This window comes from Ambystoma mexicanum, chromosome 4p, assembly GCF_040938575.1.
Source record: "Ambystoma mexicanum isolate Mex_15411 chromosome 4p, UKY_AmexF1_1, whole genome shotgun sequence".
Lineage (NCBI taxonomy): Eukaryota > Metazoa > Chordata > Amphibia > Caudata > Ambystomatidae > Ambystoma > Ambystoma mexicanum.
This window is the reverse complement of record NC_090927.1, coordinates 537,634,613-537,706,701: the sequence shown is the minus strand read 5'-3', so window position 1 is coordinate 537,706,701 and position 72,089 is coordinate 537,634,613.

Below are 72,089 nucleotides of genomic sequence, written 5' to 3'. Positions count from 1 at the left end.
TGGTTGGAGTATTTCTGCTGGACAATTCCACTGCGTCAGTTTCCTCCACAAGTTTGCTCGATTTACTTGATCAAAGGCTTGCGCCAAATCGATAAAAGCCAGGAACACTCTTGGAGCACCTGCTAGCACCTTACTTTTTAGCGCACTGAGAAACATGATATTTGTGGATGTGCCATTTTTCTTGGTAAAACCCGTTTGAAATGGGTCTATGCAATCCGTATCGTCAAACCATCGATGAAAGTGCTGAAGTAGTAAAGAACCAAACACCTTCCCAATCGTATCCAAAAGAGCTATAGGGCGGTAGTTCTTGGGATCGTCTTTTAGCCCCTTTTTGAAAATAGGGACGACTATTGAAGTTGTCCATGAGAGCGGGATTTGTCTGGCCTTTTTACATCGTTTGAAGATGTCACTGATTAATGCAGACCATTCTTTTGGAAATTGTTTTAGGTCCAAGTTTGTAACACCATCCGGACCGGGGGCTCTGGATGGTTTAAGCCTGCGAAGTGTTTTAAAAATTTCTTCTTCGTTGCTCAGATCAACCCACGGTTCCAAGTTTGTATTTTCCAGTGGAGGCCCCAAGTATATGGGAGCCTGAAATAGGTTTGAGTAGAATTTTATCCAGACAGTTTCACCAATTGGGTTTGTTAGTGGTTCGCTAAAAGGCAGGGTCGTAGATCTAATTAGAGCCCAAAATTGTCTTGGATGATGACCACTAACCAATTTTAACATGGCTTCCGCGTCTTTTTGGTAAAGGTTACACCGTTGTTGTTTAATCCACGTTCTATAGGTTTTCTGCACTTGCGTAAAGATTGCCTGGTTTTCTAGCGTAGGGAATGCTTTCAACCTTCTTTTTGCTTGTCTTAATTGACGCCTTTTCAAGACCAGGTCTTTGCTGTACGCATGTGAGATGACTTTGTTTTGTCGTCCCTGACCCTTGAGGTGGGACCTAAACGGTAACAGAAGTGGTTGGTAGTCTGGCAGTCGCGGAAAATCCTGTTCCTTTTGTTCTTTGCCTATGTTCTCATATTGAAGCTTTATTGCAGAAATAGCGGCTGCTGGTAGTTTTAGACGTGTTTGCTGACTGTTCGCCTCAACTGGAGCGGGCATAACCAAACTATGAGTTGGATTTGTCTTCCACTTTAAGACCAACAAATTATGATCACTCTCCTTGGTTTTTAATACTTCGAATGAAGTTGTAAGAGTGGACAGGTGTCTACTAATGAAGATGTGGTCAATGTCCGCGTGCGAATTTCCTCTTTCCCAAGTAAAGGGCCTCCCTTGTCTAGAGAAAAGGTCACCTGCATTCAGCAGGTCACACGCTGACATCAGAGATAACCATTTGTCCCCTCGTTTATTTCTGAGGGATGAAAAGAAAGGGGGATGCTCCACTACTTCAAGCGGCACCCAAGTAGCATTTAAGTCTCCACAGATGATCAACAGTGCTTCCGGATTGTTCACCAGGACTTCATTAATGATCTCTCTGGACAAGGCAATGAAGGAGACGTCGCTCAAGGCTGCGGGATTCCAGTAGATGTTTATGATAATTAGGGGCTGTGGTTTGAAGTTGCCCCCGTCCTTTTTGCTAGTCGTCCAGCTGACTTCTGTGGCCAGCAAGTGAGTGGATGAATGTAAGGTTTTTAAATATTGTAGTCCTGAGCCACACCGGATTGCCGTAACAAGGCCTGAGGAAGGGCGCCCAAGGGGACCTTTGGTTGCTGGCGCATGGGCCAAGTCGAAGCCATCGATTGATGGACGTTCGATCGTCCAAGTCTCTTGTAAGCAGATTATGTCCAAACATCCCAAATCTACGTACCCTTTGTTCGTCAGATGTTGAAAACCGCGCGTGTTCCATGACCCCAGGGAGAGAACTTCTTTGCCCTGTGTCTGTTGTATGGAAAGGGGTATGCAGATATGGCTGGCGGATTGCTATTGAATCTTATGTTGTGTGAGAACCTTGGGTAGCCATGCCCAAGATTGCGTCGGTGGAACTTGTTTTGAAGTGTCCTTCATATCGGAGCCTTCCTTACCCACGGATTGGGTTATTGTCCGTTGAATTGTGGCCATAGGGCCGCGAGGGCGTCTTCCTATTTCCAACGGGTCTTTATAAACCGCTTCCTCTCTTGTAGCTTCTCCCCAGGGTTGCTGGCTTCCAGAATCGTGGCAGTTTGTCTGCTGAGTTTCTGCTGTTTGATCCGCGTAGATTTTTCCAAAAGAGCGAACCTGTCGCTCCGGACCTCTGTCCTCCAGGTCTCTTTTAGAAGACTTTGGTTTAATATTCGCTTTTTCGAGATGTGGAGATGTTTTTGGTTCCGACTGTTCGGATAATTCACGCCACCTAGAAGAAGGCGCACCTTCTTCTAGTTCGAACAAGTCGAATCCCAGCTTTAAGAGATGTTCAGCTGCCTCTGCTAGTCTGATTTTTGCCCAATTTGTGTGGACATGGAGGTAAGCACTCGCTAATTTCCCTTGATGGAATGGTTCCACCCTCGCTAAATCCTTGGTTTCGACTTTCCTGAGGGAAGGAACACATTTAAGAAGTTGCAACAAAAATCCTCTGTTTAATATGATATGTTTGTTGTTATCTGGTAATTGTTCAATAAGGAAATTGCGTTTGGTTCTGAGAGACTGAGCTCCAGACCTTACCGATTTTTCTTTTGGGCTAGGTCTGGAGTTTTGTCGATAGTGCTTGTCTTTTACAAACGCTTCTGCGTATTTTCTTGTTGCTGGGGCGTCTTTGGACCTTGTCGCATGCACCCATCTGGGCCCTCGGGGAGAGCTCCTTCTGGAAACATAGATGTTGTTTTGAGACCCATTTCTCCCACGGATTTCCGACGGATCATCGTCTAGATTTCGTAAGTATTGACTTTTGTTCTGGACCTTTTTTTTGCACTTCGTGGCCCCCGCTAGCTTTATTTTGCAGATTCCTACAACGACTCTCTAAGGTTTGAAAATGAGGATTTTCCTCCATAGTACAATTTGGGTCTCGAGTTTCATCTTGGTCATCAGACAGTGTGTAAACACTGAGGTTTAACAAGTCCACGTCTGTTGCTCGATTTCCCACGTTAGAGGCTATTTGAGTACCGGCTATGACATCGTCTGTGTCCTTCGTTGAGTAGTTCGCTTTGTCACCTTTTCCTTGAACTGTTCTGCCCAATAGTTTGTCGGGCAAGTTAGACATTCCCTTCTCATTTAGAGGCACTTTTTTGCTGCTGTTTGCTTCTGCAACAAGAAGCTTTCTTGTCGTTTGCTTTTGCTTGAGGAGAGGGCCTTTTGATGCTGGTACACTATCAATTTCAGATGAAATCGAGATTTGATCGTTAAGAGTTGATCCATTGGTTTTTGGTGCCGTGCCACCTGCTTTAATTTTTTGACGACCCTTTTCAGGGGACTCCTTGTCTCCCTCCGGGGTAAAACCTTCAAGGTCGGCAATCCGCCCATCTTCAAAGGTCTGGGTACTGGCGTCTGAAGAGAGAGGTCGTGTCTCGAGTGACCTGGCTCTCGTCTTCCCTGGACAATCGTCCATATTGATTTTTCCCATTTTGTTGTTCAAGGCGTTGATATAGCCTTCTAGGAAGATCAGGCGACTGTTCATCATCGCTGTAATGGATGTGTGATCTTTCAAGGAGTCGTTTATTGACTCATATAGTTTACAGAACGGTGCCATCGCCAACGTTACTGTAGACATAATTAATCTTAAGTCAGTCTTCTTGGGCGAGGAATCCTTAGATGGGTTTCCTGTGAGTTCGCTGGAACGCCGGTTTCTCATTGGACTAAGCGCCCTATCGCTGTTGCAGTAGTTTGTCCGCCCTCTTTGGGGTGAGGAAATCCTTGAGGCGTCAAGACTGGGTCTCTTCCCCAAGCTGGTTGTATTTCGATGATTAGAGGGTTGGACTTGGAGAGGAATATTATCAGACTCCAGATTGGGCTGGGTGTCCTCCTGCCCCAGTCCCAAGCCCGCTGTCTTAGTCGCGCTCCCATCGACGTTCGTTTCAGTCAAGCGGGGATTAAATATGAGCAATGATTGATCGGACTGAATCTCTTCTGCGTCACTTTCCACCTCACTACAGATTGTCAGGGGACATTGGGTCTCCTCAGTCTGGAAGGTCCTCTTTAGAGTGGAATGACTTTGTCCTGCAATTTGGGCCGAGATCACTGGATTCCCAGGGTCGAGGTTTTTGGCCAAAAGTGGTCGTGTATTTGACTCAGATGTTTGGCCTGGACCACTTTGCCCTTTCACTGGGATTGTTGGTAAGCTTGAAAGGTGTCTCGGAGATGGAAGGTGCGCAGGGCTTGGAGAACCGAAATGCCACCTAATGTTTGCGTTTGGAACCGTGCTAGAAAAGGAAAAGTTCACCGGTTTTAACGAGAACGCAGCTCGCTCGTCGTTTGGTTTTGCAGGTGCTGTGGCCGGGATTTGGTCCGAGACTGCGCCCAAGATCTCGGCATCCGAGATTTCTTCCGATGTTGAAGGCTTCTTCTTCAAAAATTTAGCAAAAAATCTGTTGGTTATAGGCGAATTAGGTTGGACGTCCTCTGATTGATTTGCAGACTTGTCATTGGCGTTTGTAGATTTTTGACGTTTAGAAGTCAAAACTTTCAACCCCATCTTAGGCTTTTGGTGCGCGCATCGTTTCCTACGCGACGGCCCTCCCTTTTTCCTGTAGTAAACGGTATTTAACGAAACGTGGGAGGGTTTTGTTTGGCTGTCCTTAGGCCTCGTTGCCCTGGGGGTTTTAGATGTTTCAAGGTCCCGGTTCCCCGAGACGGTGGGCTGCTCATTCTCTCCAAGGCCCAACCGTGGCAAGACCTCTGCGGCCAGCACAGGACTAGACTCCGGCGGAGAATGTTGCCAGATCGCGACCTGTATGAGGCCGTTTGAGACTGAACTATCCATTTTCCTTTCAAGGGGATTTTTCTGGGGCTGCCGCCCTGATTGGGCGTTGCACCCCTCCACCACATAGGGGGCCAGGGGGGCTTGGGCCGGCAGAAGGGCTCGCGACTCAAGTCCATATTCCGGGGAAGCGCAAGCGGACAGTCCATCCAACACGTCCACCCCCCCCCCCCACCGCCCACTAATGCCTCCTCACCTGGAGCGAGCGGCGATTCCTCTCCTCCGAGGGGCCGCGCTACGCTCGCATCACTCGGCGGGGGACAGCTGGCGGCAGACAGGGGCTCCATCTCATTTGGACGGTTTCCGGAACCAGGAGAGACAACGGCGTCCATCAAGGGGATTTCAGCGCCCGGCTCGGCTAGCCCGGGTTCTGTATCTGCTGTGTTTGATACAGGCAGCTCCAGCACTTTGTCTAACTGATAACAAAGCGCCGTACTTGATTTTGAGCTGCGTAGACGTGGGCCAAGAGTCTTGTTGTTTTCCACACTGTTTTTCCTACTAGCGGAACGTGCGGCTCTAGCGGCCATAAACTGCGTAGGATTCCACTCCGCAAAGCAGCAAACAGCAAACAGTCCTTGTTTTCTGCTTCTCGCCCTTTACTCACTCGGGCTTCACGCCACAAGGGTGATGCTCTTCCCCTTTTGTAGGTCACTTCCTGTGGGCGGTACGTCTGCAGGCCAGATATTTAAAGGCACACTGCCCCAGCCCTCAACACGCGCCACTCAACACACAGCCTCAGTGTGGGTGCGCAGCTCTTCCAACGGGCTACGGGGCTACGGGGCTGCAAGAGTTCAGCACAACACAGCAGCACAGCAAACAGTCCTTGTTTTCTGCTTCTCGCCCTTTACTCACTCGGGCTTGAGGTAGATATATGGTTGGCGCTTGCCGCTCTATTCTTCTACTAAGCACTGCAAGCCGCATCGTTCTCTTAGCTTCTTGCGTTTCAAGCCTATTTACACGCGTTAAGTGGTAGGTTACTTCCATCTTGTCTCATCGCAACATTTCCTTATGGTTTAACATCGTCTCTTTCTTGTGTCCATTACATCTATTATTCATAGCTGCTCGCACTGGCGTGCTATCCTTGATAACCATTTTCGTTCATCCGCGAGTCTGTCCAGGCCCTTGTGTCATTTCCACTGGCCCTCCATTAAGGCTCTTTGGGTCTCTTTGTGGACTGTCTGTAAGTACTCTTCATTTTGTCTCAGCTGCTGGCATGGTTACCTAAGAGGGTATCGTGCAGCCCATGGCTGTCTGGTTATGGGTGCTTCAACAGGTACGGCTCTTCTGATGTACACTGGGCAGAGTCCCAGCACGGCTCTCTGTTGGTTCATTTGCTCCTCATACGTCACATACCTTGGCGAGTATGCTCCTGGTACCTCGAAATGGGGGGCAAGGGTGCAGGCCATGCCCGGTACCTCCTCTACACTCCCCCATGTGGTCGGTTCATCGACCACTTCTGCTTCTTCTTTTATATTTATTTCCTTAGTTTCTTCAGTGTCCTGTTCATCGTCTTCGGGGTTTGTACATGATGGTGTGAATGTGTGCGTCTTTGGAGTCCATATTTTTATCACACCCTTCAAACTTCCTGTGGTTTTTACATGTTCATCTTTATTCCATGTCATTAGCTGGCATTGTCCATGTGGGCTGCAGTAGATACATTTCTCTTCATACTTTCTTCGTTTCCTGGGATATGTAAACTTTGTTCCTTCCGGCGCAAATTCACTAGCCTTCACAAAGGGCCTCATTACACGTTATGCGGTAAACCATGGTGCTATAAGCACCATGGTTGCCGTCGGTACCATACCGGTACCACCATGGAGAAAAGGGGAATCACCACCCCATTCCATGGTTGGCGGGGCAGTAATTCCCCCTTTCTCCATGGCCCTTCCCCATTCCCATTTTTGCCCCATAGGGCTCAATGGGAATGGGGAAGGAGCTAATTACGGTACCGCAAATTGCGGTACCGTAATTAGCACCAAGGTCCCTTTGCAGGTCCCAACTTTAACGGCTGGTCTATACCAGCCGTTAAGGTCGGGTCCCGCAAAGGGAGTTCGTAGTAAGGCGGTAAGGGTTTACCGGTACCGTGCCCTTACTGGTACCGGTAAACCCTTACCGCCTAACATGTAATGAGGCCCAAAGTCTCTTATTTCTTCATCAGTCAAATCTCTAGGCTTCCATCCTGGTTTGACATCGACCATTATTTTCATCCCAATGGCTTTCTTTGCAGTTTTCTGGCACTGTGTGATGATTATCTTGATAACACAGCATCCTAGCAGTATCATTGCTAGTAAGGCTCCCAGAAACTTGAATATATCCGCCATCCATTGTGGGACCCATGAGAATAGGGCTCCAAACCAGCTGTCGTCGTCCAACTCATCACTTTCATTGATCATCTGGTTCCTTAGGTTTGTCAAAATACCTATGGCTTCTGTTAGGGTTCAATTTTCTTCATCGTGCGATGGCATAAATGTGCAACACGATTCTCCGATTTTTTTCGCAAACACATCCATCCATCGCTGTGATCATGTCTAGTACATATCTGTTCTGGAGGGTCATCAGAGGGTCATCAGTCAGATTGCTCTTAGTTCCTCTTTGATCGCATTAAATCCTTTTATGGTAGAGTTGATGGTCTGCAATAACTCCCATCTGGTTATTTGCAACCATTTAGTATTCACTCCAACTTGGATGTGCGGCAGGAGTAGTGTTGTGAATACTGTTGAGGTGAGGCTGAACAGCCTGTGCTCGTATGGGATTGCATGGAATACCTCTTCTGATTTGGCAGAAAAGTAATTTTCTCTCTTCATTCTGGATATCAGTTCCACAGATCTCCTTTTTCTTAGATGAGCATCTGCCTTCGGGAAACTGTCCAGTTTCAGGTCATTTTTAGGGATCACTAGTGCAGGAACGTGGACGTTCACTAGTGTGCACATGCCCCCCCCAGTTCTTCGGTAGTCTTATATATGCCTTGGATCCGCACGCCCAGTAATGGTCCATAATAACTGCGGTTCCTTGTGTCATTCCTTGGGCCTCATAAATTTGTCCGCAGTTTTGATTCTCCCCCATCTTTCTCGTGCCGTTGCTTCTGAAGCATAGTTTTGGGCTCTCCAGTGGTACTATTTGCAGGGGTCCTCCTCTGTCCTCGACCCATGTCAGCAGCTTTACCAACTTTGGCCATAGAGGTTTGCATAACCTCTGCAAATTCTCTCTTGCTTCTTGGCAAGCTCCAAAGACCATCCAAGCTTGGCAGATTACTACTTCTTCTTCCCAACCTTCTGAGGAAACCACTGTTCCCCAAATCTGCATTTGGCCTCTGTTGTTCCAAATTTGAGCCTCTTCTGCAGTTTTTCCTTGAACGTTCAGTCTCAGGTTTATTCCTGATCCTTTGACACTAGGGTTCTCGTATCTGATCACGTGATTCCTGGTATGCGCCCTGTTTCTTGTTTTAATGTACTGGATGTAGCCATCTTCATCTGGGTAATCCTTTTCGGTGGCCCATATCATTGAGGCGTCTCTTCCCATAAATTGTCCTCTGGTGTTGCACATTGCTATGTGTGACATACAGTGTGCTGTGGGGACATCAATTTCAACAGCTACAAAGATCTTGGATTTTCCCATGCTGTACGGTAGAAGTGCACAGACAAAGCATTCTCCTTCTGATTGCCTTCGTCCTACTTCCTTCATGTGCTGGTACCATATGTTGTTTCCGAGATGGGCTGTGCTGTCCAGGTAATTGTTGAGTTCATTGTTAGCTTCATGCGGGCTTCTCAGCGTTCTTCTGTAGTTTGCTATAACTATGTCCGTGAATGCGTCTGTGCTGCTTTTCCACTCTGGGCGTCTTGGTGGAGCCGGTTGCCTTGGCTGTATCGCTGTGGTAGGAGATGGTTTTGTGTTCCCTTTCCTTCCCTTTTGTAATTTTTTATAGATTTCCTCTAACCACCATTGGCTCATCAACTTCCCAACGCGTGGCTGTGTCGTAGGCCTGGTGCTTGTTCCTTGTGCTGGAGCTGGCGTGCTTGCTGTTACAGTCTCTGTAGTTCTATTTTTCAGCTCCTCGTGCAGTTTCTTTGCTCTAATTATGAACGGGAACAAATGATTTATCAGCAATTGTGTTCTGTCTGTGAGTTCCTTTGTGGTTACTTCTGTTCTTTTGAGGGATTTTGCGATGCCCTCTCTCTTTGGTTTTTCGCTTGGCTCCTCTTGGTTACTTCTCCTATTTTCTGGGGCTGGTCGTTCGGTAGGCAATTTCTCCTTTTCTGTTGTCCTTGTTTGAGGCCCTATAGCCATTGACACTTGCCCTTGTTCGTGTGCATTCAGTGTGTGCGTGCGTGCAGTGGTCAGCGCTACATTTTCACTCACTCCGTGCTGACCCTGTCGCCAGCTTTTCTCTTCATTCATCACCTCGAGTGTGTATGTGCCACTGCTAATTACATTCAATTTTAGTTTGTTAACTTTACCATCAGTTTTCCTTGGAACTGGGATAACTATATAGGGCGTGGGTGCTTTTGTGGGACCCAGGCGTTAATTATCCGGCGGGTGCACTGAAATTGGGACACTTCGTGCACCGATAAAAAATGCAGTTCTGATAGTCAAAGAAAGAAACAAAATGATAATTACTACGCATATACGCATTATAGACTTGTAGGACAGTTGGCAGCATTTCCTTCCAGGGAAGCGGGGATGCCCCTCTGTTGGTGGTAAAACCAAGTTTCTGTTCGGGGCCCCCATCTCGAACATAAGTCTATTTTCAGCGTTTACTTCTTTTATTACTCTGATTTCGTTGCTCAAGAGTTCGTGAATTTCTAAGGTGACGAGTGCTCCTCAAGTGTCCCCCCTCTTGCAAGTAATGACGGTAGTCACTGGATATAGAGTACAGTTCTTTTGCTAGACAATGGAAAAAGGTTAGGCTAGCATCTTTGGCACGTCACATTCATTATGCATATCTACGATAGATAAGATCCCGGTGCAGTCCTCAAATTTGCTTTGGTCCTGAGGACCTTTTGGAACCTGTTCAATGCGAAGGAATGAAAAGATGGAACTGCTAAAAATTAACGCAAAATAAAATGTCGTAAAAATAAAAACAAAAATAAAATAAACATGGAAAAATAAGAATAAAAATAAGAAAAATAGAAGAAAAAAGAAAAGAAAAAAGAAAAATAAGATGGTGAAGTTCTCGTTTCTGCCCTTCTCGATCTGTCGCTCGGCGAAAAGATGATGAACTGTGCCTCTATCTCCTCGATCTGTCCCTCAGCGGAAAGTCGATGAATTGTGTCTCTATCTCCTCGATCTGTCCCTCGGCAGAATGTTTCACTGGAATCTCCTCAGATATTCTCGCTGGAAGTTAGATAGTTCCACCTGGAGCATGATTCCGTGGAGGAGTGTGCCCACACGTGAGATATTGGCTGGGTCCCTGAGGAAGGTGATGACATCAACATCTGCAGGCCTTCCCACCATTTCCGGATAGTCTGTGACTAGTCTGAACAAAACGCTATGTGCCAGCTGGGTGTCCTCGGGTGACAGGGACATGTGTCCTGTTTTGCTGGGTCCTGATAACAAGCTTTTCTTTTGACTCAAAACAGTCTCTGCACTTTCCTGTTGCGTGGATCGCCACTAGATAGTTTAGTTTAGTCCACAGGTGGTTTAATCGTTCGATGTTTCTTGGATCTCTGATGAATGTGCGTGTATCGGTTGTTCTCCCGACGAGTCCCGAGCATTTCTCGATTATTTGAAAGAACAACTTGAAAGTGAGTTCTTCAATGTCTGCCGGTGGTGGAAGCATTTGTGTCCCTTTCACTGTGCTCGGGTAGCTCGGCGAAGGCTTCCGCGATGACAGTCAGCAGTTGGCAGATTACTTTCTTGTTAGCAGGATCTTGAATAAAGTCTATGACACTGGTTTCTCTCCCTACGAGTGACGGATATGATATCACCACCAACTGGAAATATGTGGAGTGCATCCCACTTGAGATTTCTGCTGGGAGATACCATAAGTTCTGTGAACAAAGTCTCGACACTGGTTGCTTCAGGATGCTGTGTTACACTCTCAGCAAATGTCTTATTTGCAATCTATCAGAGTCTTGATTCTTTATAATACTTGAGCGTGACGTGATTTCAAAAGATTGTTTTATCAACGTTGTTGTGGCTTTGTATATGTTGTTCTCTTCTTCACCCTGCAACTGTGGTGCACAGAGTGTCCATATTATTGTTCTTTATCACCTTTCTCTGGTTTGAGGAAATGTCTTGTTTAAAAGCCACAATTTATAAGAGAGTTCTTTTGCCTTTATTTTGCTGCTCATGCGTCCTTCTTCCTCACCATGGATCTTGTCTGCATGTGCTGAGATTCTTCCCCGTTGTCTGTGGTTTCTTCGTTGTTATATGCAGTTTGAGGGCTCTCCCCTATGTATGGTTTAATGTCATTTAGGAAGAGCCATGCCCTCTAGCTCTATCTCGGGGGGTAAGAGGGGTCCTCATCCTTCTGCCTGTCTTGTGCAGCGTGAGATGATGGTCGGAGCCGGGTTGGTTCCGAAGTGCATACAATGCCAGTGGTAGACAGTGCAGCCATCCCTTTCTTAATGTGAGTTTCAGCTTGACTATCCTCTCCTTTAACAAGCCGTTAAGCCTCTAACATATGCCATTCCCCGCCAGATGATACGCTGACGAGAACTTGTGCTTTATAGCAAGCAACAAGCTGATCTGCTCGAATACTGCATTAACAAAATGAGCCCCGTTATCTGACCTCATTACCTCACACACTCCCCATCCAGGGAACACTTCCCTCACCAGAAATATGGCAGCACAGATAGAGTCTGGGTGTGTATAGGGACCTGCTTCTATCAATCTAGAGAATGGACACACCACCACAATTAAATATCTGTACCCATTGCACACTTGAATCATGTCAACATAATTGATATGCAAGTGCTGGAAAGGCCCATTGGGCCAGGGGCTAACTCCTCTCACTACTTTCAATGTGTGCCCAGAGGTGAATTGCTGGCAGATAATGCAGTTCACCATGAAGAATGCAACATGCTCTGCTAAATTCGGTGTAAACCAGTCTTCTGCAAGCGTTGCAGCGAGGTTTTCTTTTGGCATATGTGTCGGGTAGTGTAATTGCTCCAATGCTACCTTTAGTAGGTCAACAGGCATTACTGGTTTACCAGTGCTGTCTTGCCTCCACAATCTATCAGAGGGGCTTAAAGAGCACCCACAACGCTTCCATAAATTCTTCTCCTCCTGAGGTGCCTCCCCTTGGAGCTCCATTAGCTGAGTCTGCCCCATGTTGCTATAGGCCACGGGTGTGGCTCGTGTTACCCTCATCCTTTCATGGGTACGTGCCACCTCCACGTCCATGATTGTTTCACTCTTGGATACCATACGCTTGGCTTCCTTGTCCGCTTCATGATTTCCACGTGACACAAAATCTGCCCCTTTGGTGTGGGCGGCACATTTCACAACCGCTATGCCCACTGGGAGCTGTAGTGCTTTTATCAACCTGTCCAATAAGGCTGCATGTTGCACTGGCGTGCCGTCTGCTCGGAGGTAGCCCCTCCTTTTCCAGCGTGCTAGACATGTTTGTATGGTGGATGTCACATAGGCAGAGTCACTGTACACTGTTACTTCCTGGTCTGCATGATTCTCGATGGCGAGTATCAGTGCCAATAGTTCTGCAGCCTGTGCTGAGTAATGAGATGGTATTCGCGCACTGACGAGTACCTGAAACTCTCCATTCGCTAGGTGTTTTACCACGGCCACGCCTGTATATCTTGGTCCATCCTCTTTGTCGATTCTTGATGAACCATCAATGAACACGATCTCTCCACCCACCAGGGCATTTTCCTTTACCCTGGGATTTCATCATAGAATTCCTCATAATTCGCACAGTCGTGTATAGGTTCTCCCTCTGTGACTAGCTCAGCTATGAATGTAGCTGGATTTACAGTTTTACATCGAACTATTTTGATCAATGGGTTAGAGATAATCAACTCATAGGCGGATGCTCTCTGAGATGTCAGTGTGCCCTTTGGCTTCTCTAGTATGGCGAATAATGAGTGCTGAACGTACAAAGCCATGGAGCACCTCATCACAATGGATGATGCCTTCTCAATGACGAATGCGGCTGCAGCTAAATTTTGTTCGCATGGGAAGTGGCCTCTCATAACCGGGTCCAGACTCCCGCTGTAATACGCTAAGGGCTTATACCCCAGCGAGGTTCGCTGAGTGAGTACCGCCGTCATAAAATTGCCATTGGTGTGTGAAAACAGTTAGACTTCCTCTGCATAATTTGGAATCCCTAGAACTGGGGCCTTACAAATCACCCCCTTGAGTTCTGCAAACCCCTTCTCCATTGCCTTAGTCCATTCAATTTTTTCTTTTGTTGCCTGTGCCTTTTTTAGGGCCTGAAGCAAGGGCTTGGTATAGGAGCTATGATCGAAGACCCATGCTCTGACACAATTGGACAGGACTAAGAAGCTTTGCATTTGTTTTATCGTGAGCGGCTTAGCCGTGTTCATGATAGCTTCAGCCCTTTCTGGGGTTACCTTTTTCCCTTCATGTGATATTAGCTGGCCTATGTACAGCGCCTCTTGTTGACAGTATTGTAACTTTTCCTTATCAATTTTATATCCTTTCTCAGCCAAGATAGTCAGTAGCTGGACAGAGTCGCGCCTGCATTGTTCCTCAGTGACGCTGCAGACCAGAATGTCATCCACATACTGCAAAACAACACTGTCTACCGCAATATAGCTTAGGTCCATTTGCAGGACTCTGTTGAAAATGGACGGAGACTCACAATACCCCTGTGGCAATCTTGTGTTTTTCAGACGCATTTGTCTGAAAGTAAATGTCAGGTCTGCGAATCACGGTGCAACGGGATTGAGAAAAACGCATTTTTTAAGTCAATCACCGTGAAATATTTTGCCTCAGTGGGTCTAGGGGGAACTCGGCTTCAACAATATTGTTTAATGCTCTTAAATCTTGCTTCTCTGGACATGGGATATTGTCGTGCTCTTGGTAAAATTGCTCCTGGTTTCAATTTAATTTTCACTTCACCTGCCTCCTTCAAGAGGCCTACGTCATAGGGCCCTGTAGTCCATTCTGTGACCGGCACTTGGGCCATGTCATCATCAAAGTATTCTGGACGTATCAGTGCCAACATCATTCCTTGTGGCACTTCTCGTTTGATCATTTTGACCGAAAATGTGAGACTCACTTCCAGCCTTGTCTCTTCTAGGTCATGGTGTTCTTCGAACAGATCGTCATCGGTGAAGTCAGTCACTCGATACCCTTCTTTGATGGCGATAATCGCACACCATTGTCATCGTATCCTTCGACCAATACCACTTTCCCTCGCACTGTGGCAGATTGTATCATTAAGGGAAACACTTGTCCCTCTTCTTCATGCATAGGTATTCTTGGTCTAAATAGGAACTCATCAGGGGTTCTCATAGTTTTATCTGCGAGGCCTGGCAATCCCACCATAAGCACACGCACGCCATATGCGAAGACTTCTGGTTCTAAGGGTATAGCTCTCATGGCTATCTGTCCTGAGTATGCTCTAATCATTTTGCATACGTTTGAATTATGCATTCCTGGAGTGGAACACACTATACAATTCTCGGTAAATGAGATTGTCATATTCAACTTTGTCATCAAGTCCTGACACAGGATGTTTACTGGGGTCTGACGTGAATACAATAAGGGTGCATTCATTTCGCACTCTCCTACAGAGACTGGGAGCGCGTCTGTAAAGGGAACTCTACTGTGAGCTCCTGTGAAATTCTGAGTATCTATGGCCTCGCCGGACAAGGAAAACTTGCCTTCTCGTATGCACGAGCGCGTTGCACCCGTGTCAACTAAGAAGGGATATTCTTTGCCCCCTATGACGACATTCACCCTAGGTTCCCTATTAGGGTCTGGTGTCACTGATAGGATAGAGCACATCAGAGTCCCCCGTGAGCTGTCCTATTTCATATATAAGTTCGGCCCACTGTATACTTGCAGATTTCCCCCATTTCCAGGGTTAACTCCCCCTCCAGAGTTAGTGCCTGAGGCATTTGCAGCGGTGCCTGTTGGGATTGTCCCTGTGGCAAGTTCCCCATGTTCAAGGGTTGAACCACTTGCTGTGCACCTTGCTGCAAGCCTGACGCCTGCTGCTGCATGGTGTGATTTTGTGCACCGCCCTGTTGTGGGACGGCAGGCTGATTCACCATGCCTGCCCCAATTCCTTGGCCATTTTGCCACATGCCTTGGCTTCTGCACACGCACGCCACATGTCCTGTCATTCTACACAGCCAACACACTGGCGGTGGTCGGGCCATCTGTCCATCTGGCGTAGCTGGACTGCCCATCTGCACATTTTGAATTCCACCTTGGTTAGTCTGAAAACCTCCCTGGTTACCTCGAAACCCTCCCTGGTTACTCTGCCATCCTCTTACTCCGAAACCCCTAACCCTCGGGTAGAATCCTGCGCTACCCTGGTTATTCTGGGATGGGTTAGCTGTTGATTGTGTGCTTGGTTCAGCTGGGCTTGTCAACATGGCTCCCTCGAGAGCATACATTGAGAGTTTCTTTTGCACCAGCTTCGCCTCCTCACCCTTACGAGTTGCCTCCTTTTTTCGGTTCTTTTCTTGCAACAATCTACAATAGTGCGCAATTGTCAACTGTATTTCGGCCCAGTGTTTAGCTTCTACTCCTACTAATTTCTTGAGCTGTTTTTGCACCAGTTAAAGCAATCCTTGACACAATATGTGGTAGAATACAGGGATAGATTTTGTCCAAGACTCATGCGTTTCGAGCACCCACGGGTCTTGAAAATTCTGGATATAAATCAACAGATCTCTGATTCTTTCATTTTCCGAGTCATTATAGCTCCCATATCGGAAGTGTCTGGGTATAGCTTTCGTAGCGCTTTCCACACTGCGGCTCTACAATTATTAAATGGCGCTCTGTCAAGGGAAGTGTTAATTATGGTTACCCTAGGGTACCCAGCCCATTTCCATACATCATCTGCTCTTTCACCAAGTATGGCGATCAGGAGGCCCTTAATGTCCCCTATAGCTAAGGTGACACCCCCTGTCATTTTCTCCAGCTCATGTATCCACTTCCCAGCTCCCGATGCCAGCATTGGAAGCTTATTTTTTAGGTTCTCTTGATCCATGTGTGGCCATGGAATATATTGTGGTCTTGCTCCCCCCTTTTCTAGCAGTGGGAATTGGAATGCACAGTCTTCCTTCTCTTTCCCCATAGCCCTCCTGTCTACGACTGGGGTAGTATCCCCACATTGCCGTCTACCTGGCAATGCCCTTAATCTGTCTGCATAGGCAGGTGCTGACGCCCCTCTCTGACCGTGGGGAGTTCCTTCATGTCGGCCGGACTGTGAGGCAGACTTCGGTGTCCTAGTTGCGGACTCGCTGGCATCTGACCATCGTACCCCTCGGTCCCTTGGGAGCCGTTTTTCGCACCGTCTCCCTTCTTCGTGTGCTGCATCCTCCGTTTCCCCACCAGAGTCAGATTCTGAATGCTCCCAGTTTACACAACTCCTTACATCTTCTTCGTTCTGCCCAATCTCCAGCCTGTCTAGGGACAGTCCCCTGCTCCCACTACTTCGGGTGACATCCTCAGTGTCATATAGCTGAGTGCTTTCCAAGCGCTCATCATCCCTTTCCCCATGGGAAATTTGTTCCAGCCCCATCTCATCATATATTTTATCGATCGTTTCCCTGATGCTTCTGGTGTCGAAGTCATCCTCAATATTTGTTCCACTTGCACGTGGTACCGAGTCATTTGCAGGAAATAATTCCTCTATGTCTTCCCAGTTTACAACAGGATTGGGTTTTTTAACTTCCCGCTCCAAATGTTCAAGGTCCCGTGCCCTCTGTCTGCTCTTAAGTTCTATTTCTTCATCTATTTCCTTGCGCTTCCTCACTTCTTCTCTAGCTTTATCTACTTCCCTCATCCTTTCGTTTCTATGTTCCTTTGCCCTTCTAATTTCCTCATCTTCTCTTCTCTTCACTCTCTTCTCACATATTCTTTGCTCTTCTTCCAACTTTTGCTTGTTCTGTTTGTACTGGTCATAGGCTGCCTTCTGTTTGCGATCAAGCTGTTTCTCTTGCTCTTTGCGATATAGTTGTTCTCGCCTCAGCCTATCCTTTCGTCCCTTATTTCCATCTCTTTTTCTCTCTCCCTCCTTTGCGTCTCATCAGACCTCTCTCTCGGTCTCACACCATCACTTCCTTTTCCATCAAGTTTCAACAATATCTGTCCTCCCATCCATTCGTCTTTTGCGAATGCTATCTCATCAGTTCTGTCTCAACTTCCTTTCCATTTCTTTCCCTCTCTCTCCTTAATGAGAGGTGCACAACTCTGTGCCTGGTCCTTCCTTTCATCATCACGTCTCTCCTTGTCCCTTGGGACTGCGGAAGAGAGATTGTTTTCCTGTTCCTTTCCTTTATTTTCATCACTACTGTACGTAGGCGACTCAAATGCGGATTGCTATACCCCGTGGCTGCCTTAAATTCTCTTAGCGGGTAGAGTCCCTCTGACTTACTTCCCTCGTTGACTGGCTCAGGCGGGGTTGGTGGCGCGGTAGGCGTCTCACCCCCTTCCGTGCATAAGCTTAATATTCAGTCTGCGGGCGGTTCTTCCTCCTTCGTCTGTTCAGACATTTTCCAAAGTTCTAGAACAGCAAGGCCTTTCTCTAATATTTTGCCCGTTTATGTGGCATGTAGGTAAGTCGTCATATGTTGTAAGACGGCTTTGGATAGGGACCCATTCTGTGGCCAAGGCATAAACATCTTATGGGTGCTACCCTTAACCCACTCTGTGCTGTACTTTTCAAGTTTAGGTCCATGTTTGGGTAACTGCTTACACTGATGCGCAAGTGGGGTAACCTCCTCCATTCTCAATATTGTTACCACCAGTATTTATGCAGCTTTTATCCTACCAATAGTATGAGCGAGCACCAAATACGCAAGCTCCAATCCACTCTTTTTCCGCCAAAATTTATACTATCAATTTACTCAAGACCATCAATTCATTGGCCATTCCCTCTTAGATACGGAATCGTGTAAAACCAAATTTCATTTCAAACAACCAATGATACAGTTCTTTTACATTTGACGTACAACAGAACACATATGACAGACATTTGAGAGACTAGACGGACACCAGCTGGTCATACATATACTTGCCTTCTAATCAATACCCCGTCATGGAGTTTAAACAAACTCCTTTGATGCGTCTTTAAACGTCACTGTAGTCTAATTGTCCCCCATTATGTGGGCTATGAGTTCATGTTTCTTCTGAGCGCTGTATTAAAGCACAGGAACAAGGCAAGTCCTCTTACTTTTTCTCTCGGGTGTCCTCCTGGTAACCTTACGTTTTTCTCTCGGGTTCCCCTCCCGTCCACCCCCCCCCCCCCCCCGCCCCCCCCGGTAACTTTATGTTTTTTCTCTCGGGTGCCCTCCGGTAACGTTACGTTTTTCTCTCGGGTGCCCCCCCGGTAACCACTTTTTATCTCTTATGCTCGAGTCCTTACCCCTTATATATATACAGTCTTCTCTACTTCTGACTATTTTATTTTTTCTCCGCCACCCTCCGTTACCTTTCCCTTACTTGTTCCAATGCCTACAAGAAGTTTGCCAAAGTAAAGAGTTTATTGTTTCACTCACCACTCGCATCTTTTCCTCTCTGGAACCTCGGGATCACCGCAGCTTCCTCTTCAGCTTTTTGCGGTCTTTTCGTCCGATTGGCTGCCCGTAGGAATGAGAAGGGTTATGCTTGGAAAGGCGGGTTCCTTCAGACCCACTGCAGATTTTATGGACTTACACTATCATTGTCCATGGGAAGCTTCTCAGTCTACTCAGCCGTAATGGCGAAAGGACTGGTGATATTGCCGAAGGCCTAGAGTTACTTTGTGCCGTCGGTCTATAGGTGTCTTAGAATTATATAATCAATAATCAATGGCCGAAACCATCCTCACGCTACCAAGTGTACAAGAGGGCGGTGTTTCCACTGACGGGCCCATAGGTCAGTGCTCATCCTCCAGTACATGGCATTGTATCTGCGTGGGCCTACTGAAGCCAGAACTGCCTGATGCTGCACCATGCGCGACCCAGAAGGTGCAAGAAATGCCTTGGCCTGTCCCTAAGCCCTCCCCTCTAAGCCTAACCACCAATAGGGGCCGGAGATAGTGTACAAGAGGGCAGTGTTTCCACTTACGGCCCATAGGTCAGTGCTCACCCTCCAGTACCTGTAAGACAAGATAGCTGCACCATGTGAGGAATGGGGGTGCAGGATTCCCTTACTCCAACACGCCTCAATAACGAGGACTGAGTAGTTTGGCAAAGGGAAGTCTGTTTAATGACAAGTACATCAAACAGGGAAACAATTGGAAATCAGCATCGTGGTGATCGCCTGTCTCACTTCAACTTCCTCGAACTTCAGTTGAAAAGCAACTTTTATACATAAAACTCGTCATCACTGACGTCTAACTCTACAAATTCGTCATGCAATATAATTGGTTAGGAAAGGTAACTTAAGTATAGGTGCTATATCTGTATATGGTAACAGAGCATGCGGATTGGATAACTCTTATCGGGTGGGCGTCTACGCCCAACCCTCTACATCACACGTGACAGACGTCACTACAACTACGACATCCCATTGGTTCTACTATCTATAGGACCCTAGATAACTTGGTCCACTGTGATTGGGCAGGTTACACCCCTAGAAGTAAATCTCCATTTTAATTAGCAGCATGCAGACTGGACACCCTGGTGTCTAGTGTCCCAAGATTCACCCTGCCTCCCTTCCATCAATCAGGGCTTTTGAGCTACGTGTCAATTAGTTGGCTGGGCATGGCCTCGAAGCTGTAGCCTCTTATCTGGAGAAGTTATGACACCCTTGGATCTGGGTGACATCAGACGTTGGTAATTCTTTGCGCCTGACTGGTCACATGTCTGATCACTGTGAATCTGCTTCAGTTTCTAGCTTTTCGTGTAATTGATTCTTCTTTAGCCTCGCCACCTGCCTGGGCCTCCCTTATCTTGACCTTCACGGGGCAGGCCAGTATGCTCTGAAGTTTGGATTCTCCAGCGTTGCCGCTCTCCCCCTTTCCTTGGGTTGACCTTGAATTCCCAGACATGAGCTGCTCTCTGTTGAGTTTTGATTCCGCTCTTCCTTCTGGCTTCCGCTGCAATATGAAACCTGGTCTGGTAGGCCACTGGCCGCCTGAGAATACTTCTGCTTTACAAAATGGAGTCGCACTTGTATAATGTGCCTTATTGAGGTAGATATATGGTTGGCGCTTGCAGCTCTATTCTACTACTAAGCACTGCAAGCCGTATCGTTCTCTTAGCTTCTTGCGTTTCAAGCCTATTTACACGCGTTAACTGGTTGGTTACTTCCATCTTGTCTCATCGCAACGTTTCCTTATGGTTTAACATCGTCTCTTTCCTATGTCCATTACATCTATTTTTCATAGCTGCTCGAACTAGCGTGCTATCCTTGATAGCAATTTTCCTTCATTTGCGAGTCTGTCCAGGCCCTTATGTCATTTCCACTGGCCCTCCATTAAGGCTCTTTGGGTCTCTTCGTGGACTGTATGTAGGTACTCTTCATTTTGTCTCAGCTGTTGGTATGGTTGCCTAGGAGGGTATCGTGCAGCCCATTGCTGTCTGGTTATGGGTGCTTCAACAGGTACGGCTTTTCTAATGTACACTGGGCAGAGTCCCAGCGCGGCTCTCTCTTGGTTCATTTGCTCCTCATACGTCACATACCTTGGCGAGTATGCTCCTGGTACCTCGAAATGGGGGACAGGGGTGCAGGCCATGCCCGGGACCTCCTCTACAATAGAAAGAAAGAGACACAGTATGGAGCCCAACACAAAGGGCCATCCATACAGCATCTTCTCTCTGTGCCGGAGGGGGCTCAGCCCCGAACTCATTCTTACGGTAGGGGATCTGCCCCGCAGCACTGGCGCATTCAGCAGCCCTGATGTGTTGTAGAGAGGTCTTATATAGCGCCCTTCTGCCATTTCTGTTGGCTTCACGGCGAGTGACTCTGTAAGAAAAGTGGGAGGGGCGTTCCTAGGAGGATAGCAGGAGAGCCACTGTCTCCAGAGGATAGCTCAGTGGCAAGGTGCTTGCCTTGGAAGCAAGACGACACCGAGCAACACAGGTTTGATCCCCGGGTCCGCGCTTAGCGCATTATAAATATCATATCATATGATAAACCTTTTCTGTTGACAGGGCAGGTGGGAAATACCCAGGCCCTGAGGGGCAATATTTATTTATTTTTATTTATTGGACATTTGTATTGCAACTATACACAAGTGTTTTCAGGTGTCACAAGACAAGCTTAGGGGAGGAGTGGACATGGGAATCACAAAAGTAGAACAACAAAAATGGGTGGGGGTGGGCAAGTGCTGGGTGGGCCAAGGCAGCAGGTGTCAGGGGAAGACGGGGGGGCAGGATGAGTGAGGTGGAAAGAGAGGACCAAGGCTAGTCCGAACATGCTTCAATGGGTTTGGCAGAGAGACTTGGGGAAATGTTATCTGAAGGGGAGAAACCAAGACCTTTTAGGATGGAGAGCTGTAGGTGTGTTTACCCACTGATAAAGTGGTATGTAATATGATTAAGGAGGAGAGCCTAGTCACAGCTCAATTAATGTTGGTGTGGTGGTGGCCATTGTAAGTGGCTTCAATGTAGCACTCCAACTAAGTCAATGCCTAGTCTGGAATGCCCAATGGAAGCCTGTATTTATATATTTTTATGTCAAAGTTCTTAAATCTGGATGATGAACCCTTATATAACGCCCCTCTCTTTGAATCCCCTTGACCTCACTGAGCCAAGAAGTAGGTTTGTTTTGCAAATTAAAAGGTTTATTTGAATAATTAAACTATATATATATATATATATATATATATATATATATATATATATATATATATCACACTTTTATGAATAAAATAATATTTGAATGGCACACTTATGAATATGGGCGGTAATCAAAAATGGTTAATATTACAAAATTACAATCGCTTTAATCACTTAGGGGTATGGATATGAAGGATAAGATAGCAGAGAATACTTTTATGTGATTCAAGGAAATGCAATAATGGGAAAGAATGCAACGCAGAAATAGACTTGATATGATTTCAACAAAAGATAATATGATCACTTTTTCCCCTGTGGCTACTCACGCCCCTCCTATGGAATATGAAGAGATGGAAATGAGGGCACACAGGTTTCAGGAATACAATCAAGAATGCAGTTCAATTCCATTTTTCCCCAGCAAGCTTAGAGAGACACAGGAATGATTTTAAAATATAGGTCAAAACGCTTCGGAATGTGATTGCAATGGATGGAAACATATGCTAAAATGATTTCAATTCACTAAGGGATATTCAGAATAAGTGAGAGTTACTTTGGATTAGTTCGGTCAACACTAGCAATGATTCATGAGTGATTACCAGGTTTAAAACGAATCTAAGCAGTTGAAAGCAAGAAGCAGCTATGTTAACATGTGGAGCTAAATTGCAATTCGCTGCACTTTTTTCACGTGCGTAAATCGCGATTACGGAAAAACTATAATGAATTGGAATGTCGTTTTGGGTTTGTTGGAAAGCTTAGAATCTTAAATTTAAAAATTTTGCTTCTAGGACGTGCGGTTCAAAAGATATGGACATTTTGTGAAGGTAGATTTTCAGAAATAAAGTCAAGATTTCAGAATGACAGATGGCGCTTTACGGATTTGGAATCAACAGGATGAACACAGGATTCTATAATGCAGTTCTGGATAGGTTGAAATGAATGGAAGAGGATTACTTTAAACTAAGAGATTGGTTCTGTACAGTTCTTGACTAGATACTCACTCCTAGTTTTGGAATGGAATGGAAATGGGCCTCATCACCGATCTGGTCAGGTTTGGACTTCACTTGCCACCGGACGGTCTCAGGCACTGGTTCTGCTCACAGCACGGCCTCTGGTCGGGGTCTGATGGGTTCTGGATACAGTGCTGCTTTCTGGGTCTGGACCTCGGTCCTAGCACAGAGTTCTTGGCTAGAATAGAACAGCTCAGCCTGGCTATTGAATGTGGGAATCAGGTTGCTAAAGTTCTGAGGCCTGCTGAGAAGGATTCAGCTTGTGAATTAGGCCTTTGCTTCAAAGTTCTGGATTCTGGATTCTAGAGCTTGGTTCTAGAGTCTGCTCTCTGGATCTATCTGGAGTCTCTGTCTGGATATTATCTGGATCTGGAGTCTTCCAAAGGGTGCTGCGCCAATAATCGGTTGAAGTGGAAAAGTGAGTGTGTCCTTGCCTGTCCTAAGCAGTCTCTTTTTATGTGTTTTCAAAGTGGGTGGGAAGGCTGATTCTACATGCCCAACCCCCTAATGATTTGATAGGTTAGAGGATTCCCTGTGACCTGACTGGAGAAAGGATTAGCGTGTCAGAATGAGTCAGAGTGGTGCTGTGTTTTACAATCTAGTGAAGAAACTCCCCTTTGCTTTTACTTAGAAAATCAATTTTTCATAAAAAACATATTTCCCAGATACACAAGTTGTTGAGAATACATATACACCTCACAGATGAATTAAGGCAGGTCTCTGTTCAAGACCCATGTTCCTATGAGTTTGGGTTCGGAAATGACGACTTATTTTCATTTTTGGTGAATTTCCCAATATTGGTTCTGCACAAAATTTTACACAGACATACACGCCCTCTCTGAGCATATCACTGTAAGTTTTTATGTTCTAGCACTGTATCTACAATATTAATAAATCCCAGAGTTTGGTCTCAGAACATCACCCGCCGTCCAGCTCAGTCTTGAATTGTGAGTGAATTTTTCATATTAACCGTCTCATAGTTTGACATTTTGATCAGCTTGGTACAATATTTTAGAACCATTTTCCTTAAACATATATTTGGTGCAATGTTAAATCCACCTCCCAGTCTGGCCCGCCCCCCACGAGCTTGGTGAGTCAGATGGTCACATGTCTTGTTTCCTGCCAGGAGTTGTTGACCAGGCACACCCAAATCAGCATATTCTATTCAGCTGAAAGAATCCATTGTCTTGTTTCCAGGCAGCAGAGCATCAGTCCAGGGTGCCACTCCCCAGTTCCTTTTCACACCAACTTGTCAATCTCTTGGCTTGGGGCAGGGGATGTCTCCTTTGTCTAGGGATAAGGTGTGAAGGGTTCCCAGTGTGGGAAACCTCTTAACTCTGGAACCAATGTCTACAATTTGTCTTTTCTTACAATATAACCCACATTTTTAATACATACATTAAACAATTGCTTCCTTCAAGTCATTTCAGAATATAGTTTTAAATTGTCTCTACCCTTAGGCTTCTTATAGCCAGTATTTCTTTGGCATAGTTTGGGGTTCCATGTTTAACTTTCACAAAGAAATGGTTTAAAACGCCGGCTTCTGGTATTGGTGAGTACCGGTATTGCACCCATTTTTGACAGCTGTCTATCTTTAAAAGGGGATTTAGCTTGATAGCATATGATTCTTGCTGACATTGTATTGATGTGGATTCTTGCAGTAGAATAATGTGGAACACCCAACAAGAGGTTGGATCTTTTAGGCGATTTGTGAGCCAGGATTTTAGCAATTTTTGACAATCAAGACAATTCCTTTGCACTGATTTTGCTCTGTGTACAGCCAAAGGATGGGGTTTGGCAATGGTCTCCTATATTAACACTGACAGAGGCAAAAGTAGATGGCAGCCTATTTTCCAGGTTTGTACTGCGCATTTTTGGATGATTTGGAGCGAGCAGCATGGTTTCCAGTGGCCATTCTGATGTTTCTGCTGCCAGCAATGCACAGTACCGTTGCAGGGATTGGACTAGTGGGTTAAGACATCCCACAAGCGCCCCCTCTTGCGATGGCTGTTGATCTTTCATAAATGGAACTTCGCAAGACTGGGATGTCCGCCTCATCTTTCCGGATTCCACACATGGCAAAGTTCAGCATCTTTTCCTCCATCAGGGGTGGATCGATCGGTTCTCCTCATCAGTCCTGATGGGACTATTGAGGGATACCCCGGACCCCTCCGATCTTTTCTCCCAGTCCCCGGGTCGTCCTCCTTGGTCAGTCTCCATGGTTTATCTCCCTCTCTTTCTCACCTAGGATGACAAAGCAAAAGGCAGAAACATATTCGTAGATATTTCCCCACCACTATTAATGTAGTGAGGTGAACATATACATTTTATAAATCAGGAGACATTTGCATTCTTATTATTGTATTTTATAGACTATATGTGGACTATTTTAGGGTTGGAATATTATTGATCTGGAGCAGCCCCCTCTGTGGTTCCAGAGGACTCCTCCAGTTGCTGCAGAGTGGGCCTGGGATGGCAACACTTTAGCTGATTAATATGGACCCACTTATCTTCCCCCTCCGTCAAACTGCCTTTGGGGATGCGAAATCTTGTAGGCGACTGGTGAGATCTTGTCTACAATTTCAAAAGGTCCCTTCCAGGTAGGCAGAAATTTCCGCTGTTTGGCCAGGTTCCTTTTGAAATTGTATAGATAAATCCGGTCTCCTACATTGTATTCTTTCCTAGTAGCCTTCAAGTCATAGTGGATCTTCATGCTATCAGCTGATCTTTCTAGAATTCGCTGAGCATAGGCAAAAGCATATTGAAGGTGTTTTCTTACATTTTCAACATACTCATGAGTTGTGGATGCATTGATCAATGTCTGCTCTTGGGTCCTGTAAAGCAGATGCTGGGGAAGCACCATCCTGCGTCCAGTCATCAGCTCAAATGGTAACATTTTAGTTGCAGATGAAGGGGTAGATCTGATTGCCATTCGGACAAGAGGAAATCGGATTTCCCAACTTGGCCCAGAATCTGCCGCCAACTTTTTTAAGATGCTCACAATGGTTTTGTTGTAACGTTCTACTGCTCCTCTAGAGGCTGGCTGGTAAGCAATATGTAGCTTCCTTTTAACTCCCAGTATCTCCCACATCTTTGTCATTACTTCGCTGGTGAAATGGCTACCTCTGTCTGACTCAATCCTTTGGGGCAGTCCAAAACACGAAAAAATGTGGTTGATCATCAGGGCAGCTGCTGTTTCTGCCTTGCCGTTTGGGGCCGGGAGACATTCCACCCATTTAGTAAATAAGCATGTCACAGTCAACATGTACTTATTCCCCCTAGAGGAGCGAATCACAGGCCCTATGAAGTCAACTTGCAAATCTGACCATGGCAGTCTCATCCCCCTCTTTTGGAGAGACGCACGGTGTGTGAGGGATGTTGGCTGAAATTGAGCACACACAAGACACCCCTTCAAGTATTGGTTGAGGTCCTGCCCCCATGTATGGCCAGTATGCAACATCTCTTAAGATTTCAAGTGTTGTATGAAACCCCCTATGAACAGCTGTAGCCGCATCATGGGCGTGACACAGCATCAGGTTTCGGAATGAGGTAGGAACCACCCATTGATCATGGGCAGCTTGGGATTTCCTTACCAACAAACCGTCTTAGATTCGGAACATTTTTGGACATTTCATCAACACTCTGAGGTCCTCTTTCCCAATGTAATCGGTATCCATCAGGGGAAAGTTCTCAGGGTCCTTAATGTGTTGGTAAAAACAACCAATTATTGGATCCCCTTTCTGAGCCGTAATCAAATCAGCAACTGGGGTCTCCTTACTCCATTGTACAGTTGAAAGATCATTGTGAGCATTTGTCTGGGACCTAGTGATAGCAGTGACATGGATTTCCCCCAACAGGGACTCGATCTCTATTAGATCCCCTTGGATGGCCCCAGTTTTGGCTAGCTGATCAGCTAAGTCATTTCCAGTTTTGTCTGGTCCCTCTACTTTGGAATGACCCTTGATCTTTTTCCAATAGATGGTCATCCCATTCGAGGTGACCAGATCATCAATATTTTGAATTAACTTCCCATGTTTCAAGGGTTTGTTGTTAATACATAGCATGCCTTTGGTTTTACAGTTAACCAGGTGCTCCACGAACCCGTTCCGTACATAATCTGAATCTGTGATTATGACCAGTTCGTGGAGTTAATGTTGGACAGCAGTGAGGATGGCTTGATGCACAGCCATCAACTCTGCCACCTGACTACTTCGGGGACCAATCTTGTACCCAGTGGAGGGTTCTGGGGACTCATTCACCCATGCATTCCCTACGCCGGCCACAAGTTCTTTTTCCCCGTTGTTGTCATCATGGTAAGAGCATCCATCCACATAGACAGTGGGCATTCCCTCACACTTGTCTTCTTCAAAGACTTTGTGTGGGGAATTAAGGTATGCCTCCATGTTGTCCTTGATTTTTAGACTTTCGTCCTCGAGACAGTTTTCTCTGGCACAATCATGCAAGTCAGCCAGACCTTGCGCAAGGGGACTCTTCTTGTTTTGGCCATATCTAACCTCCACAGGAAAGCCTTGCATTGACAGAATCCAGGAAGTAATTCGGGAATTACTCACATTTCCGGCCTGGATTCTGTCACTGTGGAGATATTGCAGAGGCTGGTGTGGAGTCTCCACTATGATGTGTTCCCCCTGGATAAACGGGTGGTAATTCTTCAATGCCCACACCGTTGCCAAGAGTGCCTTCTCACAGTCGTTGAATTTTCTCCTCCACAGAGGATAAAGTTTTACTCGCATAGGAGATTACTTTATTGACCTTGTCATGCTTTTGGTATAATACTGCAGTCAAGCATGTATTAGAGAACCCTGTCTCCAGGAAGAACTCCTTGTTTCTGACAGGGTAAGCTAGGCAAGGTGCTTGTGAGAGGCTTCTTTTGATCTGTCTTACTGCCTCGGATTGTTCTGAACTCCATTCCCACTTGATCCCCCCCTTCAAAAGATGAATCAGGTGTCTGGTGATCTCTGCGTAGCCCTCAATGAACTTTCTGCTGTAATTAGTCAGTCCAAGGAGGCTCCTTAGTTCCCGCAGAGTTGTGGGGTCTTTCAGTTTCTGAAGGGCTTCCACTTTCTTTTCCTGGGGACAGAGACCCTGAGGAGTAATCTCATGCCCCAAGAAATTAACACGGGTTCTACACCAATGTGCTTTATGAAAGGAAAGTTTTGCTCCGGCGGCCCTCAACTGGGTCAGAACATAACAGATCTCCGCTATATGTTCCTCCACAGTTGAGCTTTTGATGAGGACGTCATCTACATAAGCCAGGTTACCCCTCTCACCCAGATCGGGCATAGCCTTATGTAGGAAAATGTTGAACTTGTTACCGGAGTTGAGGTATCCGAAGAAAGACTGGGTCCATGTGTACTGCTGTCCCCCAAAGGTAAAAGCCAGCTTGTATTGGTCCTCCCTACTGACAGGCACAGTCCAGTATCCATTGGTCAGGTCTATTGCAGTGAATACCTGCGACCCCTGGATCTGGGCCAGTCCTTGGTCAATGTAGGGAAGAGGCCATCGGGAAGTATAGACACGTTTGTTGAGCTCCCTAAGGTCGGCGCAGAGTCTCCACTGGCCGTTTGGCTTCAATATCCCTAGCACCGGATTATTGAAGGTGCTGTGGACTGGACGGATTATCCCGCGGGACTCAAGGTTCTTAATGATTTCAGTAAGGGACTCCATTGATGCGAGAGGCAAGCGATATTGCTTCACAAACACTGGAGTCATGCCAGGGTCCGTGGGAATTGTTGTTGTGTGGATGTCGGTGCGACCACAGTCATATGAGTCCACCGCAAAGAGATCTTGAAAATCCAAGAAGACTTGTTTCAACTTTTGCTTCTACTCCAGAGTCACACAGGCATCAGCTAGGTTGACTTTCTCTTCAACCATCTGCCTGAAGCCTGGAAAGACTTCTGGTTTCGCTATCTCAGCGGCCTCCTACAGCTGGGTGGAGAAGTCCCTAGTCAGAGTGATGATTTGGACTGGTGGCTTCAGGTGGGAAAGGCAGCCCTCATGGATCTGGAAAATCACCTCATCCCTCCTGAAGTCACAAGTCACATCTTCCTTACCATAAGGGCAGGAAGTGTACACCAGGAAGTTCCCCCCATGCCGGGTAAAGCTCCTGTTTGGCGTTGTGTTGTCATCACCATCACTGTCAAAACAGTCCTTGGGGATTGGTCCTAACAGTTCATTACCTAGATCAATGGAAAAATGTCGGTCATCGACCGCCATTCCAATAATGGTGCCCGCGGCTAGAGTGATACTCTTTAAGTCGCTGTTATCCACCTCTATTGGAATGCCATGTTCTATATTGACTAATGGTGTTGGGTTTACCCCCAACCCTTGCTGTTGGAGAGAAGCATTTAGATGAATATAAGCATCAGGGTTTTTCAATTTCTGTCCTCTTTTAACTTTCAATTCCAGGGAGAATTGTCTGGTCCTTTCTGGGATGGTGACTTCCTCTCCAATCTGAATTTCAACTGCAAAAGGCAGCAGTTGAGCTGACCTAAATGCTTCCTCTTGGTCATCAACGCCCATGGGATTATCCGCTAATCGGGACCAAGCCTTGAAGTTTATTAGGTCCAAACTAATGGCAAAGCGATTGAGAATGTCACTGCCTAAGTAAAAGGCGGCAGTGATGTCTCGCACGACCCAACAATTATGGACTATGCTCTTGTTGCCAATGGAGATTTTAAGCATACACCTCCTTGGCAGGAGATGTTTGGAATTGGGTGCTTCCAAATCCATTTCCCATTTGTCTATCAGTTTGAATGTGGGAATGGCTGGATCTTTTGGGAGTTTGTGGAACAGGGCTTCGCTGATGAAGCTCTTACCGTTGTTCACACACACTCGGGCGAGAACAGAGTCCTTCTCTTCATTTAACTGAACAGGGATGAACAACTGCTCTCCAATTTGCCGAATATCAGCCAGGCTCTGAGCTGATTTCACATCTTTCTGGACTATAGGAGTGGGAATGTCTGATTGTGGATTGGTAAAGAATTTCAGAGTGTTTCCTTCCAGTGTGGAATACCACATTAAACTGGAAGGAAGGTTGATTTTCAGAAATTGAGAGGACCCCCCAGTCTGTTGTCCTACTGCTATTACTGTCACATCTGGAATTTGGTTGTTCTGGAAGTGAAATTTGACTTGCTCAGATTTTTGTTCAACCATGTGGCATGTGCCGTTTAGACTAACATGGTTGACACTCGATTTCAATTTTATTGGTCGGCTAGTCTGAGTCCAGAGGACTTTGTTTACGCAATCTATTAGGGGTGACAACCTTCTCAGGAGGTAATTCCCTAGTAAACAAGGGTTGCCCTCTGGAGTCACTACTATGACCGGGTGTTTCACCTTGTGCCGCCCAATTTTAATGTCCAAATCCGCACTCCCCTCGATGGGAATCTCCTTCCCGTCAAAGTTCTGAAGTTGTCCAGTAAGAGAGGTGAGAGGAATTTGGTATTTCTCCCCCCTTCCTGAATTTAGTTCATCAAAGGCCTTTCTGGACAGAAGGGTAGCTTGGAATCCAGTGTCCACCAGTGCCAAAATTGTCCACCGCCCCTGTACTTGTACTGGGGCATAGTATCTTCCCTCCTTCTCCTCAAGGGTGCACAGATAATGCACATTTTTGGACAATTGGTGGGCTAATTTTCGGGTTTTGGACATGGAGAGAGAAGAGATTTGGGCAGAATTCTGTGGGGAGTCTTGGGAATCTGAAAGAACAAGTTGGCAACTAGAAATAGGAGAAGTTTTGTGTTCCCCTGGTTCTGGTTCTGGGCTGCCCCTTCCTTTTTGGAGGCAGTCACCAGGATGGGTTTGAACCAGGGGATTTTCTTGCTGTTGGTTCTCGGATGGGATGATGGGTGGCGCTAGCTCAGTCCCCACATCTACCCAGTCTGGATGTGAATGCCTTGGGACCCATTTTTCTTTGTGAGGAGTTCCCCCATCTCTGAAGGAGAAGATTCTTTTCCCAGGATCCTCTGAGGATCCCTCTCCTTCAAATTGGAAGATCTGTACCTCCTCCTCAAAGTGGGACTGTTTGGGTCCTTTGTTTCTCCTACCCCCCCTCTGCTCCTTGGGTGGCAGACTTTCAGGGGTAGGAGATTTTGTTTCCGGTTCCTTGGTTTCCAGGGGCTGTTTACAAGTGGGGAAGGAAGCTTCCTCCAAAGCTTTACACCCCCCTTCCCCTGTGCCTCCTCCCTGGGAACCGGTGAGTTGTCGGGGTGCTGCCCCGTCATTGTTCTGGAGCACCAGGTCCAGAGTTTGGGGCATTTGGTGCCGGCATGCCCATCTGAGGGTTCTGCTGAGCCCTCAGCATGCTACCCAGATCCTGTGCCATGTTTTGGACCTGGCACTCGAGCTGTGAAACCCGCTCAGACTGATACGGGGTTCTGTTTTCTCCCCTGGGCTGATCCCGGGAAGGGTAGCTATCCCTTCTCTGGTAGTACCCCGGGTTGGGAAGATTTGGGTACCCTTCCACCCTTGGCCTCCCTTCTCCCGGATTAGGTGAGCTGGGCTCAGGGAAGTGGGGAAAGAAGGATGGATGATTTTGGGGTTGGAAATTTTGTGGATACCTGGGGAAAAAGTTCTGCCCAGGATTTGGTGAATTTCTGCCCTCCTGGGGGAAGTTAGGAGGGAGGTTCCCTGGGTTAGGTGCTTGGTTGGATCCCCCCCTTAGGCTGGAGGAGTCCACACATAACCCAGGATGGGTCGGTTTCCCTTGTAGCGGGGACTTACATAGTCAGGGGAGTGAGGGACCCCATTTGTGGCTCCCTGTCTGTGACTGGCCCGAGGGCCTTCTGGGCTTGGAATTATTTGGTGCAGGCAGGTTTTTAGGCCCCCCATCTCAAAATCTAAAATGGGGGCAACCTTTACCTCTGCCACCTTGGCAGCAGCAGGAGTGCTGGTCGGTTTGGGGTTTTTCTGAGCATTATTTTTATTTTCCATGGGTTTCTGCACCTCATAGATTCGGGTGACCTGTTCAATGACCCAGTCTAGTGACCTTTTCTCATGAAAATCTCTCACTAGCTGGGTCATGATGTATTTGGGTAAGGCATGGAAAAATGTATTTACAAATTCTTTACTGTCCGTGGGCACCCTTTTGGTAGTCTGCGCAAAGGCACGCTCCAACTCCTGCACAAATTCTTGTGGGGCCTGATCCTCCCCACATTGCAAATTGTAGGCTGCCTTGCGAGCCTCTTGGGGATTTCGGTGAACAGAAAAGTGTTTCAAGATGGCTGCCCTATATGTGGACCATCTTGAATGATTTTGGTCCTCCAGCCCGCAAAGAAACTGGAGTATTCTGGGGAGAATGTCCATTTTACATACTGAATGCAGCTACTGCTGTCCTTCAAATGGAAATTCTCCATCATTTGCTCAAAGAGCTCCAAGTGTTCCCAAACAGAATACTTGGAGTTCTTATGGTAAGGAGTGATGACGCTCCTTATTGCTTTGATCTGTTTTAAGGGGTCCATAAGCAAGGTCCTTTGTGCCTTATTGGCCTTCTTGGTTCTGGTAACCCTGGTCCATTCATCCTCTGACTCAGAAGCACTGCTCCCAGAGGTGCCCGTCTGATCTTCCAGGTTTTCCCGGATTCTGCGAGCCTGGGAATGGCTGGCAGAATGTGGGGACCTAGTCTCTTGTGTCCTGGGACGCTCAGAGGAGTCTTCAGATTCCTCCTTTCTGGACGGATTTGATGGGTTCCCCCCCACTGACCTAACAGGGCAGATGTTTTGAGGATGCCCTTAGTGGGCCTACTCTCCCGGTTTCCCCACTAAACTTCACTGTACTTGGGTGCCCATGCCCGGATGCCCACCAATCCATTCCTGGGAGGTACTGGCCTATGAGCCCCATACTTCTAGCTGGATAGTAATCTCCCATCCCCGTGGCCCTGGGCTCATGTGTGCCAGGGGACATGGGGGTGGCAGAGTCCAGGGACTGGGAGAGATGGAGGTCTCTGGTACTAGGGCTCCTGAGGTTATGCTCAGGTGTTTCCCTTTCCCAGCGAACCTCATCTCTATCAACCCCTGCTCCCTGTTGCCCTGCCAGAGCCTGTGCTTTCAGTTCCTCAAGCAAGGCCTTACTAGACTCTATCAGTTCTCCTGCATGGCTACCTGTTGCTGGAGCCTATCATTGTGCTGACAGAGAGCCTCATTTTCCCTCTGTGCTTCCTGGTTGGTCCTGGAGTGCTGGGCCAATCTTTGCTGCAGGAGGGTTACCTCCTGAGTCCCATCCATACTGGCCTGCTCCATTCTTGCCAGAGCATCTTCCACCCTCCTGGTGCGCTCCAACAAGTTTTGATGCTCTTTTTGGAGATCACCCAGTCCCTGGAGGGCCAGGTGATTTTCTTCCAGCTTCCCTTTTAAGTGGCAGACTTCCTGGCCTAATGTGTCCCTTTCCTGAGCAAGAGCCTGCCTCTGTGCCACCAGGTCCTCCCTCTGCCTTTGAAGGGCACCAGCTTTCTGTCGCTCTTCATCAAACTCTGCCTGGTATCCAAATCTTTCAAAATCAATTTATTGCTCTCCTCTTTTTCTTTATCCAATTGGCTTTGCAGGGTGGCTACCTGCTTTGTGCATGCCCTGTTGAAATCTATCTGTTGCTCCAGCTTTTTCTGGCTCTGCCGTAGGGAGTCCAAACCTTCTTGATACTCCTTCTGCAAGGCCAGAATGATTCTGGTATCCTGGTCTGCCCTTTCCTGTTGCAGAATACCCATATCCTCTTTTATTTTAATTATATACTGCCTACTATTATTTTCTGACTCCTGGCTCCTCTGCAGCCTCTGCTCAGAAGAGTCCAGATCAGATTGTGCCTTCTAATGCCAACAGTTGCCTACTTGCCAGATCTTGGCCTTCAGCACATTTGTCCTGTATGGCTTCCATATAAATATAAATATGCTGCTATCCTGACAATCTTGCTGTGTTCATCTTTGGCCTTAGGGGCCATATATAGTTCACTCAGGGCCACATGTAAGGGACCCTGATCTCTCCAGATATCTAACCCAGTTGCAGTGACCTGTTGTGTGATTGCCTGCAACCACACATTCTGGTCCTGCTCAGTCCACTCACCTCTCACAAATAGCTTATGTAAGAGGTGTTCTCTAGCTATCTTGATATCTACCAATGTCGCCATTCTGGAAATTGATTTCCTTCCTGACTTACAGAAGTGTATTATTTTATTTTGCAAAACAGACCGTTTCCTGAGAGCGTTCCTTTTTGAGGGGTGCTTTTACAGTGTGACACAGCGTGGTAGCCCAACAGGATTTATGTATCCTATTAGTTAGCACACTGTATTAAGCTGCACAAGTGGTAGATCTAATCCAGAGGTCCTACAACGAGCCCCCAATCTGTAAGTGACTTCAATGCAGCACTCCAACTAAGTCAATGCCTAGTCTGGGATGCCCAATGGAAGCCCTTATTTATATATTTTTATGTCAAAGTTCTTAAATCTGGATGATGAACCCTTATATAACACCCCTCTCTTTGAATCCCCCTGACCTCACTGAGCCAAGAAGTAGGTTTGTTTTGCAAATTAAAAGGTTTATTTGAATAATTAAACAATATATATATCACACTTTTATGAATAAAATAATATTTGAATGGCAAACTTATGAATATGGGCGGTAATCAACAATGGGTAATATTACAAAATTACAATATCTTTAATGACTTATGAGTATGGATATGAAGGATAAGGTAGCAGAGAATACTTTTATGTGATTCAAGGAAATGCAATAATGGGAAAGAATGCAACGCAGAAATAGACTTGATATGATTTCAACAAAAGATAATATGATCACTTTTTCCCCTGTGACTACTCACTCCCCCCCTATGCAATATGAAGAGATGGAAATGAGGGCACACAGGTTTCAGGAATACAATCAAGAATGCAGTTCAATTCCAGTTTCCTCAGCAAGTTTAGAGAGACACAGGAATGATTTTAAAACATAGGTCAAAACGCTTCGGAATGTGATTGCAATGGATGGAAACATATGCTAAAATGATTTTAATTCACTAAGGGATATTCAGAATAAGTGAGAGTTACTTTGGATTAGTTAAGGTCAACACTAGCAATGATTCATGAGTGATTACCAGGTTGAAAACGAATCTAAGCAGTTGAAATCAAGAAGCAGCTATTTTAACATGTGGTGAAATTGAGCTAAATTCCAATTCGCTGAACTTTTTCCATGTGCGTAAATTGCGATTACGAAAAAACTATAATGAATTGGAATGGGGTTGTTGGACATCCTAGGATTTTAGCTTTAAAATGACAGTTACATTTCGCTTCTAGGACGTGCGGTTCAAAAGATACAGACATTTTTGTGAAGGTAGATTTTCAGAAATAAAGTCAAGATTTCAGAATGACAGATGACGCTTTACGGATTTGGAATCAACAGGATGAACACAGGATTCTATAATGCGGTTCTGGATAGGTTGAAATGAATGGAAGTGGATTAGTTTAAACTAAGAGATTGGTTCTGTACAGTTCTAGACTAGATACTCACTCCTAGTTTTGGAATGGAATGGAAATGGGCCTCATCACCGATCTGGTCAGGTCTGGACTTCACTCGCCACCGGACGGTCTCAGGCACTGGTTCTGATCACAGCACAGCCTCTGGTCGGGGTCTGACGGGTTCTGGATACAGCGCTGCTTTCTGGGTCTGGACCTCGGTCCTAGCACAGCGTTCTTGGCTAGAATAGAACAGCTCAGCCTGGCTGTTGAATGTGGGAATCAGGTTGCTAAAGTTCTGAGGCCTGCTGAGAAGGATTCAGCTTGTGAATTAGGCCTTTGCTTCAAAGTTCTGGATTCTGGATTCTGGAGCTTGGTTCTAGAGTCTGGTCTCTGGATCTATCTGGAGTCTCTGTCTGGATATTATCTGGATCTGGAGTCTTCCGCAGGGTGCTGCGCCAAGAATTGGTTGAAGTGGAAAAGTGAGTGTGTCCTTGCCTGTCCTAAGCAGTCTCTTTTTATGTGTTTTCAAAGTGGGTGGGAAGGCTGATTCTACATGCCGAACCCCCTAAGGATTTGATAGGTTAGAGGATTCCCTGTGACCTGACTGGAGAAAGGATTAGCGTGTCAGAATGAGTCAGAGTGATGCTGTGTTTTACAATCTAGTGAAGAAACTCCCCTTTGATTTTACTTAGAATATCATTTTTTCATAAAAAAAAACATATTTCCCAAATACACAAGTTGTTGAGAATACATAAACACTTCACAGATGAATTAAGGAAGGTCTCTGTTCAAGCCCTATGTTCCTACGAGCTTAGGTTCAGAAATGACGACTTATTTTCGTTTTTGGTGAATTTCCCAATATTGGTTCTGCACCAAATTTTACACAGACATACACACCCTCTCTGAGCATATTACCGTAAGTTGTTATGTTTCTAGCATAAACACTGTATCTACAATATTAATAAATCCCGGGGTTTGATCTCAGAAAATCACCCGGCGTCCAGCTTAGTCTTGAATTGTGAGTGAATTTTTCATATTAACCGTCTCAAAGTTTGACATTTTGGTCAGCTTGGTACAATATTTTAGAACCATTTTCCTTAAACATATATTTGGTGCAACGTTAAATCCACCTCCCAGTCTGGCCCGCCCCCCACAAGCTTGGTGAGTCAGATGGTCACATGTCTTGTTTCCTGCCAGGAGTTGTTGACCAGGCACACCCAAATCAGCATATTCTATTCAGCTGAAAGAATCCATTGTCTTGTTTCCAGGCAGCAGAGCATCAGTCCATGGTGCCACTCCTCAGTTCCTTTTCACACCAACTTATCAATCTCTTGGCTTGGGCAGGGGATGTCTCTTTTGTCTAGGGATAAGGTGTGAACGGTTCCCAGTGTGGGAAACTTCTTAACTCTGCAACCAATGTCTACAATTTGTCTTTTCTTACAATATAACCCACATTTTTAATACATACATTAAACAATTGCTTCCTTAAAGTCATTTCAGAATATAGTTTTAAATTGTCTCTACCCCTTAGGCTTCTGATAGCCAGTATTTCTTTGGCATAGTTTGGGGTTCCATGTTTAACTTTTACAAAGAAATGGTTTAAAACGCCGGCTTCTGGTAGTAGTGAGTACGGGTATTGCACCCATTTTTGACAGCTGTCTATATTTAAAAGGGGATTTAGCTTGATAGCATATGATTCTTGCTGACATTGTATTGATGTGGATTCTTGCAGTAGAATAATGTGGAATACCCAACAAGAGGTTGGATCTTTTAGGTGATTTGTGAGCCAGGATTCTAGCAATTTTTGACAATGAAGAAAATTGATTTTTTAACAGATCTGTATTCCTTTTAACTGATTTTGCTCTGTGTGCAGCCAAAGGATGGGGTCTGGCAATGGTCTCCTGTATTAACACTGACAGAGGCAAAAGTAGATGGCAGCCTATTTTCCAGGTTTGTACTGCGCATTTTTGGATGATTTGGAGCGAGCAGCATGCTTTCCAGTGGCCATTCTGATGTTTCTGCTGCCAGCAATGCACAGTACTGTTGCAGGGCTTGGACTAGTGGGTTAAGACATCCCACACCATCCGTGGGAAACGTGTGCCCATTGTGTAAGGTGGTATGAGATGTTAAAAGGAAGCCGATTAGCAGGGCGAATAGGAGAGTAAGTCTTATAAAGCAAAACAACACATTTGCCTCCCTGCACTTCTATCACTAGCCTCCTGAAGACAGTTATAATTTCATTTTCTCACATTGCTACTGTCAATCCCTCTTTCACTTTATTGCTCTATCATTCTTTCCCTCTCACTTCCTCTCTCTCATCTGTCTCTCTCTCCCTTCCCTCTCATCCTCTCTCTCTCCCTCTTAAAGCAAGACCTTTAAGTGTATAGTTTATAGAAAGGGCTGATTGAGATATAAGGGCACCAAGCACCCATTTCAACTTCAATTGTATGTCGGTTTGCAGGTTGAGAGCAGCCTCAAGCTGCACTATGACGTACACAGGTGTCATACTCAGGCCAGCTGTGGCTTCTGCTTGTCACGTCAACATTTGTCAAGGCACCAAGCAGCAATTGTCAAGTATGTTGTGGCTGAATAGAATGTGGAATGTTTGGTGAGTGGAATATTTGAGGATATTGGACTATATAAAAATATCTAAAAGGAATACAACAATTGCCGACAAGGTAGTGACTTGAGTAATCCACGGAAGTGACCGAAGGAAATATTGATAGCAAATTTAAGGAAGGGGTTGTGACGGAAACGTAACCCAGGAACAAGAAACTACGGACATTGATGGCAAGTGAAAGCAGTCTGTTGAAGAAAGTAAACAAGTAAACGGAAAGAAAGAAAAACTGTAAGGCGCAGGATGCGGTCAGTGTATTGGGACAATTAAAGGTTGGTGGCATAATGAATAATGGGTGGCATTATAAAGGAAAGCGGCCTACAAAAGAAAAAAGACATTTGTTTTAAATAATGCAGTAACCGAACTTACTCAGAGCGCAACATACAGCGCGAGCATCAGTCAGGAGTGAAGAGGGCTGACATACAAGGCAACGTCAGGGGATTATCAGAGAAAGGGACCTAAGAATGTGAGATAATGTGCTGCCATATTTGTATACAGCCGAGGCAAATTATAGAGGCTGTCATAGCAACATAACGCATTACTGAAACAAAAGATTGTACGGAAACGAGACGAAAGTGAACTCAATGAAATACAGCCGGGGCAAATTACAAAGGCTGTATAGCAACGCAATGCATTGAGTGAAATAAGACTGTATAGCAATGCAATGCATTAAGTGAAATAAGATATTGTATGGAAACAAAAGAAGTGAACCAGTAAAATATGCACCAAAGTTAAGTGGAGTAAAGACAAGAACTATTAAATACAAATATCCTTGGGTGCAAGCATTACTTTAGTAACACAGCAAGCATAAGTGAAAGTGAAACGAAATAAAACTGGTTACTGATGCAATGTTTGGAATGTTATGGTGGCATTCTATAAGGAAGTGACTGTGAGATGAATACGCAACATCACCATTGCTCTGATAAATACAATGAAATACAATAGAGCAAAGCAGAGGATTGAAGTGAACAGAACGATTGAAGAAATTGCTAACAGCCCATTCGCACATGATCAGTCAATCAGCATAATCAACTGTCACAAAATCACTTCAGCAGAACTATCACGATCACATAACAGATGGACATGTGAGTGAACATACAGATGATTTTTTCTGAATTATGGGTTACAACGACCTTCTTGCATCAGCTGCAAGCCACGAACAAATGCAATAGCGTGCTGGCATTTTTGTGATCAGCCATAAACGGTAAAGTGTGTCAGCATAAAACACAAAATCTCGATACAGGCCAGCATACAGCAAGATTGACAGCTCAGTGGAACTCTGTGTTTAGCACAGCATACAAGGGTGTCTCATATAGACAATAGTCAAGGGATCAGTGTTCAGCGTGCCATGGGGTGGTCAAGAGGAAGAGGAGATGGCTGCTGCCATCCCACCGCTCTTAAAGCCGAACCACTGCGGTTGCATGTGGATGTGATTGGGGTGTATATATATATATATATTTAAACAAGTGCTACGCTTATGAGCACAAGGTTATGCCACATGATTATTTCCCTTTATCTAGCTGCAATTTGCTGCTGCAGTGCCCTGAACATTTCACGTCGCAGGTGAGCCAGCAAGGGATCGTCATACAAGCAATAGAGTGTCTAAAGTGGTATTAAGTTTTAAGGTGTGCCCCAATTGCGTTCACGCTGTTTGGAAAGAGGACATAGTTCTATTTATGGTTATCTCGGCGCAAAAGAATGAAATAGAATTGGGCAAAGGATAACTTATCGAACAATGAGCGAAATTACCTTGTGCAATCAAGCGAGAGGGACAACAACAGTGCACATGATTACATAGTTGCTGACAAAGGAAAAGAGTTAAGCAACTGCCAGAAGTGAGTAACCATGTCCCTGTCCCTGAATATCACATGTGAGGATACAAGATCAGCCCAGACTGATGGGATTCTGGTGAACTATTTGCATTGCCCTGACCCATTTATACTTGAGCCACAGGAAGATCAGCGGCAATGGTGGCAGGAATGGATGGAGGAATTTGAGGACTTTTTGAGAGCGACAGGAAGCCAGGAAAATGGACATATGTGTTAATTTGGTGGTAAAGGAGGTGAAAAAAGTGATTGTGGGCATTCCGGTTCAGGAAAGAACAACATACCAACAATTGGTCTCTGCTATTAGTGAACATTTGGTAGTCTCTCCCAATCGGGACTATGAACGGTACGCATTTAACCAGTGCACACAGAGTCCACATGAAACAATTTACCAATTTGCATTACGAATTTGCAAGCTTTAGTGATGATGAGGCGATCAGGCTGAGAATCATTGAAGGATGCATGTCATCACAGCTTTGCAGACATCTTCTGAGAGTGCCACTCCCATTAAAGGAGGTCCTGGAATTGGCATGAGTGTATGAAAGAACTGAAAAGCAAGTGGCCAATATGGAAGACAAAAGTGAGTTGATTATCATTACTGGTATCAGGTCTAACAGACAAGGGCAAACCTGACGTTCAAACCTGTTCTCCCGACAAAGCGCATGGGATGGTGAAGGTAGGAGTCAACCAGAAAAGAAATGTTACAGATGTGGATTGGATTTTTCACACAGAGGTAGATGTCCAGCTTTTGGTCGGATGTGTATGAGATGTGGACAGAGACATTACTTCTGGATCATGTGCAAAGAGGGGGTTTCATCATTGATAACATGCACAATTGCTACCAGGGAGGAGGTGTGGCATAGTGGGGTTTCCTGATGTGAGATTGTACTGGGAGAAAGAGAACAGACAACGTAGTGCTAGCTATGTGGAAATGTATCAGTCCCCACTGGGACGTGTCAAAGCAATAGAACCAAACGAAAGAAAAGATCTAGCCACGAAGCATGTTGAAAATGTGGGGGGGGGGAACATGGAAGGAAGAAGACTGCAGGCCAAGGTAAATTGGATAAATCGGAAGAGGAGAATTGAAGGAAATCAGATGCTAGTTTGTGAAAGCGAATCTGTAATAAGCAGGCAGAAACAACGAAGGAAGATGGGATCCAGCCAGGAGCCAGAGTCCCTAATAGGTATAGCTGACAAAAGGCCCATGGTGACTGTTGTGAAAGATAATGGCATAGTGACAGGAGATGTGCCGCTCTTCCGTGCAATGTTCCAGGATGAATTGGATGAAGAAAGGCCGGAGGAAGGGAGAAATGAGGAACCTGTTGGTCTCATGTCACAGAATGGATCAAATATGGAACTGTTTGGGGAAAGGAGGAGTGAAGAATTTAGTGGTCCCCTGTCCCTTAAAGACTCTGGACATTCCCCACAGTGCTTGCTTGGCAGTGGTTGCCCTCAAAGGGTTATACGCACGCCCTAACGTCTCATTGAACAAATGCAGAGGTGACCCGGCCAGGCTGTCGGTTAGAGTGAACTTCTATGATAAGCAAGGGGGAAGTGTTGTGGCTGAATAGAATGTGGAATGTTTGGTGAGTGGAACTTGGGAAGGAATGGAATGGCGAGGTGGCAGTTAAGATATGGAAATAAAGAAGTGTAGACATAAAGAATGTATTCTGTCATCATTTGAGGATATTGGACTATATATAAATGTATAAAAGTAATACAACAAAGTATTCATTAGGCAATTGGTGCAGAGGCTAGAGTCCCTGGTAGTTTCTACCAGAAATGTAGATTAGTGTCTACCACAAGCCTCAAACATTTCACACTGTGCACACAGCTACAAGCCTATATAAAATCCTGCCACCCATACCAGCTAAGGTTTCTTTGGTTTCAGAGTAATCCTGAAAACCTGCAGGGACTTCTTTGCAATGAAATGAAGCGCATGAAAGATAAAAGGTAGAGTTTGGATTCATAAAAGTCACAGAAAGCTATATATACCACCCTACGGCCTGAGTGGGTGCTGCAGGAAGGTGTTGAGAAGCATGCCTACAGTGAAATGTAGGGTGTTTGGGTGGGTGGATAGGATGGGCACACCAATAACACTGCAATCTTGATTTTGCAGTATCACTCGCACTTCACGACTAAATGATCTCTGCCCATGCACCTTGGAAAACATTTGGTCAGGAACTAAATAATAAAACCAGGGCAAAAGCAGGCATGTGTAGGCACTGCCCAATTCCGGCCCAGCTAGTGTGGGCTACATGCTAATCTCCTAAGGGAACATTGAGAAAAAAGAAGCAGACATCAGTGTGTGACGGCGCTCCAAGAGGTGAAGAGAGAGCGAACGTGAAAACCCCCAGACACTCAAGGTCCTTGTCCATCCCAGCAGTGCCTCCAATGTGTACCCCAACTCAGGGAGGGGGTGAACATTCCTTATTCCAGTATAGGGACAGACTCCACAGGAACTAACTACCCCTACCCCCGAGACCAACTGTGGAAGGGGGCTTAAATAAATACATATTTCGTATTGTATTTATATAGTGTTGATGTGTGTTGATTTTGGACTACCTGTTTGTCAGGAATATACCATCCACCCCCATGGAATACAGAAAAGACAAAACAAAAGAAAGAACAATAGACAGATTCTCCCCTGCCCAGTAGTGGGCTGGGCAAGGGAGAGAACTTTAAGGGAAAAGAAACCGTTGAAAAGAACGGTTGGGAAGGAGGAGGAGGCCAAAACTAACATCTACCTCTGGGAGTATGGCATCGTGCAGCCCCCAGGGCTAAGAACACCTCCCTATGCCAGGGGCAGCTCAACAACTACCTGGACTGCATGCCTGGAGCAGCCCAGGCACTCACAGGGCCATATATCCCCCATTCGAGGGCCAGACCAAGCGGACCCAACAGCAAAGACCCCGGACAAATACGTGGGAAGAAGAGCAGAGCAGCCCAGCTCAGGCCATGCTTGCATGGCGGCCCGGCTCAAGCGATGAGGTCGTGCCCCCTTTCGGCCCACCCAAGGGCCAGATGGGCAGGTCCAAAAGATACGCCTTACCGAGGCGCACGCATCTTCCAGAGTGGACCAAGTGGTGAAAAGAGACTGAATGTGGAAACCCCAGACACTCAAGGCCCTAGTCCATGTCAGCAGTGCCTCCAATGTGTACCCCAACTCTGGGTATGGGTGAACATTCCTTACCGCAGGATAAGAAGAATAGACTGTACAGGAACTAACTACCCCTAACCCCGAGACCAACTGTGGGAAGGACGCTATGCAAACTAAAATATAAAAGCTGTTAGAACACAGGATGGGCGACACCCTGAGTTCTCAAATTCTTACCATACAATTATTGGAACGTAGACAGTAAGGTGCATTTTTAAGGGATCACAACACCGAGCCCTTTTCATTTTAAACAAGCTCAACAACTATATAATCATTACTAACTCAGACATACTCCTAAAAACTCTTTGATTCTTTGTTCCCCTGGCGTGATTTCCCTACAAAGTACCTGCCCTATTAGCTCACCCAGACTGAGGGGTTTAAAATGTAGACCTTTATGAAGGAACTGACAAAGCAGATCTCTACTCCCTGCCCGACACTGCCCACTCTGGAGGGGGCCAGGGGATGGCCCCAGTGGATGGGCCAAACTCATGGGTGGCCTCCGGGAGGCTGCCACTTGTCCTTTCTGTCTTATGCCTGAGTACATTGTAACACCCATTCGTACCTGTTTTTTCATTTATTTAAACCCTTAATCAAATCTATATACATTTCTGCGTAATTAAATACATGCATAACGCCCAACTTAATAACTGGAACACTAAATCCAAACATACGTAACTAAAGACTAATACAATATGATCAATAATAAACAAGTGTGTACATTATATCTAGGGTGTGGCTGTCGCAGTCAGCCATACCCATAACTCTACACAGTACCTCTCTTTTTCATGCAGGCGATATCAAGTTGGGGATGGCCCACACCCAATCTTCATCCTGTTACCGGCCACTGTAAGGTTAACAAGTGGCCCCGCCCACAAAGGGGCGGGATTTGATGACGAACGTTGTTGGGGGTTTGGTTCTTGAGGAAAGGCGCGCTCCGCGCCAGTAACTCGTAGAACGTAGAATAAATTATAGAATAAAGAGGTTCATGTTTAGAAACCCTCCATGCATGTGTGTTTTCTTTTGCCGCATACACAGCAACACTGGTGACGAGGACCGTCCCACACACGACGGAGTCCTCCTTACAAGGCCGCTTACATCTGTCACAAATCCTCCTCCCCCTGTAGCTGCCGCCGACTCCCGCCGCACACGAACGCTCGCCTGGGCAGTCCACCAGGCCTCCTCCTCTGTCAAGCCTCCTCCTCCAGGAGCCCCCGGCGGTTCCCTCCGCGCATTGAACGTTCGCATAGGCAGTCCGCCAGGCCTCCTCCTCCTCACCGGAACTTCAGCTGGCCTGCTGCTGCACACGCCCAACCCTGGCAGTCCGCCAGGTCTCCTCTTCTGCCCACAAGTGTTAGTGATCCCACTACGCACACGCTGGGGTGAGTGGCTCGCCGGCCTCCTTCCTCATAAGCGCGCTGGCAATCCTGCCATGCACGCCTCCCAGCTGGTGGCGGCCCACCAGTGTCCTGAAGCGATGACATGCCTCATACGCCCCTTGCCAGTTTAGGATCGGCCAGCTGCAGACACGTGCACACCTACCGGTGAGTGGAGCCCAACCTCCCTCACCAACACGGGCTGCGCCCCTCCAACAATACATCTGACTGTGAAAGTGACCCTGCAAACGTGGACAAGGCCCATTTCTCTGGGACACATTTCACCCTGCGGTCCCTCCTGCAGAGACACGTTAACCCCAAAAGCACCCGCTGGCGGTGCATATCCACACTCTCTCGGCGGTTCAACGCCAAGACCTCCTTCCTACACCAGGGGTAAAATAAAGCCAACAACACCTCCACAAGATGAGCAACCCAGCGTCACCCCAGCCAGCCCATGCAGCTAAATCCATAAAGCTACGGATGCCACCACCGTTCACCACAACACCCCAAGCCACAAAAGGACCCAGATGGACTGAGTGGATGGAGGATTTCCAACACTTTGTGAGAGGGTCAGGAGACGGTGACTCCCCCAATATCAGAGACATTTTCCTCAATCTTGTGGGGGGAGAGATCAAGACCATTGTCAAGACAATCCCTGCAGCTGAACAAAACGACTTTGCAGCATTAATCAAAGCCATGGACAAACTCCTCATAATCGAACCAAATCACGATTATGAATGATACCTTTTCAACCAATGCTCACAAAGACCACAAGAGACGGTGGATGAATTTATAAATCGCTTAAGGGTAAAAGGAGCTCACTGCCAGTTTGACGCATTCTCCCTTGATGAGGCGATACGCCTTAGAGTCATAGAAGGCTGCCTATCGCCTGCACTCAGGAAGCAGCTGTTGAAGCCACCCCTCACCATCCCCGAAGTCAGCGAGCTTGCCTGCATCTTCGAGAGGGTTGATGCTCAAGCCGCATCCATGACGGGCACCAACAACCCAAAACAAGACACCTCCGAACTCATAGCCTCTATCCAGGCATCTCGCCAGGGCGACAAAGGTCCATACCCATACAGACCACAAGCGCCACAAGTTCCACGTCAACAGAGGCAATACTACTGCTGTGGAATGACATTTCCACACTCAGGATCATGCCCAGCTCTATCGCAAAGTTGCACGAACTGCAGGAAAGAAGGACATTTTCAGTCCGTTTGTAGAGAAGGGATACCATTTCCCCCGGCACGGCCCCAAGCACCAATCAGGATGCTGTTCCACCCACCGTCCCCACAATATCGACAGCAAAGATAATGCCAACAAAACCAACGATGAAGGATACGGGGACAATGCTTTCTACCATGATCCCGCAACGACCGCATACACCACGTATTATGACCCACATAACCACGACAAGTATGTAAACCTCATACTCAACAACGAAGAAGCCAGAGAAGCCCCCAACATTCCGATCAAAATGGAAAACTGCCTGTTTCACTTCATGGTAGACTCAGGTGCCACCGTTAACATTATGGGTGAACAAGACTTTGCAAGAATTCCAAATCCACCAGAGCTCGAGCCGTCCCACTCGAGAATCTTCCAGTGGGGTGCAGCCATACCCTTACAGACAATTGGACATTTCACACGCCGCTTCCTCCTAAATGGTCGACAGGTGGACACCACCATCCACGTCATTCGCTCACTCACCATAGACCGATGCCTACTCAGTTATCACACCGATTCTTGACTCAGCCTGATCGAAATTCACGTGAGAGCGAGAGACACCATCACTGTGACGACGAGCCGACAGGAATCAAGGGAACAGATCGGGATGATCCTGTGCACACAATCTCAAAACCTCATCAGACAAGAGGACATCATGTAGAAATTTCTGAAAATATACTCAGGATAGGGAAAACACAAAGGTCCCCCAATCAAACTACACATAGACCCTAACGTAAGACCAGTGCCACAACATCCAAGAAGAGTCGGATTTCACCTCCAGGAAGCAGTGTTGCGAGAACTTCAACAACTACTCGCTGATGGCATCATCGAGCCAGCGACAGGACCAATGCCATGGGTGTCCCCTCTTGTCGTCATGCCGAAGGAAGGGGGCAAGCTAAGCCTGTGCGGCGATATGAGAGTGGCCAAAACCGCTATCCAACACGAAAGACACCCAGGTCAATGCATTGAGGACACGATAGTGCAATTAAACAACGCCAGCATGTTCTCCAAACTCAATCTAATCTAGGGTTACCACCAACTGGAGTTGCACCCTGACTCCAGAGCAATCACAACCTTTGCAACTCACGATGGTCTGTTCAGGTACCAGAGATTAAACGTTGGCATCTCATCAGCAGCCGGAATTTTCCCAGAGGCAGTACGCCAGATCATCAGACCAATTCGAGGTGCTTTCAATTACAGTGACGACATCCTCATCTTCGGGTCGTCAAAGGAAGCTCACAATGCCGCCCTTTTTGCCACCTGTGAGGCTTTACAAGCTGCTGTCCTCATGCTCAACATCGATAAATGCCGATTCAGCAAGGCAAAGCTAAAATTTTTCGGAAAACGAACCACAACAGGCCGCAGATGTCCGCTCCTTCCTATGAATGGCTGGAAATTGCGCCAGGTACGTCCCACACTACGCATCATTCACAGAGCCACTCAAGAGGCTTCTACAAAAAAAGGCAGTTTTCAAATGGACACCAGCATGTCAACGTGCGTTCATAGACATTAAGCAAGCCCTCACGGAGGCCCATCGCCTTGCCTATTTCAACCCGGCATGGCACATGGAAGTGATAGTGGACGCAAGCCCAGTCGGACTAGGAGCCATTCTAGCCCAGGAAAGCGGCGCAGATGTTCACCCCAGACACATGGTAGCTTATGCAAGCAGAGCACTGCCCACACCGGAAATGGCCTACTCCCAGGCAGAAAAAGAGAGCCTGGTCGCAGTATGGGCATGTGAGCACTTTCACAACTTCCTAATTGGAAAAAAGTTCACCCTGATAACGGATCACCAGGCATTGCTCTCCCTATTCGGCAACCCGCACACCAAGATGCCCCCGAGAATAAAGCGATAGGGCATTCGCCTTCAAGAATATGACTACAACATCATTCATTGCCCAGGAGGCGACCTGAACCTCGCCAACTACTTGTCGCGACACCCAGTGGGGGCCCCGATAACGTGGAGAGGGGATGTTGCATACGTTCACTACGTTGCATCAAACTCGTTAACACCCGCACTGTCGTTAGACATGGTTGCGGCTTCATCAGCTGCGGATCCCACAACCTCTCTTGCAATTAGTCTCACGTCGACCAACAAATGGAGAGACCACCGGAGAGCAATGCTGGCACACCCAGGGGTGAGCAAGCAAGAAATTGAGAGACTAGCTAGAGTGCACAATGAACTAGCCGTCAAAGACCACACCATTCTACTCAGAGGCTGCCGAATTGCCATCCCAGCCGCTCTAAGAAATGCGGTTGTCCGCACTGCACATGAGGGACATAGGAAGCCGAAAACACAAAAAAACAACTTAGATGCCACGTCTGGTTTCCGTTCCTAGACGCCGCAATCGACGAATGGGTAAAGAACTGCCATGCCTGCCAGTGCACATCGACAGCTGAACCCCCTGCACCTCTACAACACATGCAAATCCCAGATCACCCATGAGAAAGAGTAGCCATGGACTTTTATGGACCCACAGAATCAGGCGACTACCTCTTACTCCTGATAGATGAGTACTCACGTTTTCCCATAGTAAAAAGGGTAGCTACCACAGCGTTTCCCCAAGTGGCTGCAGTACTGGAGGAAATACTCAGCGAATGGGGAATCCCGAGAGTGATCAAGTCCGACAACAGACCACCCTTCTGCGGGCATGAATTTGCAGCACTGGCAAGAAATCTGGGGTTCAAGCACATGAAAATTACACCTCGACATCCGCAAGCAAACAGAATGGCGGAGCGGTTCATGGCATCCATTAAAAAGACAATACAGAGAGCCCGCATTGAGACAGTCAACCCTCATCAAGCACTGTGTCGACTCCTCAGAGACTACAGAAACACACCATACAAAGCCACAAACAAGACACCCGCTGAACTCATGGTCCGTTACGAGGTACGCACCCGCATCACATGCAATCCATCAGTCACAGAGACCCCAGATGCGGAAATACTTCAGCGAGATGCCAAAGGGAAGGAAAGAGCAAAACAGAACCCCGATACAAGGCGCAAGGCAACGCCAAAAGACTTTCAGGTCGGAGATGAAGTTCTGGTCCAACAACCCATGATACGCAAGACTGACCCACAGTTCGCCCCGAGCCCCATGAGAGTCACAGCAATAAAAGGGTGACAGCCCAAGACCAAGACAAAGCTATCACGAGAAACTGCCAGCAATTCAAACACTACCTCAAGAGAGAAGAGACCGAGTCTCCCCTGAGACCCGTCACTCCAGAGCCACGGATCCCGATAGATGACCTATGGGTCCCCCCGAGGAAGATGCCAGCTGGACGGAACAGGGCGAGAAAGCCCAGAACGGGGAAGAGGCGGAGGCCCACTATGAGAGACCACAGCGAATAATCAAGAGGCCAGCACGGCTGGTCGAAGAGTGTTAGTTGACGTTTGGACTTGTTGTCCGGGGGTGGTGTTACTGGCCACAATAGGTTAACAAGTGGCCCCACCCACAAAGGGGCAGGATTTGATGACGAACATTGTTGGGTGTTTGGTTCTTGAGAAAAGGTGCACGCATCCTATTCTTTTTTTAGGCAGCCCCCATGCCCTAAAGGGGCCAGCCAGCCTTACTGCCCCACAACCATGGCAAATAAGATCTTCTCTGGTGGGCCCATCAACCACAGGAGGCCACCAACATCACTTCTGCGCTCTACGGCACACTCGTTCTTCTGGTGGTGTCAGCATTGCTGTGGGTCTGCCGCCTTCACTACCACACACTGGCCCACATGGCCCACCCCCTTTCATCTCCGTATATGTGCAGCAGAAGGAGGTGAACTCTGCTTGTCTGTTAGTTGCCTCTGGTCGGTCTGCTGAAGCTCTTTCACCCAGGTCACTAGGACGCTGTGGCCCAGGACTTTTCTTCACCACCCTGTATGCTGGAGCAGAGTACATGCCCGCTCTCCCTTATCATCCCAGGCAGCTTTGGCAGACACAGCCCGGAGGTTTCATCTTCTGAGCCCTCCTGTCTGCCACTGGGGTGGGCAGACATGGAGCATGGACACATTTCTTGGACCCGGCTGCGCCGCGCACTCAGCTACATATGCAGTATTTAATTACTTTTAAGGGCATATCCTTCCAGAGACAGGGAGGGGCTGTTAGAGATTATGATATGCACAAGGTGCATCCTGTTCCCACACAGGGTCTATTGGAGCCAGAAAGGAAACACCCCAACCGATTACCAGGTATGTGCACAGCAAAAGGGAGAAAGGGGGCTAGTCCTGCCTTTTGAAGCAATATGGGGTTGATTGAATTGACCCCTAATATCTACATTTTTACACAATCTGGTATATTTTCTGGATGGATTGAAAAATAAATTCTGTTTGTGTAGTTCAGAAGCTGATTCCAAACGTTATGAAAAGAGTTATGTTTTGGCATATGGCTGCCTTTTGGTTGCCTGGTCATTTTCTGCCATTTTGTGAAACATGTGCCCTTCTGAGGCCCCACCTTTGCCCTTGCCTACCTATTGTTGCCTATCTCGCCTGCATATTTCCTACTTTCACCTGATACACCGACCTGACGTGCCATCCAGCTTTACCCTTGCCTCTTAAGTACCATCTTGCATGGCTCCTTTCTATATTTATAGTTATTTTTTGCATACATTCATGTAGGGAAACAAGTTCTCATGGTCACAGAGGAGTATACAAAAGGCAATATAGGAGATAAATTGGAGGCAGTGAGCCTCTTATAAGGGGCAGAGTTTGAGCAGGGGGAGAGTCTGTGTGGCATGATGACTGGGTTTGAGAAGGAGTATATTGGGCAGATACCAGGAACAATATGGTGGACAAAATCCAGGACAAGTGCCAGCAGGTAGGTACTGTAGTCAGCTAAGCATGAACTGTGACCTCAAAGTATTAAGTGCTAGTGTGGTGGGGGAAAGAGAAGGAAGAGGCCGGTTAGCATTGAGAGATGTCATAAGTAGTAAGGCTGGAGAGGTGAGTCAAGTGGATAGCTCAGAAGCGAGGAGGTGGGCGTTCAATTTGCTTTTGAATACATCAATGTAGACCATGTTTCAAATTGCAGAGGGGACTGAATTCCAAGTAAGCGGAGCAAAACAAGTGAAAGAGCTGAAGTGAGAGGAAGCACAACGTGGGCGATATGCCACAAGGGTGGTGGAGGAGGCAGAGCGAAGGCTGCGAGAGTGGGGGTTGATGGAAGAGGATAGATGCAGTGGTCACTTACCATGGATGGATTTATGCACTAGTAGGAGAAATTTGAATTCGGCCCTGTTTTGCATAGTTAGCCAGTCAGCCCGCTGGCGATAGGATGCAGTAGGGGTTAAGTGAGGACATTCAAAGAGAGTCCTGGTAGCAAAGGTAATAATCTTGTCAAGGAGACAGAATGCATAGTTTGGAAGAACAAAGAGGATGCTGGCACAGTAGACCAGTTTATGGAAGTCAAGAGTGGTTAGGAGATATTGGGCGCTTTTGAATGGAAGAAGGTGCCTGATTTTCTTGATATTTAAGAGGTTGAGGTGAGCCGCTGTTGCAGATTTAGAGATGAGGGTAGAGAATGTGTGTGAAGGGTTGTTGATGACACCAAGGTATCTAGCAGAAGAAGAGTAGGGAAGAGGGTCAGGTGGGAACTGGATAGGCAGAGGACGAGAAGAGCAGAGTAGAAGAGCAGGAAGACTTGGCAGGAAAGAAAAGCACCTCTGTTTTGGAGCAGCTCAATGTAAGAGAGTGTAAGGACATCCAGTATTTAATAACAGAGAGACAGTCAGAGATTTTGGTAGATAGGTCAGTGGAGTGTTCAGGAAAGGAGAAAATGATTTGGGTGTAGTCTCCAAAGGAGGAGATAAGTTTACCTCAGAGGAGAAGTGTACAGGGTGAACAGGAGGCCACACAAGACAGAGCCTTGAGGAGTGAGTTGAGAGGTGTTGTTCCAGGAAACAGAGAACTGAATAGGTTCCAGGTAGGATTCGATCCAGGCAAGTGCTTGATCACGAACACCAAACAGAGAGAGAGTATTGAGGAGAACAGAGTGATGAACAGTATCAAATAGGTCGAGCAGGATTAGGATAGAGGGTAGGTTGGAATGTTTATCAGAAGCAATAACGTTGGAGACATTCATAAATGTAGGTTCAGTGGAGTGGCAGGAGCGGAAACCAGCTTGGAGGGGGTGACAACGGTTGTACGTGTCAAGAAGTTTAGTAAGGCAATTTAATACAATTCATTTCAACACGTTAGATTAGTAGTAGTATGAAAGAAGTGGCACAGGTTGAAAATTGGTCAGCACATTTGAATCAGAACCTTACTTTCTCATGGCTGTTTTGGGGAAAGCAGGTGGAGTCGAAGGACAAGTTGAAGAGATTAGTGAGGTAAGAGGTCACTAGACGGGCAATAGGTTTGACAAATTGAGGTCCAAGAAGATCTGATTGGGCACAGAAGGGGTTAGCCTAAATCAGCAGTGAAAAGACTTTCTCAGTGTGTGCATGACTGACGTGTGAGATAGAAGCAGTGAACGATTCTATATTGCAACGCATAAAACCCTCAGGTATCTTGGTGCTAGTTACATTGAGGACAAAGAACAGGGGAGAGCAAGAGAAGAGGGGGGGTATGCATCAGGATGAGTAGCAAGTTTTAGAATTTGCTGCGTTAGATGTTTGTGAAAGGTCCAGGAGACAGGTTCTTTTCTGAGGACTGATGGGAGATTGTTACATAGTTTGGCTCTTGCCCCCCAACGGAAAGTGAATGAAGTTGGGGATATTGAGGAGGTGACAGTTCATGGATCTGATAGGTCAGGCGGGGGAGTATTTCTCTCTGCAGCATGAGAGGTAGTTTGGGGCTGTGTTGGAAAGGCATCTGTGAACTATGGATAGAAATTTAAACGTGATCCCCTCACGGATAGGTAGACAGTGTGCATCTCTCCTGGCTTCTGAGATGTGGTCAAATTTGGAGAGACCTCTGGCCGCTCGGAGGGCATTGTTCTGAATAGATTGTATTTTGTTCAAGTTGTGCTTCTAGGTGCAGTTGAATAAGCTGTTCCAATAGCCAAGCATGGCTCCTGTGATGGCTCTTGCAATAGATAGGCGGTTGGGGGTGGAGAGGAAGGGCTTACTGGTGTGGAGCAGTTTTGCGGTTTAGGCTGCTGATGAGGCGATAGAGTTCACCTGATGCGAGAGGTCAAGGGTTGAATCCAGGAATACGCTTAAGGTTTTGGCTGCAAAAGTGGTGGGGATTCGCTTTCCGCCAATAGTCTATGTTGCGTATCGTGGAGTGGGACCGACGATGAGGAGATCAGTTTTATCATCATTGAGGCATACCAGCTGAGATGCCCTCCCGTTTTGTATGACTTCATACACAGAGTTGATTGTGGCTGAGTCCAATGCGTATGATCCAGAGAGGGGGATAAGGAGCTGCCTGTCATCAGCGTAGTTCCTATATTAGATGCTGAGGAGGTCAAGGTGGTCAAAAAGGGGTTTTGTGTAAATGTTGTAAAGAGTGGGCCAGAGTCAGGAACCTTGGGGTACTCTGCAAGTGACAGGTCTAGGTGCAGCAGTAAAGTTGTCGATGAATACTCGTGAAGATCTGTTGGCTAGGAATTATTTAATCCAGTTGGTGGCAGATGTGAAGATGTTGGCTGTAGAGGCGAGTGGGAGCACAGAGTTTGGTTATCTACCAAGTCTTGAGCAGCAGCAGGATGCACACTTCCTTTAAGGATGTTGGCACCGAATTGGAGGCCAAGGAAGCATTAATGATGGCAGAGATGATTGGAGTAAGGGGCCCTCATTGCGTGTACGACAGTAACCTGCCAGTGCTACCGGCGGGTTGCCGTGGTATCCGTAACACTGGATCCACCGCCTGACTTCACGGTGCCACCAGGACATTACAAGTCCTGGTAGAGCGGGAATTCAGGCGGCAGGTTTTGTAAGTCCCCATTCCCATGGAGTCCTATAGGACTCCATGGGAACAAGGACACAGAAGCAATAGCACTGTTGCTAATGGTGCTGGTGCTTCCATGGCAACTCTGTCTGCTGGGGCCGCTCTGCCCGGCAGGGTCAGACCTGTCGGACGCAGCAACCCCGGTAGGCAGACCTGTAGTGTGGCGGTCTGGAAACATGGGTGCCAGTAAGCTTACCGGCACCCTTGTTTCTGGACTGCCACACTCGTAATGAGGCCCAGTGTCTCGGCACAGTATTTGGTAATCAGAGCTGGGCAGGTGTCACCTTTGCAATGAGAAGGTTTGGGACTGTTGATGATCTTAGTGACTTGAGGGACAAAGCCAGGATGAAAGTTGAAAGGGGTGCAAGTGTGGGTCGGTAAGGCACTGGGAGCAGTGGGTAACAGTGGTTTCCATAGCATGGCTTGTTCTTTGGAAAGGATTTTCTCTTTGAGGGAGTTTACTTTCCCAGTGAGGGATTTTGTTGCACCAGGTGCTGTCCACTGTCAGGTCTGGCAGGGGATGTGAGGGAGTCCCTAACTCCTGGAGGATCGTGAATAGTTCCTGGGAGTTGGATTTGGCATTACTGATCCTGGAGTTGTAGCTGCTGGCTTTTGCAGTGTGGATTTCCCTTCTATAGCCTTTGGCGAGGGAGGTGAAAAGGGTTTTGTAGGCGGGGGAGGGGTTTTTCCTCCATGCCAGCTCAGATGCACACTTTTTTGCCCAAGCCTCCAGAAGCTCAGGTGTGAACCAAGTGTTTTTTTTAGTACAGGTTTGGCTTTCCAATGTTTTAGTGGGGCAAGCATGTCGACTGCCTGAGCAATGGTTTTGTTGTAGATGTCGATCAGTGCTGCAAGGTCTGTCACTGAAGTTGGGGGTGGGCGAGGGTACCGAGTAGCAGGGCGAGGTTGTTGTTGTTGGGATTGTTTGTGCAGCTGGCCAGGCCTTCTGGTTTTGAAGGGTGAACCGGACTGGGGCGTTCATATGGGAGTATGTCGAAGGCAATGGTGTGGCGTCACACCATGGGCGAGGAGAGGTGATGGGGTTGGTGATGTTGCAATTGAGGTTCCTGATCCAGTCAAGGGTTTTGCCTCGATCATGGGTGGGCTCGAGGGATCATTCCATGAAGCCAGCTTGGATGAGTGCAATGGCTGCACTGGTTGCAAGCATGTCTGAGTGATCGTTGAGGCGTAGGTTGAGGTCCCCAAGAATTATGATTCTAGAGTTGGGCTTAATGGAGGAGTTGATGCTTTGAAGTAGGTTGTCCTCGAAGGTGACGCTAGGGCTGGGAGGGCGGTAGACCAGGAGGATGTGATGGAATTGTTGGGGGACGGGGAGAGCTTGGCGAGCAGGGATTCGCATTTGGAGATTGTATTTGTGGCTCTGACGGTGAGGGTGTTTTTGAAAATGAGAGCGACGCTACCTCCTTTGTTGGGGGACCTGTCACATTTTAGGATGGTGTAGCCTGGAGGAATGGCGATGGAAAGGGCTAGGCCTGCAGCAGGATGTAGCCAAGTTTCTGTTATGGCAAGTAGGTATAGGTTGTTGGAAGTTAAGAGGTCATGGATTTCAGATGCGTAAGCGTGGACTGATCTGGCATTGATCAAGGCACAGTTGATGGGCTTATGGGCTGGTCTTTTGGACGTGCGTATTTGCGTTGGATGGAATGGCTGATGAGCATATTGTGGGAAGCTCGGAATGAGCTGGATGCCAGTCTAAAGAAGCTATTGTAGTGAGGATTGGTGGGGGCACAGCGATGGCAGAACCAGAGGCTTCAGGTTGATTGGGGCGTTGACAGTGTATCTATGTTGGAAGGAGTGGTTGAAGAATGTAATGTGGGGAGCGTGGGATGAGCAGGGTGCACAGTCTGAGGAACCTATTCCTAGTGAGGATCGGTGGGGGCATAGCGATGGCAGGGGGTCACCGTAGCATGCGTTGGGGGAGCGGTGTGGTACAGGGAGGGCGGGTGCGCAAAAGCGCTTACCTGTGGTCCAAGTGCAGTTGGCGTCCCTGGAAGCTGGCTGGACTTGCATGGAGGGGGACGTGGGGGCTCTTGAGTTCTGGGCTGTTGCAATTCTCAGATCAGGCTGTGGTTGTTGCAAGTCCTGACAAGCCATTACAGAAGGGGAAAGACCATATGGAAATCAGGCTTGGTCCCACCCCAAAAGGGGCAGTCCAGCCCGAACTGCTAGATCACATCCCTTCTGCACAAGACCACAAGCGTCCCCAAACATGTTTCGGCCTTGCTGGGCCTCATCAGTGAAGAGTAGCTTGGGTCTCTAGGCCCAGCAGGCGCAGGACCCACGTCTGGGCATACCCGTCCCACTCAGGGGGACAAACCAAAAACAAAGAGGTGATGGCTGGAAGGTTTAGAATGAATCTTCACCACTAGCATTGCTCTGGGCAACCCTCCAGACCATCGTTCTTCTCCTGCCAAGCCATTACAGAAGGGGAAAGACCATATGCAAATCAGGCTTGGTCCCACCCCAAAAGGGGCAGTCCAGCCCGAACTGCTAGATCACACCCCTTCTGCACGAGACCACAAGCATCCCCAAACATGTTTCGGCCTAGTTAGGCCTCATCAGTGAGGAGTAGCTTGGGTCTCTAGGCCCAGCAGGCATGGGACCCACACCTGGGCATACCCGTCCCACTCGGGGTGAAAAAGCAAAAACAAAGAGGTGATGGCTGGAAGGTTTAGAACGAATCTTAATGATGCGGATATATCTGAAGTGTATCCATGTACTGCAGTGTGCATTGGTCATTTTTGCATGTGCAGATTTCGTCATACGGCGTGGTCATAGACGCGTTTACGCTTCCTGCGCAGTCATTGATTGAACTGTTGACACAGATATATCTAATGAGGATCTGCGTACCCACAGCGCATGTTCTGATTGGTCGATTTTGCATGTGCAGATTTCATCATATGGCATTGTCGTAGAGACGTTTACGCTTCCTGCGCTGTCATTTGTTGAATTGTCGATGCAGATATATCTGAGTATTTGCATGCCCGCAGTGTGCGTTCTGATTGGTCGATTTTGCATTCTCGTACCTATATCACTCCTTAATGCGGTTGTGAAGATTTTTACAAATATATTAGCCAACAGATTGGATAAATATATAGGTGACCTTGTTGATAGAACGCAAGTTGGATTTATGAAACAAAGCTATGGCTATGATAATATCAGAACTCTAGATCTTTGTCAAATTCAGAAGCTGGCGGTTTGTTGCTATTTTTTTTAGATGCAGAGAAGGCTTTTGACAGAGTTAAGTGGACTTTTTTAAATTACACGTTATCGAAAATGGATTTTGGCCCCTTATTTATCAATGCTGTTGGAGAACTACAGTTGGATATTAGTGCCAGGGTTTGGGTGAATGGGGACCTATCAGCTTCTTTTAAGCTATTCAGAGGCACACGACAGGGTTGTCCTTTGTCGCCTTACCTCTTTAATTTGGCATTGGAGCCTTTCTTGATTTATATTCAACAGAGTCAAAGTCTTTCAAGCTTCAGGGTAGGGGAGAATGAAATTAAAGAACTGGCCTATGCAGATGATGTCACAATCCTTCTTGGTGATCCAGAGGAAGGGGGCTCAATTTTGCACAATATGATTGAAGAGGTGGGTATGCTTTCGGGCTATAAAATTAACTGGGAGAAATCTGTAGTATTTCCAGTTAGAGATACTCCTACACGTGATCAATTGATGACTTGGGACTGTAAATGGGAGAATAGGAATGTGAAATATTTAGGGGTATATCTCACCAGAGATATAAAGGGATTGGTTGGGTATAATGTGGATAGAGTAATAGAAACTCTTCGTAGAGATATCCGTAAGTGGGGAAGACTCTTATTGACTATCTGGGCAAAGATTAATGCAATTAAAATGGTGCTCTTACCTAAGGTCCTATATGTCATTCAGTCACTCCCTTTAAGATTTTAAAAAAAGATTTTGGGTCGTATAGAAAAAGAATTCCAGGAATTTCTAAGGGGGGTTGGTATACCATGGTATGTTATGGTCCGTAGTGTAAAAGATGGGGGGTTTGGATACCCTATTCTTGAAAATTACTATAAAGGCTTTTTGTAAAAAAAAAAATGGGTTACTTATTTCACTCTGGATAGATCACTGATTCCGTTATGGGCTCAGATTGAGGAACATAAAATGAGACCATATCGCATTGAGAGTGTATATTCATTTGGTAAGTTGCCAAAGCATGTGGCTGATTTACAAGCCGTGATCGCCACCAAGGAGACTGTAACTTCACTGATATTGGGTATTGGGCAAGGATTGTACATATATAGTGAGGCTTCCATCTGGCACAATCCAGGATTTCAGATTAATAATAAAATGTTATGTTGGAGGAGTTGGATTAACAGAGGTATATTGTCAATATGAGACCTCTGGTGTGATGGAGGAATGCCAACCTTTGAATATTTGAGGAGGAAATTTGGTTTACACAAGAGGGAATTGAGGAGATATAAATTGTTGGAGGCTTTGATATCTGAGAGACAGCAAATGTTGGACGTACCATTGATACAGGGCCTGAAAGGTATGATTTCCTTAAGATTATTCCACATATAGTGTCAAGTTTTTTAAGGCTCTTTCCATTGGAGAGTCAATCAATAGTGTCATAGGATAAATTGAGACTTAATTGGTCTGAAGAATTGGTCAGGGTTGTCTCGGTGACGGAATGGGAGAATGTGTATTAAGGCAAAAATGTACCTGAATCTGTGCTACATTCATCAAAGGATTTTGCGGCGCCTGTTTTGTATCCCGGTTAAGATGAATAGGTTGGTAACGAGTGACAGTGATAAATGTTGGGGATGTATGAAAGAAAAGGGCACCTTGTTACATATGCTGTGGAACTGTACCAAAGTGACAGGTTTTTGGAATTATGTTTTGGATAGAATTGACATGATATAGAATATTGTATTTCCAAGAACTCCATTAGCTGTGCTTTTGAAATCTCTGAATTGTGGTTGACACCTTGATTATGTGACACTGTGTTGGGTTAACAAAGTTATTTTGGTTGCTACCAGACAAATATTAAGAGTTTGGAAAACCAGGAAAAAAAACGTGTGTTGAGGAATGGCTGGTAAATGTACAACTTCTTTCGAGCTTGGTAAACTGCATAGAGAGGATGCCTAGAAGGAACAATGGAAACCGTTTAATTCGTTTTATGTGGGGGTCTGTTATGGGTGTTGGTGTTTGTCGTGTCCTGTGTCTTGTATTTATGTCACATTAATGTATAACTCTGATGATATCATCAGTGTTATTTACTAATCAGATGATCTATTGATTTATTGTTGATTCCTTTATTATTTAATTTTTTCATTTTTATCCTGAAAATGATAATTATCGTATATCCTGAATGTATTACTTATGTATTGTTTTTTTGATATGTTACTGTTGTTGAAAAACTAAATACATAGTAAAAAAAAAAAAGAATGAATCTTAACCACTGGCATTGCTCTGGGCAACCCTCCAGACCATCGTTCTTCGCCTGCCAAGCCATTACAGAAGGAGAAAGACAATATGCAAATCAGGCTTGGTCCCACCCTAAAAGGGGCAGTCCAGCCCAAACTGCTAGATCACATCCCTTCTGCACGAGACCACAAGCATCCCCAAAAATGTTTCGCCCTTGTTGGGCCTCATCAGTGAGAAGTAGCTTGGGTTTCTAGCCCCAGCAGGCACGTGACCCACGTCTGGGCATACCCGTCCCACTCGGGGTGACAAAGCAAAAACCCTTTTGGGGTAGGGCCAACCCTGATTTGCATATGGTTTTTCCCCTTCTGTAATGGCTGGGCAGGCTGAAAAACGATGGTCTGGAGGGTTGCCCAGAGCTGTGCCCGTGGTTATGATTTATTCTAAACCTTCCAGCCATCACCTTTTTGTTTTGCTAAGGTTTTAAGGTGAAGCAGAATCTGACATTGATATGATGCATAGAACGTACCAGACGTGGATCTAGCCACGTGCTCTGTAGACCTTTGGTTCGCAACACTGTACTCTTAGCCTGCGCAGGCTTTGCGGCAGAGGGTTTGGCAGGCAATGGTAGAGTAGGTGGAGTGAAGAAAGTAGGAGGAGGGGGGAGTAAGAGGAGGGTGAGGAGAGATTCCCTGATCTGGGAGATTATGGAAGCAAAGTATTCAGCAGGGTCACTAGCTGAAAGAGTAGAGTTCATAGTTGTGGGGTTAAGATGAGTAAGGAGTGATTTTAGTTTGCCTTAGAGTAAGCGATGATAGTTGCAGTGCGTGTCAATGAAAGAAAGGTAGAAATCCCTTTTAGCACTATTAAGAAAGGACCTGAGAGAGTCAAGGGCAAAGAGGTATAGTTGCAGGTCCTCGAGAGAGTGGGAGCAATTCCATCTGCACAAGAGTCATCACATGTTAGTGCAGAGACTGCGTATGAATGGGGAGAGCCAAGGCTGAGGAGGCTGGGACTTAGGGGTAAAAGTTAGCAGTGGAAAGTGAGAAGAGAAGGAGTCATGAGGTAGGGACTGGAAGGTAGAGAAATCAGTGTCAGTGAAGGAAAGATCTGGTGAGAAGGAGGAGAGTGAGAGTTGAAGGTCAGAAAAGAAGGGAGGCATAATAGAGATTTTACATTTTCTCTTGGAAAAGGGAGTGATAGGTTGGGAGGAAAGGTTAGAGGGAGGAAAGATAACGGTGGTGGATACAATGGAGTAGTCCAAAAGAGATGGCATGACAGTAGTGTTAGTTGCTGAGTGAGGGTTGGAGATGAACACACAGGCTATAAATAGAGTGGATAGCGTGTTCATTGAGAAAGGATTGAAGGTCAGATTGAATGTTAGGAGAAGGAAAGTTAAAGTCACCTAAGAGGATGAGGTGATGTGGCAGAGAGAGTGAATGAAGGAGCTGCCCAAGTTCATCGAAGAATGGTCAATTGGGGTCAGAAGGGCTATGGATAGAAATGAAGTGAGTAGAGTGAAGTTAAGGAGGAAGGACTGGGCCAGAGAAAATCCCCCACACTCAGACACAGAAGAGTCCAGAAATGTGACAAATCTTTCAGTTTATTACAAGCGGTTTCAACAGATATGACACTGTGGACATTAATATATCACTTTACACTTAATGCAATACTGAGGTTGTGGAAAAAGGGAAAGGTTAGGGAAGGAAACAATGGTTTACAAGTTTCTCCAAACAGGTAAGTACTTCACAATCCCCCAATGAAATATAGGTTAACCCTTTCCCAGCTATACAAGTAAGGTATGTATGATTTTTTGGAGGGACAGTTAAACACAAAGTCAGAGGGTAAGAAGAGTCTTTAGGGAGCCAGGCCAGCCAATGTCAATTGAGCAAAGTCTAGGAAAGCTGAGGCACTTCTTGAAGATAGCACAAAAGTCTTGCACAATGTTAAACAGAGTTTTTGTAGTAAAATAATCACTTTTGGTCTGCAAGCTGGAAGGCTTGTGAAAAAGCAAAGATGCAAGCAACTCTGCAAAGGGCAGCCAATGCAGGTCTCCAGTGAGAGCAAGCAAGCTACACACACAAGAAGTAAGTACCTCTAGTTACACAGTACCTTGAGTCTGCAGAAAAGGGTCCAGCTGGCTTCTGTTCCTATTGTAACCCTGCATATCCTATTGTTCCTGGGCCTCAGTTGTGGCGAAGAGGGAGGACGTCTGGGGACTTCAGCACTATGGTTTGAAGGTCGGTAGCAGGACGTCTGGGGACTTCTGCACTATGGTTTGAAGGTCGGTAGCAGCAATGGGCACACTCCAGATCAGCATCACTTCGCTGTTTCAGCTACTCGCAAATAGCACCACCGCGGTTCTTGGACACCTTGTGGACTTTCCTTGCTTCTGGGGTCCAGCACTCTGTTGAGGTTGCTCATGCTTGGTTAGTCCTGCTTTGAGGGAGTCCGGAGGATCTTCCTGTAGCTCAGTTCTGGCTTAAAGGCGATGCACTCATCCTGGTGCAACTGTGCCCTGGCACTCGGTTCCTGCAGCAGCAAAGAAGTACAGCCAGCAGAGAGAGGGGTTCCAGGCAAGTTCGTCTTGGGGCTGATTGGTACCCCAACCCAAGGGGAGAAGTTGTCCTTTCCGGGCTTCTTTAGTCGATTAGAAATTCAGTGCTTGAGCACTGCAGCAGGGCTTCACGGGGCAAACCAACAGTCCAGGAGGGTGCAGCAAGCTTCTCTTTCAGTTTCTTCTTCGGTTCCTTCATCCAGTAGTTGACTCTGCCTTCCTTGCAAAAGACTGCACCTTTTATGCAAGTTTCTCCCATTCATTCGAAGCTTAGCTGTCACTCACACAGCAGGGTGGATACTAAATAACCTCTCCAGCACTCTATGTAAAATAGTGTGTGCTGGGTCTACAAAGAGAAAAAGGTAAGTAAAGTAAATTTCACTTTACTACTCTTGGAAACAGTAGTTTATCCAAGAGAATGTATTTAAACCTTTGAGAAATCCTAAGAACTTCTCTGTGACACTGCACCGAGGGTGCTGTGTGTCACAATACAAAAAGATGATGCCTATGGAGTTTGTCAGACTCCAAAACAAAAAGAAGCAAGAATCCAAATAGAATAAAAATACATGAGCCAGTGAGAAAAAGGACTAACTCACTCCAGGATATAAATGTAAAGTCCTAAAGTCCAGAAAAAGAGCTGGGGGTCTCTAAGGTAGAAGGGAATTAACACAGAAATGAGAATTCTCCATAACAATGATCTAATTGGTCCGGCCATATCGAGAAACTCCGCCTGGGACCACCCACGAGATGTTGCAAATATAAGCATGCGAGGCTAGCACAATTCTACTGGCCTTTGCAACAAAGTGTGAACTAGTGTGGACGGTGGCTAAGGATTGGTTATTGCAGGCATTCTCAGCCTCAGAAAGCAACTAGCATATGAGCACAATGGGCTGTGGGGAGGAGGATGGCAGTGTACTGCCTTTTCCCAATAAGGTTACCACTCTCTGACTCCTCTGGTCATGAGCAAGGACATTCTAGCCGCCAACATCATGCTGTATCACGTTTGCATCTTCTGTCTTCAGTTTTGTGGGAACAACGGTCTCTGCCTAGCTCAAATAAATGTGCTTTGTTTCCCAGGTTCAGATCACTTGTGTAGGGACCGTAAACCTGAGTTTCTCTGCTTGCATTTATGAAGATTTTCAGCTTCTTGCCCTTGCAGGTGTCCTATTTCTTCTGTTAACTTGAACCTTTCCCTCTTTGTGACCTAGGCAAGGCTGTGCACGATAGATGCACTGGTAGCCTGGTCTCCTTTTCTCAGGGAAATCAGTGTGTCAGGCCTCTCCCTGTGTTCCTGAGTCTTACGAGTGTCTTCCATTCATTTCACTGCAGCTGAGGCTTCCATCTTTATTCATATGGCTGTTCATATTAGTTGCGTTTAAGCGCCAGTAAGCAGTTCATGTGTGTTCTTGTGCAACTGGCTAAGTGAGTCATAAGCATGTGCTTCATGTCTATCAGCAATTTAATCTAAAGTGTCTGTGTAGCTTCATGCAGAAACATGTGTGCTTCATGTCTAATGCATCTATGTTTCTGTGTGTTCAGCCATGTTGTCTCGTCATGATTACTTTGGTGATGTCATCCGGTTATGCTCTATGCGGCTGCTTCAGTTAGTGGTATCTGTCATCTTGGTGGTATGATGGGGGGTTTGACGCACCCACCACAAGAGTGGGGAAGAGCAATATTTTAGACTGTCAATTCAAAGGAGGTAGGAGGGGAGGTGGCATGGGGGGTTGCGGTCCTAAGGCAGGAAGAAAATAGGTACCAGACACCACCTCCTTTGCCCGTCAGACAAGTGGAGTGAGAGAAGGAATGTTTGGAGTCATGAAGGGCTTCCAGGGCAGCAGTGCCAGAGGCAGAGAACCAGGTTTCGATGATAGCAAGGAAACTAAGGGGAGAAGAGCAAGAGTAAAAATAGTCAGTGTAAAGGTTTTTGCAGACAGAGAGCAATGTTCAGTTGAGGCGCCATTAAGGAGTAGAAGAGTTTAGTTTCAGAATAGGAGAGGCGGGATGGGTAGGTGATCAGAGCGAAGCGGTCTGTTGGCTCACGCTGTTTGTAAAAAGGTGGTTAGTCTGGAGATGATGTTGTGAGTGACGAGTTGTGTGTTTCATGATAGGGATAGGAAAACTGGGAGATATAACATGATTGGAGAGAGCATAAGGAGAGAATAGCAGGATGAGGAGGATGAGCAGAGAATGCATTTTGGTTCAGTAGTAGTCATTGATAGCTGGCATTGTACTAGGCGGATTTTAGGTATTACCAGGTGGAGCAGGAGAGGAATTGGTTTAAAGGTTCACTGGAGAAGAGGTAAGGCTGGGAGTAAAGGCTGCAAGATTTCCCTTAGCTGTGCACCATTTGCTTGGCTTGCCCAGGGCTAAGTAACCCCAGTAACGAGGAGTAAAGTATGAGGGATGCGAAGAGTGTCCGATGGTGGGAGGAGGGAAGTGGGAACAGCAGATGGCTGATCTGGATCTCAAATTGCTCTAAGCCCAGTTGAATTCTGTTCTGAGGATGGAAATACCATTCAAAGATGACAGTTTGGTAGTCAGAGGTCACCTATTCAGCTGTAGTTTGACGCGGGATGGTCCTTGTAGGTCCTCTGACCTCTGCATGCATCTTCAGGCAGCTGAAAGAAGTGCCTCTGGTGATGTTGTGCTGAGCTCAATGTTGCTCTCAGCCCAGTTGAAGTCCCTTCTGAGGACGCATAGTAACACGTATGCATCTGGTGACATTAAGACTCCTGATGGTTTATCTTTATCCGTAGCTGCCTATTGCTGGCCCATCCCTTCGCCATATTTCCCGCCTCCTTTTGACCCACTCGACATGGTCTCTAACTGGACTCTTGTCTCTTCAGTAACATTTCTCCCTTGCGTTTTAGCATGTTTTGCCTTTTTTGACACATAGGCCTTTGGGCACTTCAGTATGTGCAATTTAAGGGGATAACTCTTCTGTCTAAAGCCTGACCATGTATGGTGCAGTATGTCCAATTTGGATGGCTAGCCGGTGTGCTAAAGCCTAGCTATGAACAATGCATTATGTGTCATTTAGGGGTATAGCTCTGCCGACTAAAGCCTGACTATGTACGATGCACTATGTGAAATGTCACAGTATAGCACAAGATGCCACCTTTACCTATGTTCACAGGTGACATAACAGTGAATGATGCAGCATCTGAGGAGACAGTGTTGCCAGTAATCTAAGATATCACCCCTTCACATAAACCTATTAGCTTTGAAGCAACACAGAAACATGTGGTAGTCCAAACACCGCAAAACACCACACTTTGTGTCAGTTCTAGAGGTGCATTAAGGTGAGGACCAACTTCTGTGCCAGAGAAGGAGAGGACACCAACCCTGGCAGAGATCTTCAGGCCGGAGACCTCACTTAGTGTAGGCAGTAGGGGCAAGTGTCTATGCTGAATCTTATTGTCAGGAATGTATCCTCTGCATTGGCTAATGTGCATGATAATCTGAAGTTCACACACATAGCTCTTGATAAAAGGGCAAATACCATTATGCAAATGGCAGACAGACTATCAGATATTGCTGCACCAAAGTAACAGTAGCATCATAAGAAGCCACTCCTCCACTTTTTGTCTAGCTAATGACATCTCTGTCATCAGCATCAGGGATGTTACCAAACAGGAGCACATGTAGAAAAGGAGCCAAGTACCCCCACCTCAACCACGTCACCCATATTGCCTATATGTTGGGAGCCAGAGTGTGAGACATGTGCAGTACCACTAAAAATACTGGTGCCAAAGAGAATCCTGGAAGCAAGGGTCCCATTGAGAAAACCATACCTGCATATGAGAAAAGATGATGGCCATTCGAATGAAAGACGTCAGAGGTGTATTAGAAAATAGTATTTTAATACACTAAAAGGCTTGAAATCATGATCTACAGTCACGTGGACAGATGAAGTTGGACAAACAGTACTATCACACCTACGCATGAGAGCACAGTCTGCCTTCACTCCCCTGAATTCTCCAGAGCTAAGAACACTCCCAAGGACAAGTTCAAAGTCTTAATTGCCAGCAGACCACTGAGGTGATGATAGATGGATATGCTAATTGGTGGGAAACTGTTTTAGACGTGCTCACCAGCACCTGGAGTACCAATCTGCGTGCTGCTAGACGTAGGTGGAAAGTACTGACGGAAGTTACAGTGCCAACCAATTGTAGGGGACCACGTAATTAAGGGTCCTATAGTTTGTGTAGCCAATGGGACGTTGTGTATTTAGTGATGTTCATAGTGGCCATTTTGAAGGGAGGGCTTAGTTGCCCCACCTGATGTTAAGAAACCAATTACTTCCAGGTGTTGACTCGTACCCTTAATACCTTCCTGTGGCACTCGGGCGCAGTCTGTCTTAAGCTCAAGACCCTGGCTGCTCCGATGGAGGTTGGCGGCTTCGGGACACCTGACTTCCTCAAGTACTGGCTGGCGGCACAACTCCAATACACTGCATATTGGTTTAACATATCGGACCCCCCACCTCATGTCAGGCTCGAAAGGTTAACGGTCAGCGACCGGGACATCCGCTCCCTGGTGATCACACCCATGCCAAGGGTACCAGACTCACTTGACCCGGTGGCCTGCACATCATTGGCTTTATCCAAAACGTGGCAACTATTGGGTATCACCCATCCTTTTCATGGTAATCTACCACTTTGGAATTTTCTCCCAGAGGTCCCACAAGTTCCTCCCTCTGTTGTTCACCGGTGGGCTGAGGCGGGATATGAACTACTCCGGGACATTTTTGAACAGGGCAATTTCATAAAGTGGCCTGACCTCCCGCTGTCCCTGAGGCGGAGACCTTCCTTTTCAATACTCATCCCTCCGGAAAATCCTTAAACACAAATACCCGAGCTTTACGGCACTGCCACCTGATGAGTCTGCAATTAATGAACTATCCTCACCCTCCCCCATGAGGGGCAAAATCTCCAGGCTGTATACCCTGGTGCAGACCGGATCGCCCCCGTACTCTCCAAATTAAAACATACTGGGGAGGTTGACCTCGGTCTGGAAATGACCGATGAACGGTGGGCCCATATATCCTTCAACTCCCGATTCAAACTGATCCAATTCAAGCTACTCTACAGGTACCATTACAGCCCGACCAGGCTGCACTGTATCTCGAACGACTTGTCCCCGAGGTGCCCCAGATGCGGTTGCAACGACGCTGGTTATATCCATATGATCTGGTCCTGTCCCCGCCTCACTCAATTCTGGAGCGCAGTATGCTCTACCATGTCAGCTATCCTCGAACACCCTATCACCCCATCTCCAATGAGGTGTCTTTTCCATGACTTCCCAGAGCTCCACCAGGATTCCAGGAAACTGGCTGGCCTCTGTAATCTACTTGCAGTGCGTTCTATCCTACTCTGCTGGCTCCGGCCTACCACTCCTACTCATGCACAGTGGCTCAGAGCGGTCACATGGGCTTCTGACACCGAGGAATCCTGGGCGATACAACAGCCCACCCATTCCAGACCTAGAGATATTTGGTTAAAGTTTCGCTCATTTATGTCTCCCTCCGATGCCGATTCGGACCCTGCATCCCCAGCCCTCTCCTCTCACTTCTCCCCGTCTAGTTCCTGAATTGTTTTCCACTTAGCCCTGCACCCACCTTGTATGTATCCCCCATGCGTATAAACTGATTTTTGCACTCACTCTATACATCTATAATGCCTACTGTGCTTTGATTGTACGTGGCCTGTGTGTTGCTCACCTGTACCTGTGCTGCCATGCTGAATAAATAAAAGTTTAAAAAAAAAAAAAGAAACCAATTACTTTCATTCACTGTCCCATATTAGTATAGAACGTATACTTAGATATTCCCTTAGACCCAATCACTTCTTCAATAGGTTTTTGCAGTTTGCCATGTAGGATGGCGTTAGTAATATGTAGGTTAACGTCATCAATGATGATTCTTTGCTATATAAGATTGCTTTTTTTGTAATACATCGAAAGAATTTGCAAAGAGACGTCCGTTGATGTCCGTTGTACTCCAGTTTCGATTATTGATGTATGAGTAAGGTCTGCATCCCCAACCATCTCCGGGGTATTTCTACTCATCTTAAAGGGCTGGAGATCACCCAGTTCACGTGGTAGCAGAGAGGATGGTTTAAAATGATCCATCAAGATAAGTAAGCTTTGGGTTCCCAGCAATATCGCACGACCTCTGCCATTCGGCTGAAAGGATGTGAAGCTGCCTGCCGATAGCGGTGTTAGTTAAAAACTTTATGTTTGCAAGCTCGGGTGTGACGGGTCCCTTGGTTTCCATGGAATCCCCTCCCGGCATCTACAGGAAGCTGAACAAATGAAAAGTTGAAGAGGCGATAACGAGGCGGCCGATCCCCAGAGTTGTAAATCGAATATACGAATGGCGAGTAGAACTGAGTGAGGTGGCAAAATTGTGTATGGCCAGTGAATGAAGAAAGTGATAAGGGGAAAACGAGTAATGGAGGAAAGCTGGGGTAAAGCAACTTGAGAATAATGAGTGTTAAATATTGAGTAAAAATGACTTGAGGAGAGGCCAAGCAATTAAGAAGTATCATGAGGAGAGTCCACGATAAAGAATATGCCTAGATACCTGCGTTTTAAAGAACGTAACAGAAGGAAAAGCACCTAAAATCCCATAGTGGATGATGTAGGAGATTAACCCGGTTAAAGATGGGTTTAGGAGGACTGTTCAAACTCCGTAGGAGTATTTTTAGAGGCAGGAGAAGTCTTGAGGAAAAAGGCTAAGATATATGTGGCCGGCCGAGTATGTTTGTCCGTCTGTTTTGTTTTATGTGATTGTGATGACGAAATAATAGACGAGATTGATAAATGCAAAAAGGAAAAACGCAAGAGTTAAAGAATTAAGCGTGTATTTTAATTAACTTGAATTGATGACATTTTTAGCAGATTAAAGTAAAAGACGTGATATAGAGGGTTTGGAGCCTTCGATGATTGGTGCATGCTCATATTGTTTTGTTTTCTTGAAAAGTATTATTAAAATTACAAAGAGTAAAACGGTGAGTATTGACGGTCAAAGAGTCACATGTCAAAATAGAATATATTACTCTGCTTATACACCTTTTCAAACAGCTGCCGAAACATGCACCTAAGCTCAGCCAGTACAGTGCAGAATGGGTTAAAGGAGCCGCAGACAAAATGTTCATGCCATCTCCACAAGGGGGATCACTATCGAAGGTCGTTCTGCAACATATGATGACATATTTGTATGCTGCATATACGGGAAAAAGTTAGATAAGCGACTATTGAGCTTAGAGCTCTGGAAAATGTACCAGGAGGAGAGAGAAGACCCGCCTACTGTAGATTGGATACTTAATATATGCAAAGAGGGGGTTGAAGAGCCTTCTGCTCCACCCGACGCGCTTGAAATAGACGATGAGAGTAAGAAAGATGATGGGCTGTACCCATTGAGGGAGCTTAAGGCAGCAACGGGGTATATTAACCCGGCATATGAGTCGCCTGCACAAAGCAGAAGTGATCGACCAAGTACATCCTTAGATATAGGACGACAAATAAAGAGATGAAAAGGAGAACAAGATAAGGCTGACAGGTTAGCACATATACAGAATGAATGGATGGGTGGTCAGATTTTGCTCAAACTCAGTGGTAAAGGCATGGAGGACGTAAGGCAAAGGGAAAATCGAGACAAGCAGGATATGAAAGACAAAGAAAGGGAAGAAACATTGAAAGACGATGGGGCAAAAAGAAAGGATAGACAAAGACGGGAACAATTGTATCAAGATGAGCAATTGAAGAAACAAGAAAGAGCAGAGGAGCAAAGACAATATGACAATAGAAACAGAGCAATTGAAGAGCGGGAAAAACCAGAAATTAAGGGATAAAAGAATGCAAAGATGTAGAGATGAAGAAATTCGAGGGGCAAATGAGAGAAGAGATATGAAAAGAAAAGAGGAAGACAGGGTACGAGCGGAAGCAAGAAAGCAAAGAGAGTTTGATGATGAATTAGAATGAAAAAGAAGGCGGAGAGCACACGATCTTGATCGCATGGAGAAGGAGGTAATGGATCCTGATCCAGTAGTATCATGGGAAGATTTAGAAGAGTTCTTCCCAGAACATGAGCCAGTAGCAGGTCCGTCTAGAGCAAATCTACAGGATGAATTTGACTCTAGAAGCATTGGGGATGCTATCGATAAAGTCTATCATGATATGAAAACTAAGAAAGCGTTGCAGGTGAAGGGTGGAGGTGAAGGGTAAAATTGATCGACTTGACACAATTGTACGACAAAGAGGGAGCCTCGTATAGTTTTGAGCCCAAAGAGCTGTCTCTAGATAGACTCTAGATAGACTGACCCTGGATAGAGATGAAGAGGACAGATGTCACACGAGCTGGGCACAGGTGATGTCAGACGAAGACAGAGAAGCCTTCCGTGGGGAGGAGGGAAGTAATGCATATGGACCTAAGGGATGTCTTATAATGGATAAGGAAGTCCGATGGTCAGATTTAGACCCATCTACATCTCAGGCGTCAGAATAATTGACGCAGATAGATCCACCAAATAAAGGGCAATCCCATGGTCCGAGGGGGTCCTCGCCTTCTTATCTGAGCAGGTTAGGGTCATTGCCAGGAAGAAGGCGGTGGGAAATGAGCGAGAATTTGGGGTCTCACAGTTTCCTTTGTTAGAGAAGAAGGGGCCAGACCACAGTACATACTTTGGCCACAGATGGACAAGGATAATTTAAGTTGCAAACTCCCAAGTTTAACTTCTGGTGATGGGAAATGGATACATGAATTGGAGAAAATGACAGGAGGTAACACGCTGGCTGTAGGGGACATTAAGGGTCTCCTAATTGCTATTCTTGGGGAAAGAGCTGATGACGTTTGGTCAAGAGCAGGATATTCTGGTGTTACCATGGTAAACATTGCTCATGATGGAACAACATTCAATAATTGCAGAGCGGCAGTTTGGAAAGTGCTTAGAGTGCTGTATCCGACACGTAAGATATGGGAGCAATAATAACAAAAAAGATGCAGGAACGCGACAATCTGCTTGTTTATATTCAGAATTTCCAAGAGCAATGGGCTTTGGAAACACGCAAGGCTTGAGGGAAATCTATACCTATGTTTTATCATAAACTATGTCAACTGCTGCCAGACCCAGTGCAGAAGCAGCTCAAGTAGTTAGTGGGCATGGAAGCAAAACCATGGTCAGAGATACAGCTGACCATCGCGCATTATTGCAGACTCTTGTAAGAAAAGAAACGCAAGAAAGACAATATTAGGAAAGACGAAGAAGCAAAGTTAGTGCAGAAAAAACTCTCCAAGTACGCCATTGAAGGGGCAATGTTAACTAGTGGAGACGGATCAAGTTTGTAGCAAACAGCAAACATGCCGCAGATGAATAACCAAAGGCAGTTTGACCAAGGTAATAATGGGTTTATACCACGGTGGAAAGGGAGGTTTTCGAGGAAGGGGTTTTCAGAATAATCAGGGGAACTTTCAGAATAATCAAGGTGGGTTTCAGAACATGCAGAATGATAATCAAGGCATGCAGGCAGGTCATTTTGCACACATATGTAGAAGTCAAGGATTTGTGCAGAATAATACATTTTCGAGAGGGGGGACTTCAAACCTGCCTGCTCATTCGCAGCAGAATGGATATGGGTTTGTTCAGAATCAAGCAGTGCAGCAAGATTTATAGACGCAACAGTCAGCAATGAATCTGCCACAAGGACAGTCACAGCATTCGCCCATGCAGATACAGCAAAGCACAAGCACAGGACAGTTAATGACTCAAAGGGTAGGGGGTGTCACTGTCGATGGAGGAAATCCGTTCACAGGTACAGGGATGAGACTATATCCACAATAGGACAGCTCACTGGGAGACTTGATGTGTTTGATACTATCAGTGACGCCCAATCCTCAAGAGGAACCGGAGGATGATGTCAGTATAGGAGGCAAGAATTTTTTATTTTTAGTAGACACGGGTGCAACACACTCATGTATATGAGAGGGAAAGTTTTTGATGTCTGGAAATGCCATGAATACTCAAGGTTTCACAGGAGCTACAAGCAGAGTTCCTTTTACTAAAGATCTACCAGTCTCTATAGGAGAATGTGACATGTCGGTGCCATTGCTATATTTAAGGCAGACACCTGTTAATATATTGAGTCGAGATTTAATGACCAAGTTAAATATGACAATTTCATTCACTGATGAAGGCATAGTGTGTTCAACACCAGGAATGCATTTCTTAAATGTGAGAGAATGGCCCTCATTACGACCCTGGCGGTAAGTGAAAAACGATGCCGGTAAAGGATTACCGGCATCCCTTACCGCTAGGGCCGATTATGAACCGAGATAGTGCTATCAGCGGCACCGTAATCAATGGTGCCGCTAACTGCGCCAAGGGCGCGGGCACGCAACCTCCCACGCCGTAAATACCGGCATGGCGCAAAATGGGGATGAGTACGAGTCAAGCGGACATGCTCTTAACGCCCTTGTGAAGGCCGTTAAGTACCATACCGCCATGGTGCTAATACCGCCATTGCGGACCAACCGTAAACGGCCATGTGCAGTATTCCAAAGTGACACAGGTGCACATAATCAGCACAGGTGGAGGCAACACAGACTGGCCAAGCACAAAAGGAGCACACCCACCCCTTCCCACACCCAGTCACACTTCACAATGATCCCAATAGGACTAGCAATGTTGGGGCTGGAGGACCTGATTGCAATGGAAGTGCTACAACAACAACAACAACAACAAGCACAACAGACAGCACAGAGGAGACGCAGGAGGAGAAGAAGGGCAAGGCAGGGCCAGCAAGCCCCACCAGCACAGCCAG